Genomic DNA, 72,089 nt, shown 5'->3' on the forward strand with positions numbered 1-72,089 from the left:
CTTTTTTTTTTTTCCCGGAAAGCATTTCTTGACCAGTCCTTATAAAAATTCAAATGAGCGAGTTGATGATATCATACCCTCACAGTTTTTTCATATCATTATGTTATGTATCCAATTTGGGAAGAAATGCTATTTTTAGCTTATACAAGTTAAAGCATATTCTCATACACGGATATATCAAAGTTAACATTGCTCTTTTCTATTTTGGGCGGTTTTAAGGCAAGTTTTATAAAGCTGAAATGATTATGAGATTTCTCAAGTGAAATAATGAATAAATTTTTGAAAATGAATAAGAATTTCTGAGAGCATGACATCGTCAACTTGCTCATTTGAATATTCATAAGGTCTAGTCAAGAAAAATGTTTTCAGAAAAAAAATGTGAAATTTCAAAATGTCATATCTTACTTGTTATCCGGTTTTTGTCATTTTCTGTAGGGAATGTTTTTCTCTATTTTTCGAAGTTTACTTTTGGGGTGGATTTCCTATTGAAATGTATGTGGATGTTGTTGTCGTCGTTGTCGTCGTCGTCGTTGTTGTTGTTGTTGTTGAGTGTGTGTGTGTGTGTGTAGAGGGAGTGGAATTTATTGGAGAAAATATCCCTGTTCCAAATGCCAGTACCTATGTGTTAAACGTGTGTGCTAAACATGGAGTCAATGCCGCGAATTCGCGAAGGTGGTACAAATGAAACCATGGTTTAATCATGGACAAAAACCATGCAGCGCCAAGTGTCGCATGGAATATTTCGTTACGAAATCAGTTATTTCGTCGATGAAATGATTATTTTGTAACAAAATGACAACATTTTGTAACTCAATGAGCATTTCGTCCACGAAAAGATAATTTCGTTAACGAAACGGTCATTTTGTAGACGAAATGACCAATTTTGTAACGAAATATTCCTTGCGACACTTGGCGCTCCATGGTTTTTGTCCATGGTTTAAACCATGGTTTCATCTGTACCACCTTCGTGAATTCGGGCCTATGTGTCGACGATAACAGCATTCGATTATGCCCATTTTTCTTATCTTTCCCCTTTTCAGTAAAACAGCTGACTACGATGCTTCCGCAGACAACTTTTAATCCTGCCACCACGAATCAACTAATGTCCACTGAAGCTGAAATATCGCCAATACTATCAATGACCTCTTCAAGGCCGAGGGATTTAAGCCAAAGTATTTCTTCTGGTGAGTTGAAAATGTGAAAAGAAATCTACAGCAATCTGCTTTGACATTACACTATGTTTGTACAAAGGTGTATGTAGCAATGTGTTAACCTTGTCATATTTTTCAGGGTATACGACGAAACTCGCAATCGTAGTAACATTTATGATGATTAGACAAATGTAACAGCATTTATATTAGGAAGGAGAATAACATGACTTGTGCGACACATGTGTTTTTTGGTGATATTTTACCTCTCTCAGTCACCTTGCGCAACTCCCTCGCTTTTTTTTTTTGTTCTTTACATTTAACTATTTTTACTCTACATTATCATTTATTGCTCTTGCAGGTTCAGTGGCCGGAATGTCGGTTGCCGCACTTCTTATTCTTGTTATTTGCATTCTCGCTGTCGTACTCTTTCTACGTAGAAGGTAAGCATTGCGCCATCAATCAAGTTAAGTTTGGAATAAAGTGGTTACACACAAAATCATATCCTAAATTATATTCCAAATTACAGCTATAATTATTATTCGAGACGAAATGTACCAAACGACTTAAAGTTTACTACTAAACAATATGACCTTACTCAGGAAAGGACACAGAATTTATCTCTTAGGTCAATTATTTCTCTACTTCACATGATTAAGATAAGGAATATTAGGATTGTCACATTGTGAAATGATGAAACTTCCCCTGTTTTCTTGCCCTTTGGACGTTTTGTACCTTGTAGTCTCTTCTGTTAAAGTCTTACTTTATGTTGTTCATCTTCTCGTGTCTACTATGTGATTATCAATGGATATTTCTTGAAATGCAGGTGTTATCCCTTGTTGATTCCTCCTCTTTTTAAATATTAGTTTGCTTAAAGCCTCTGCTTCGTACATTTCCATATTCCTCTACACTTTTATGAACAAAGTCATTGTGTTTTATCAGATATGTCGAAAGAAATTAAATTGCATTGAATGGAATCTTAATGCACCCCGCCTTCGATAATGACGCGTCATTTTTCACATTATGTTTTCGATATTATAACATTTCAATTTTTAGCTCTTACGAATATCAAATGTATTAAACGACGCATGAGAGCATGGATTCCATGCATTATTGCTTAATCTTGGAGTTTTCAGAGTGTCGTCACTTTCTCTCTTGGTAGGCTTGTTTTTTTATTGTTATCTTTATTTTTCGTCATAGATCTCCCGACCACTCACCTCATTGAAGACATACATTGATGCCACATTAAGAAAAGAAAAAGTATACATGAATGTGCAATCTCCCTGAATTATATTAAGTATGAAAAATGACTGAACTTGAATTAAAATAATTGGTGCCACTTATTTGGCCTTTATGCGTATTAGCTAGATTCATTTATCTCCAGATTTATGATATATTTTTGGTCGTTTTTATGCAGTATGGTTTTTCATTGACCTGCGGAAATTCGGATGCCACAATCAAAGCCAACAATTATTACATTTCTTTATTCACCCATTTGTGCTGTTGTTGCTTGTTATTGTTTTCTCCTGCACCCTTGCTGTACCTGAAAAAATCTGAAGTGAATCTGACACAATGTACCACAGTAGTCTTCCCAAATGCTCCTAGTATTAATGAGATGACTGCGTTAATCATGTTGACAGTTTGAGCTAATAAGATTATGTACAATGTGAGCAATGCTGATTGAAAAAAAAGAAAATCACATCTAATTCTTTTTCGTGCAATTACTTTTCAGAAGAGAGAAGACTGAACTGAACAATCTTGAACCGCAGGCTCTGAACAGAGTTTCCGACTCGACCGAAAACGTCTACTCAATTGACGAAGGCAGTGTGGTTGAGAGCGAAATGTTTGGCACGCTCTCTGCGGCAGGTGGTGGCATCGCAGGGGCTGCTGCAGGCTCCCCTCCGACTACAGGCAATGGTCACGTCAACAGAGGGTTGCCGAGCATACATTTATATGCCGACGTGGAGCTCCGCGACGATGAACTCATCAGTCCGTCATCGGACTACGAAACCACTGAAAGTGTCAGAGGAAATGGTGGTGATGCCAGTAGAACTCAATTTTCAGATGGTGCAGGCCCCAATACTAACGGAACGGAAGGTATACGCTCGAATGATCGATACTATTTTGTCCTGGAATCTCCAAATGACATCGCGTCCGCTCTAGCAGCTCCACTGCATTCACAAATACGCGATGACGCAAAAATCGCAGGGTCTGTCGAAGGCCACTACTACTCTGAAACTGATACAGCGGACACGGGTCTGCAAAACTTTGGGCAAATAGATGCAGTCGCGAAGGATGCTCATCATGATAACGCGGCCCTCTCGGACAGAGAGGACGCTGTTTCGCTGCATTCCTTCGTGTCAACAACGTCTGGTTACGTGAACGGTGGTTTCAACGCAGTTCCCACCGGGTTGACTGAGAACACATTGTTCAAAGCGAGGGCTAAAGCGTTAGAGGAGACTTCTGGAGCGAACGCTCAAGAGGAAACTAATCATCTTCAAGCTGAGACAGATGTTGCCAGTGTCGGCAGGTCGAGTGGTGATGGCAATGGACATGAAGACTTTAAAGCGAAAGATTCCGTGCCTCTGTCTCCAGAGACACCGAGTCCTTCCTACATGAACACCGATTTTCACGCAGTGCCAGAAATGATTGAGAACACTCTTTATAGATCACGTGACAATGATAACGAGAGCGAGGAATTCGATGATCATATATATTCTTATTAGCTTATTTCTCTCTCACGTGTAAGCTGTTTTCACTGTAGTCTCTCCAAAGAGGCGTCTGTCTTTTAAACGTCTTAAACGTTTTTTGTTTTATTCCGCCTCCACGACGACCCAGATGTAGACCAGTTACCAACGGTAGTTACTAACTTAACAACCTTATTGTAACGGAGAATGAGAGCGAAATATAGATCATCTTCACATAAAAAAAGATAGATGAAATAAGTACAGCAACATTAGTAAAACACAACAAAATGAAATCTAATGAAATCGGACAGTCCGTCCACCAAATTCAGCAGGTTTAGATTTCCCTAACATAATGAAAGAGCACTTGGGTTACATCTTTTAGAAAGTAGGGAGAATACATTACCATTTTAAATCAGTGGAAATTCGGAGAAAAGTGTACTCTTTGTAAACAAAACAAAAAATTGTAAAATTCTCCCTCTCTATTCTTTTTTTTTTTTTTTTTTTTTACATAGTGACAGTCATACACTGATGCAGTCTCCTTTTTCAGCACTGGAGGCTCTAAAACTTTAAATATTATATAATGCATTTTGAACAGAATCTTATGATTTTCTTCCTACTTAATCCATATGTTGTACTAATGCTGGTGCATTCACTTACTCCATATAATATGAAATTTTATTTGTGTTATGTTTATATACATAATATTGTCATGGAAATCACACCTCTTTCATTATTTCCCAACCTTACTTTACGCCATAGGCAGATAGGTGGTGGTAATGATATGTATGTCAATATCGTTAATGTGAATTTGGTAAAGACTATAACCTTATTGGAGCATCAACATAAATTAGGAAAGAAAATCAAAATGTGTAAACATGTCTTCAAGTCATTTATGATTTTGTCAACACAGGATCGGCATTATTTCATTAATGAAATCATGGATACATTCGGACTCTAAAAACAAAGGAGAAAAAAAAAAACCCACCGAATAACGTTGAAGTAGTCCGTAAAGCGAGCGAACAATGACAAACAGAAATGTGTGTTTCACTAGATGACCTATAACATTCCAAGCATGAATCCAGGTCAGTTAATCTTTTCTTAAATGATTAGTTACGATTTTTAAATGTCAAGATTCTTTCTTCTTGTTGCTTGAGTGTACAAATATGTGTTTGTTTGTATATGTGTGTGATTTTTTTTTAATCCATGTGTTTAAACCATGTGTCTATTCCTGGGAAATTATGTTATGTAGACAGGACAACGTTCTGATTGCATAACACCAATATTATGACAGAGTATGATTTCACAATGTGACGGTATGTGACTGCACCTGTACCTTGTAATATTCTAAGTCAAGCGTATAGCTGCTCCATGTTCAAGTTGGTTTGATAAAAAAAATAAGAACAAATGAGCATGAGATTGAAGAAACGTATGGAAGATGTACATTGCATATCCCCCCCCCCAAAAAAAAAAGAAGAAAAGTCGCAAATACAATGTTACAATTTCACATTCTCACTAGTGTTTCCAGAAACAGCCATAATATTATGGTATGTAAATTGGACATGGCGATGACTTTGATAATCTCTTATGGGCGGGTCTAGGTCAATTATCCCCTAGACAATTACCCCGTATCCCCCCCCCCCCCGCATTAATCCTAATTCTGAACCTAACCTTAACCATAACCCAAACTCTCAACCCTGAACCTATCCCTAACCCTAATCTTTGCTCTAATTTTACAACTAACCAGTATTTTGCCGGGGGGGGGGGGGGGGTTATTGCCCTCGGGGGTAATTGCCCGGATACGCTCATGGGTCTGCACTGTCCTAAATTGCTCTTTTTCTCATTACGAAATGTAAGGAACGAGAGGTGTTCTTTGTATCAAGTCGTTGTAATGTTGATGTAACCTGCAACCCGATTTTTTATAAGCTCTGTAGTAGATGTAAAGGTGTTTACCAAAACACAATTTTCGACTTTCGTTTCTTCTCTCCGGCCAATAGAAAGCTTGTGAGATGATGACTTTGTCTTTTGCGTGAATTTGCGAAGTAGTTGGTTGTGACAAAACCCACATATTTTTGTCCTATTTCTTTTCTTATTGTAATGAACTTTACTCCAGTCTTTGCATTTAATTGCTTGATAATGGAACTTAAAACATGAATAAAATAAGCAAAGATTTATACATGTATGTATGGCTGGTGAATGCATTGTTATAAGGAACGTGATATTGACGCCCGCAAACACATACACTTCCATTTACCATGCTTATACATAATATACATAGTTTTATCCCAAACTAGGTAACCCTATTCTTGTGAAGTTGACTTAACAATGGACTTACTTTGAAATGTTTAAAAAGGTTCATAGCTCATTTTTCAATAAAACTCTTCATATATGTATATATATATATATATATATATATATATATATGCATATATATATATATATATATATATATATATATATATATATTATATTGTTAATGTTGGTAGAAGTAACCAAACCAACAGCAAGGAAATTACCACTGAACAATGGATTTTATTTCCATTCAACGCAAGTACAAGTGACAATAGAATGTTAGAAGCTGATAATCATCCAAATATATATATATAATGTATATACAATATCATACATAATATAATATGATATAATATAATGTAATATAATATATTATAATTTATATAATATTATATACATGTATATGAAGAGTTTGTTTGCAAAAACTGATAAGTCCATATTTGCCAAATGGAGATATTTGCGATTAAAGGTCAAGAAAGATAAAGAGAATAATAAGAAAAATTTTGCTTCTTTTGACCATAACTTCAAAAATGTGCCTGTAGTGACCAATATATCATTTAAAAGGTATTATTTTGTACTTTATGACAGAGACCATACTTTAAAATCTTCAAAAATGTACTTATCGGTTTTTGCGAACAAACTCCTCATATTATTATATGTGACCCTGCACCACAAAACCAACAAAAAGTCGCCAGACATGGATTTTTAGTTAAGAGCAGATTCTGGAAGACTCTGGAAGATTCTGGAGCAGACTCTATACTTTAAAATGATGTATAACTCAATGTAAATGGACTTCCCTAACCTACCTAAATACTTAAATGAAAGCACGCACTCTGGGAAAGTGTGAACTGAGAAAGGAGGCTCTGAAGCGCTTGAATAGTATTCAAGCGCTTAATCTTTCACCAAACCGCGCCAGCTGTGCGATGAAAGGGACAAAACACAGGATGTCAACCACCAGAGCAACAACAATGAAGGGATTATCAGATTAAGCTGAAATTGAGCATCTTCTATCAACACATTCTGTCCATGATTAATGCCAACTTTCAAAGCAGTAGCACTATCTTTTCAAAATTTATTAGACTTGAAAATAAAGAGTGTACAAAGGATTTCAAGAAATGAAAAGGGGCATCTAAGACATACCTGATCATTCTACTCTCCCCCAAAAAAGGGGTTGTACAAAAACTGCCAAAAACACACATTTCCATTCGTGTCATGATCCCAAACTTAAGAATAATGTAGAAGAAAAATAGCTCTTTCAGAAAATATGAAAAACTCAAGATTGACTGAGTTGACCCATTTCAACTGTTTTGAGTCCTCATGTAAAATCAAGGGGTGCGACTTTTTGTTTGTTTTGTGATGCAAGGTCACATAATATATATGAACAATTACATCACTCGTATCGAGCCACTGATACTGACGTACTGTTACATCGTTACATCGTATTATATCCATTTAATTCTTATAATCCCCACATCTTCCTTTTTTAAGACACGCAATTAATATCTGAAAAATTAAATCACAGTTACATAACGAATAAAATATCAGTAGAGAAAGAATGACTACTGAAAGCAATGAATCAAATGAGTGTAGACATGATGCTGCTTACACACACCATTGTTGGCCAACCTATACAAGCCAATGCTTGTGTCTCGTGTAAGTCCTTGAAATCAAAGAAATGATTACCTGGTCAAAAGTAAGTGGAAAACAAAGCACTGCCTATACTAGCAAAGAAACGCGAGATTAAAGTATCTGGAACTCTGTGAAAGATAAAACATTTCCAGAGTACCATCACAATACCAAGGCATATAATAGACACGTGAAAATTTGGGATGGTGAGTATTCGAGGCAATGATATTCAATTCATTTTCAATCAATACAGCAGTTGATTTGAGCATCTTGTCACTGCATCACAACAATACTAATACCATTAATATGTAAACGTTATGTCTTTGCAACATCTGACGCGAGAAGAGGTGTGAGTTTAATAATGGCAGTTACAAAATATCACTTGTTTTGTCACCTTTAGTGTGCATCATGGATGAATCAATACCGAATTTTGTAAAGTACAACAACATTCCGAGTAGTCTCGGCAAGGTAAATATTCAGTTTTTTAGACAAGTAAACTCTCGTTGAAATTCCTTTAATTGGCAAAACAATGGGGTGTTCATCATTAAGACACTCTTTCAACGAAACCAACAATGATCGGATATCACATCAAAAGCATCAATGCAAACATAAGTGTACAATCAAACACTAACATATTATGCATACTCAAGTACGTTCATGAGCTTTTGGGCAAATACCAAAGATGTGTTCAGTTCTCTTACTTCAGCGGTTGTAAGGCGAATATTTAATATTCTTCCAATGTCGCCTCAAGAGTAGAGCTCACCTCCATTTCATGTATGTTATTTACAACACTGAAATAAGCTCCGAGTAAATAAAATATTTGTTTGACTTTTTTTTTTCATTTTGCTCTTCCTCTGCAATGTGTAGTAATTACATTTCAGCCTAACACGTATTGTTAAGATATCGAAAGGAAAAATAAAAGCTCTTCGAAACAAAGTAGCGTAACCCCCCCCCCAAAAAAAAAAAAAAAAAATCTTAAGTATAATTATATTAACAGTATAAAGATGCTCCTTAGTGACCCCTTCAAATATGAAGCTCGTAAAGAACCTGCATGGCATTATGCAAATAAAATACAAAACACGATATTTCCAAACTCCACGATAAGTCAATAGAAAGTAATTATATCCGTACATTGAAAACATATCGTTCTGTAAGTTCTCTGCGAAAAAAAAAAGAACAGGTCTTAAACAGTAATAGTCGGATGAATGTGATAAAACGTAAAATAACATTTAGGTTTTATCACATTCATCAGGCTATTACTGTTTAAGACATGTTCTTTTTTATTATGTATATATATATATATATATATATACATATATATATATATATATATATATATATATATATATATACATATATATATATATATATATATATTACATACATGAACTTTAAGTTCAAAAACATAACTATCTTTTACATGCCAATTGTACAGCATGCCTATATTTAAAAAATGCAACGGCGTAATAATATACAACAAATTAAAGCCACGTCGAAGGTAACTCTTTGCAGATAGAACTGATGTTGAAATAAACTCCAAAACAAATCTCGGAACAGGTCTATTCAGTCTCATATCTTAAAAGTCTGAGCGACAAAATAGTTCTTTGTTGTGATTATAGATTTATGCGCATATCACTATGCATACCACTTGTCTAGTGATACTTTTCTCTACCAATAAGTATACAAAGATGTAAAGGTATACAGACCTACCGTAATTGAAGGCATACAGGAACCAATAGATGCATCCTAGAAAACCTAAATTGTACAATGTTTGTCTTTGTTTCTTAAGACGCAAACTTATTACTATCAATTTGTTCTACATGGTCAAACAAAACCCAAGAAAACAATGTTTCAGAAACATGCATAAAAAACCTGAAAATTCAATACACGTTTTGTCTTTTTTTCTTACTTGAAACATACTTATTACTATTAACTTTTCTGCATGACAAAAACATGATAATTCACATACATGCAATATACGCGTAAACACAATTCATTAAAAAAGGTGTGTCTTCAAACTATGTACAGTCTTCTTAAAAGTGCTGACGGAATTTCAGATTCACGTAGTAGTTACCTCCTTGAACATAATTATAAAGCAATCATATGTGACAAAATGAGAAAATGAACTTATGTTCGGTCTTCACAAAAAGAAACAGCTTCAGCAAGCTACACAATGCAGACGACAGGAAACCAGAAAGAAGTTCAATTACATACCTTCATCAAGAAACGCGAGGAGGTGGCTTTGTTTATAAACTAAGCTACGATGCGGTAAAATTGTGTAAATGTAAGCACGATATTGTCTTTGTTTTCTATGAAACAGATTTATTACTAGCAATTTGTCTATATAAAACAAAAGAAATCGAATTTCAGATACATGTATATGATCAAGTACATTTCCTGGAAACAAAAATGCGTCATAATATGTAGTCTTCTTGCATTATTGAACCTCGCGGAATTTCAGACACACGCAATGTCACATGCAACAATACAATACTTTCTAATTGTACTTGAATGATCTGATGACTAGGAGATTGAGTGTGATAAAATGTAAAACGAACTTTAGGTACAGTCATTACAAAAAAAAAACAACAACAACAACAACAACAACCATATATAACAAGCACTACAATGCTGTATTCATGCTTTCATAAAGAAATCCGACAAAGTAACCGATAATTTACTAGGATACAACGCCATAATACTGCACTTTATAGATACATGATCTGCATTTTACAGCAAAAAAAAAAAAAAAACAACAACAACAATAAACAAAAAACATCAATTCAGAGAATAAGCACATTTCATTAATGCGAAGATTATCTCTCGTATTCAACTATAACTCTTCAGCACCCAGCTTTCACATTTCGTATCTCTGAATTAGCACTAAGATAACCCTACTTATCGGTTCATCAATTTTGGCATCATTCGAAGCTTTCACCTCATTTTATTTTGTGGATATTATAGGTATAGTAATAATTTTATTCTCTGTATGAAAACTACAGTGTTACGAACAAATTTGGATACAGGGAGTAGTGATATATTTCCAGGCATTATTTAGTGCTTGTTTCGTGTATGACGAACTCTTGATACACACGTAATCGATTTTTTTTTTCTTTTCTCTCTTGGCACAAAGCGACTAGATTTTAGTGACATATGTCCATTAAAAAACAAAAAAAAGAAGAAATACACTGCAGTGGCAACATTTCATACGCAGTTATAGCAATGAATCCAGACATTGCCAGAGTGCGATATTTCTCAACTCAATCATGAATTTCCACAAGTAAGTGTCTAATGTGTTAAAGTGAATTCCGACTCAACATGCAAAGTGATAGCATCCTGTTAAACTTTCTGAAGGTGATTTTCTTCTAAAAGATAAAACACACACACACACATAAATCAACTCACAATTCAAGTACATGGCATATACTTTGACAATGTAAAAGAAACACTTGTCACAAAAACACACACATTTCTTCTTTTTTTTTTTTCAAATATATCCCAGGCAAATCAAATTTGCATTACCTTGTAATATAAACAATCACAATATTTTGCAAGTGTACAATAAGTCCTGAGTGGAACAGTTTGAGGACATATCTTTCCTCTCTTGTGACATAATGATAATATTTCGGTGGCATAGACACGAACATGCAATTATCTACCATTATTTCAAAACGATGTAATACAAAGGCAGCGCTGGTCATAAAAAAGGTAGTGATTTCCTTTTGAGATATACAGGAGTAAAAATCAGATATGCAGAACATCCAATCTAAGAATTGTTTCGTTTGAATCATGAATTTCTACAGAACATTACGTATAGAAATTCGTTTAGAAACTTAGTGTTCGCCAAAAACAAAACAAAAACAAAGGAAAAAAATCAATCGTCTAATTACAGCAAACATAAACATGCAATAAAACATATTTCTTTTACGTGCATATACATATGAAAAAAAATGGACTATATTGGTTGGCCTTTGTGGGAGTGACCAAGTTATCGAACAGGTGGCCATGTTAACCCTATAAAGCCCAAGCTATTTTGACCCCTTCCAGGCCCAAGGGGGGGGGGGGCACATTGTGCCCCCCCCTATATAATTTCTTTATTATATGATGTATCACCGTCATATTTGGCACATGGGTAGAGCAACTCATACTCTACATGACCCAATATTTAAAATTTCTCAAGGTTACCTACTGAGGGCGCTATTTGCCAAAATACAAAGAAATACATAGGAAATATGTTAAAATCATATTTTTTCTTTATATTTCTTTATCCCATGTGTATATGTTTTTATTTTATATCAATCATTTTCACATTTGGCACAAAGGAAAAGCAAGTCAACCTTCATTATTTGTTATGGTTAAAATTTCTCAAGGTCAACATGTGGGGGCGCTATTCATTACAATATAAAGAAACATATGAAACCTGTGATGTATTGCTTGGGATAGGTACAAATATTGGTATCACATCTAATATTTCCATAATATTGGAATTCTGAGTTTGCAGATTGATAATATTATCAACAAGTGATATTACAGGCAAAGCTCGTGTGATAATGTAACAAAATAAAAGTGTAGTCTTTGGAAAATGCTGTATTTTAGATTATTTCTATTATATCTATTGTTTGATGCCTACGTTACATAAAAATAAAGGAAATAATAAGAAGACCATTTCAGGGTAATATTCGACCATAATTACTTCACATTTTGGTCCTTCAGCAAATTACAGCCAAGAAAACCCTCATTTCATTCATTATTATATTGTTGATTGAAATTTGAACACAAAAACATGCAAAATCTGATGAACATGGTTGTCAGTTTATGGTTGCCATGGCAACCAGCAATATCGGACATAGCTAAATTATATATCAAAATGTTTGCAATAAGATTTTAGGAAAAGTCACCAAATTTGGTTGAAATCGGGTAAAGGGTGTAAGAGTGGCGAACGAAAATTTGGTAGGGGGGGGGCACAATGTGCCCCCCCTTGGGCTTTATAGGGTTAAAGGTTATGCACAATATTGTTGTTAGAAGAAACATTCAATACAAACCCTAAACACAAACCTGCATCCTTACAGACTGGCCTATTTGGCCACTTTCATGGACAGACCTCATCCATTCAGTGAGACATTCAATTTTCCTTCACGTGACACTCAAACTTGGAAAAAGTGCAATTGGACATTGATGTGTTTGAAGTTCAAGTGTTCAGTCGTGCATGATATTTTTTTAACATAATTAGGTACCAACAGAAAGAAGAAGAGTTCTTCTTTCCTCACAGCTAAAATTGTGCTTCCATAGCTGACAGTTATGAAATAGAAGCCCTCCAAAGTTAGATTGCCTTTTTAAATACGCACTGAAGAATCGTTGAAAATGTTTATGAGACACAAATTTTCGCCCTATAAATAAAGTAATTACTGTCATATAATATCTCCCTAAAGCTGGATCCATAGTTGCATGTATACCTTGTTATTTTACATTGGTAATCAACCTTATTAGACCAAGACATTGAGGACAAATGTTATATATGTTTTTTTCGACAACAACAACAAAATGCACTAATACACTCAAACATCGAAAAGTTGAATCACAAAACTTCGCAGTGTTGCATGATGACATTATTCATTGCTTCACCAGACAAGGCTGGGAACGACAAGTTGTCGTGATATCCAGTCTGAATGCAATACTTGGCCAACAGAAATCTTCAACATACAAACTATCCTGCTAAAGTCCTGCGTATTTCATCATCCCGTTCTTAACTAATAAAACGATATCTTATTTTCTGATATATCAATATATATATATATATATATATATATATATCAATATATATATATATATATATATATATATATATATATATATATATCTTTTTTCTGATAGGTACATGACTAGACAAAAAAAAGGATTAAAAACTCCCAAGATAGAATAACGATCAGAAATGAACACAAGGAATACAAACAACGATTGCTATGAAAACATATACGCGGACTCAAAGGGAAAATAACTGCCACAGTTTGATATTGACGAATAGGCTCAATCACTGCTTGTAGAAAATAAAGTCGAAACACAGTCACATGGATACATAGTTTGAAAACTTGCTACGACAGCCAAGTTATTCTGTACAGAGGAATTGGTGTTGTAAGACACCGTGTAGAACATGTCAGAAAAAAAAAAGAAACAAAGAACATCAAATACACCTTAGTGTAAGACGGAAGAAGAGAAAGGAAGACTGCTGTGAATATTTGTAATTACTGCTGCCAGAAGCGGGACAGGGGCCGCTTCTGGTTACTGCGAGTGCCATTTTCTGACTCCTTCAGGAGTACCATGATGTATTTAAGCACTTGTTTTGAAGCAAACAGAATGTACATGTGCTTACCAGGGAGTAGGATCTTTTGGAATTGTGCACTTGGATGTATCTCCTTCTTCCAGTCATCCAGGAGATTCGGGGCGATGAAGTCATCATCCTTGCCTCCTAACACGGTTAGGCTGCACTGGAGCTTGTGTGTGTGTAAATGGCGATACTTCTTGCATATTAGGATAGCAGCTTCAATGCTTGGGATAAGAGCATTTCTGTGACGGACGTTGCTCAATGTGGACGGCTCAAAGAAACTGAATTTGAAAGGGGATCCATTTGTTGTCGGAGGTTTCGATGAATCCACATAGTTGTTGACGATGCGCTGCATCTTGCGATAGGTATGACCGTTTTGCTTCAGATCATCAGGGCGGGGATACTCCAGAGTTGGCGAGAACCATGAGCTGACGAAGATGTGGGCGGGAGAAATGTTGTAGTTGTCTCTGAGGTAATGTGCTAGTTCAAACGCGATGAGTCCTCCTATACTATGTCCAAAGAATACAAAGTGACCTCGTATAAGTGTTGGTAAAATCACTTCAGCAAGCTTCAAGACAATTTCTTCAAGATTCTGAAGTGGCTTTTCTTGTTCTCGACGTTCCCATCCAGGCATTTGAACTGTGATCATCTGGATGTTGCGGTCAGCTAGCTGGTCCCTCCATGTGGAGAACATAGTCGGACCTTCCCCAACAGAAGGGAAGCATATCAGTTGAGCTGATGGTGTCTCAATGTTTTCATTCACATCAAGCCACAACTCCCCCTCCGAACCCTGGGTCGGGCTGATTATTGTCTCTTCTTCTCCATTCAAATCGTCTGACATAATGCGTGTATAGATAGCTTCCGTCAGGCTTTTGAGGGTTAACGTGTCATTAAGAAAGGAAATTGCACTCAGTGAGACGCCAAATTGGTCATGAATGAAATTACTAAGATCTGTAGACAAGTGAGAGTCAAGTCCGAGAGAAATGAGTGTTGTTTCGTGGGAAATGTCCCCTTGGAAACCAAGCGTGCCGGACAGATTTGTAGTCAAGGCAGTCCCGATCAAGGATTTGCCTTCCTCCGGACTTCCCTGTTTGATTTGCCTAACGATGTCGAGTTCGCCTTGTTGTCTCTTGGCCTCAGGTGGTACCAAGGACTTCAAGATGGAGAATGAACCATCGGGGTGTGAGAAGTGACAGGAGATCATAGCATGGAATGCCTTCGCAAAATCCATTCCGTCAAGATAACCTGCTACGCCAATGACACTGTAATCAAAAGAAAGGATGCCTTCCATCACGTTAATGATTTCTGAAGGGGATAGACTGACAAACCCCAAATTCTTCCACTTCTCTATCAGCCCTTCTCTCACTGCGAAACCCTCAGAATTGATTACACCAGGTAGCACTGATGTCGCGGGCAGCCCTAGGTTTCGTCTCATCGTGCAAAGTGACGAAAGGAACCTGTTAGCAGCACTGTAGTTCCCTTGCCCTCTGTTACCGATCAACTCTGCTATTGAAGACACCATTACGAAGTATTTCAGTGGGAAGTTAAGCTTCGCAGTCAGCTGATGAAGAAGCAACGCACCATATCCTTTTGACATCATGACAATATCCCAGGTTTCCCTCGTCAGATTATGCAGATAGGCGTCTCTGTATGCCGTTGCTGAATGAAAGATTCCCTCCAGTTGGTGGTCTCGGTCATCTTTGATAGCTAATAGCGCCGTCTCAACATCATGAGGAGAGCCGATGTCAACTGCCATGTGTGTGATTTGGACCCCAGTGTCCTGAAGCACTTTGAATCGTCTGGACGTTTCATCAGGCGGGGCGTTACGTGACATAACGTAAATATGACGTGCCCCGCAACTTGCAAGCCACTCAACTATCGAGAGACCAAAACCCTTTGACGCACCTGTCACAAGGAAGGAAGCTTCTGGATTGGCACTGAATGTGGTGGTTTCAAAGTTGAAAGAAGCCGGAATCGTGTCTTTGTCGATACAAACGGTCATATTTTCTAGTGGCAGCTGGGACAAATTTGATATAGGGAAAGAAAGGCATGTTGGGTGTATTTGCAGTTTGCAGCTGTCCGGGATGCTGAACAAGTGGAGAAGTGCAGCTATTTCATCTTCGAATCCGCAAAGGTGCCCAAAGTTACTGGCACACACAACGAAGGAAATGTTTGGAGGAATATGCATCACCTTTTTTGCGCTCTTCATTTGTCCGCCTACCTGAATGACAGTTCCAAATGGGCGAAGTTTACTTGCAAGTAAAGTGAGAGTTTGTCTATCTGCTTGAACTTCCCCAGAGAGTATGAGCACATCCGCTGAACTATTTTGGAAGTGAGCATCAAGATTTCCATCAGACACTTGAATGACATGTTCATCGTCAAAGAAGTTTTTCTGTTCTGCAATTACAGAAACCGAGCTTGAGTAAACGTACACCTTGGCACCCTTCTCTAGAGCCATTTTTGCTGTCGCAAGACCAGCATGATCACGTCCATCCTCGATGCAAACAATAACCATGCCCCTATCTGTTGACTTCAAGGCATTTTGAAGAGCAAGAAAACAAGGAAAGTATTCCTTGACGATATTGACAGCTCTGACAGGGGTGATATTGACGGGGACTGGTATCACGTCTGATGCTCGTGCATGAACAGTGATTGGCAGGTAATCACCTGTGCGGAATCCGATCACGGTTTCGTTTTGTCCATTTTCACACCTTTCGTCACTTCTTCTTATGTCTCCTGCGAATAGGTATCCACATTTAATCGGATCATGCTTTAGTTGTTGGACACAAAACGCCGAGACTGTAACAAAGATTTCGCCATCATGTGCATCATCAGTAGATTTCTCTGTGTGTTCAACAGTCAAACGCTTCGTACTCATCATTTTGTTCAAGTTGATGAGGCATCCGCTTGACTTTGCAGGAGCCTTGAAATTGGACGAGGACTGAACCTCGACTCGCTGTGCATGCACTTCGAATGGAAGCCCAGTTTCATTGCTGTCACCCCAATCTGATTGTTTTTGTCGTAATGCTACATTGTTTTCCGCGGATGTTGGTGTTTTCATGAACTGAGAGAGCCACAATGCATCTTCTTTATAGTCCTGTGAAGAAGGTAGATCAACAGTCATGACTTTGAATTCTGGATCTTCATGCATTATCGTCAGGGCGAGAGATGAAGTAGGGGCCATCAGGGGCTGAATTTGCTCACCTTCAATGACTAAATTGGCACCACGGGTGATAATCCAAAGTTGAATTTGTGTTCGCGAACGGTGTGATGTTAGAACACGATATACACTCAACGGTCCTAGTGCTGAAATCTGTTGTGCATCTGAGAACTGGTCTTTCCCGATGATATCAATGGAATCATACTGCTCAACATCGAGAGCTGAAAGCATGATAACATGATTTACTCCTTTTAGTGTTTGCACAAATTCTCTGAAATCTCGCTCAAGGTCATCTGAACTCCATGGATCAAAGACTGAAATCTCCTCAGCCTCCAAACGTTTGATTAGTTCCGGGCAGAGACCTGTCTTGTCTTTCACGATAACAACTGACCCAGAAACGCCAGACTTAACTTCTTTGACCGAAGTAAGATCTTTACTCCCTTCCACGGAGCTAGGGATCGGAATCCACTTCCTACTCCAGAGTTGGACCTTTCCTATTGACTCATTGTCCACAGTTTCAAACATCACGTTTTGGAAGCGGGTGAACACTTGCTTGGTAGTTTCATCAGCTACAACCGCTTCTCCGTATGTGACACCATCCGCATCGAACATACTGATGTGCATTATCATTCTGCTTGGAGCTTTGCCCATGACATGAATCTTTTCCACAGAGCGCGGAACCTGAAATGGGGCTTTAAATGAAATGTTTTCCTGTAGTGCCCTTTCTTTCTGGCGAAACAATCCAGCGCCCCCAATCGCTTGGAAGATACAATCACAGAGAGCAGGATGGAAATTGAAGTGCTGGCAATCACGAAAGATAACTTCTGGCACGGAAACATACACAACTGCCTCCTTGTAGTCATCACTGAAGTATACATTGTCAATGCCTCTGAACGCCTTACCTAGATGAAAACCACGTTGCCAAAGCTCGTCGTAGAATTCAACCTCATCAACCCTGCGAGGGTACTTTCTCTTGATGTCTTCCGATGACAGCCTCACACACTTGGAGACATCTAGCAACGGTTGGATAGAACTACAAGCATCGCTTGAAAGGTCTACTTCGGCCGAAGTATTCACATTCCAAGAATTGTCAGTGTATTTGAAGCTCTGCAAGGTGAAGAATGCCTTTTTCATGCCCGTTTCCAGACTGATTTCTATTGGCTGATTGTCTGGCGCGAAGATGAATTTCTCAAATTTCAGATCCTTTAATGTGATAAGGTCAATGTCAGGAAAGATCTCTCTAGTGGCCGCGAGCATAGTTTCTATGTAAGCTGCTGCTGGAACAATGACAGCTCCTTGGAGATTGTGATCACGCATCCATGGTAGTGACACTTGTGAATACTTTAAACGCCAGATTTTGGTGGACTTTTCATCGCTTAGGTGTGAGGCAATGAGACGTTTTCCGAGCAGAATGTGATTTTTAACAGGGAACAGATAAAGCTTCTCCGTTTTCTGCGTTATACCTGTACACAGCACATGCTGCCATGGGTATGTCGGAAGTGATACCACCTCGTACGGTGGATCTTGAAAGAGATGATTGTGTTCAATCGGGTAGCCTTCGACATGCAGTCTCGAGATCGACCGCAGAAGGTTGAGCATATCACTCGCATGAGTGTTGGTATCCGCAGGTCTTTGCAGGGTTCCCGAAACTACCACGTTGCTGTTGCTGTCAGATGTTCTCACTGTATCCTTAATGGAAGAAGATAAGACCGGGTGTGGGCCAATCTCAAGGAAGTAGTTGTAACCATCACGTAGGAGCTTCTCGATAGCAACCATAAATCTGACAGGGGATCTAATGTTCATCCACCAATATGAGGCAGTGCTGATGTCGTTCTGGTGCAAGTACTTGGTTGTAACTGTGGACACAAGGGGCACCTTCGGCGAAGACTTGAGGTTATGTTTCCCTGGGGTGGAGTTTAGACATTTCATTTTGGCTAGGAAAGTTTTGCGCACCTTTTCCTGCTGGAAGCTGTGGAAGGCATTTTTTACTTTAAGCGTTATACATCGTATTCCTTCGTCAAGAAGATCTCTGACAAAAGCATCAAGTGCATTTGTGTTTCCAGACAGGACTATCTGCCTCGGACCGTTGATCGCTGCTACATCGATTTCATTTACATAGTTGCTGTTCTGTAGGCGTTCTTCAATTTCATCAACGTTATGCAAGATGGCCACCATTGTCCCTTGTCCGCTCGTTTTCTTCAGCTGACATCCCCTCGTGTAGATGAGATGAATTGCTTCTTCAAGAGTCAAGTAGCCACCAGCATGGGCTGCAGCCACCTCACCGACGCTGTGACCCACGATTGCGTCGGGAGTAATTCCTCGGGACTGGAAGAACTCGGTAAGGCCAATTTGAACAGCACAGAGGCAGGGTTGTGCGATGTCTATAAGAATGATAAGAATAAAAAACATAAACAATCTATTTAATTTTGATGCTTTCACGTCAGGGGCTGCAACTCATGTTACTGTAAGGGAAGTGGGCTTCAGAGTCATGCAAAATTTAAGATCTATAATGGAATGTATGGCTTCGGCGAAATATAATTTTCCCTCCGTTTTTAAGCATTTTAAAAAAGAGAAAATAAGACCGTAAGAAAATGGTAACGACAGTAACAAATTGAATATCCTGATAATAGATTGTGACGACAAAAATACATATGCATATAAAACGCGATAACATAAATGTAAACAGTTACACAAAAGGTACGACTAGCAAAAATTATTCAAAGTAAATACATATGGAATATTGAAAATTACGTGAGTGATTTACGATTTAAGTGGTAGCTCGGAAATAAAGGGATGGTACAATTCCGGTTGAGATGGTGGCTTGAGGTTTCCAACATTTTTGGGGGGAATTTTTTTTTTTTCAAAGGTGAGAAAGCTCTTAGGAAATATAAAATAATATAATACACTTCGAAGAGGAATTCAAAGATTGATCTAAAACAAAATGATCTCCTAATATTAAAAGAAAAAGTGAGACCCACCTTTCATCAGGGCCACTTTATTTTATTTTGTTTTTTGATATCTCCGATATTTCAAACAGATTTTCATCGATTAAACATTTAAATTCTCCTAGAATTATATGCTTATTAACATTTCAGAAAGGAATTTCTAAGTATCTCGCATTTTCTTCTTTTTTTTTGCGCTGAGTTCTCACGTCAACCTATACGATACCATCCCTTTAATATGCATGTATATTCATGATATAAATATATACACATATAGGCATACACACACTGACTTGTGACCGTACATCACAAAACCAACAAAAAGTGGCTCGCCCTGATTTTACTTGATTCAAATACGTAAAAAGAGTCAACCTAGTCAATCTTAAGTTGTTGTTTTTTTCTAAAAGAATACTTCTACGTTATTCTTAAGTTTGAGATAATAAAACGCACGGGAAAGTGTGTTTTTAGCAACTTTTCCAGAACACTTTTTATGAAGATTAGCGTGATTTTATTTATTATTTAGAGATCCCTTTTAATTTCTTAGATATCCTTAACACACTCTTCACTGTCAACTATAATAACTTAAAAAAAAGATGATGCTACTGATTTTCAAAGTTGGTATTAGTAATGGATAAAATGTGTTAAAGTTTGCTCTTTAAAAATCTGCCCTTAACTAAAAACCCATGCCTAACGACTTTTTGTTGGTTGTGCAAGGTATGGTCGCATGTATTCTTCAAGTACTTGTGAACAACTCTGTCGAAAGACGACACATGCACAGCAGAGATATGAATCAAGATTAATTTTGTAAACAGCAGCGATGAATAGACTGAACAAGGTGGGGACGAGCAAGATCAAATTTGACAAAAGACTCTTTCTCTACAAGTCACTAGCGGTCTTCATCCTGCTAAATAGATGGGAGACATAGACACTGATGGCAGAGGCAGAGAGGGGAATCCAGGCTTTTGAGACCATGTGCATGAGGAAATTACTCCGCATTTCATACAGGGAACACATGACAAACAAGTATGTGGTCATAAACCTAATTGGGTCCCATGAACCCCTACTTGACTGTGACTGTCAAATGACGGAAAATGGCATGGTTTTGGCCACCTTGTCACCTGACAGGAAACTGTTAAAGGAAGGTGCAGGCGAGGACGGTGGAAGAAAAGCAAGATTAAACGTACGACCCATATGATTTGGTTCTACAAAAATTACTACAGGCCAAAAAAATCACCAAATTTGCATATCTTATATATTCAAATTTGTGGAAGTGCCTGGAAACAAACTTGAATTTTGGAATAAGTTGTTTGATATCAATACTGATACAGACGAATGGCCTCGTATCCATGTTCGTAATTTCAAATGCACTGTCGAAACTCAGTTGAAATCTTTTTACTTTAATGTGTTTCACAAAGCCATTGCTACAAATAATTTCTTATCCAAAATTGGGAGGTCTGACACTTCCTTATGCAGTGTATGTATGGACCACGCGGCGTGACCGTGTCTTTGCAACATCATTTGGAATTTGGAATTTGCCCAAGAATTGCTCAGGTAATACGCACAAAATTTATGGTCATGTATTTCAACACCCTCTACAAACGTCCCCTTTTTTACGTATAGTACCGATGTTATGACTCATTCTAATACATCGTCGGATGGGAGTGGGAGGGGCATTGAGCTGCCATTACCAACTCAGTGTTCGAGGCGACTTGGCGCCCTTCTCGTTCTCGCTCTCAGCCGGCGACATGTACTTTTGCAAATAAATGTGATGGCGTGATCTTGATTCTTCAGGTATGTGCGACCAATTCGCGCTTGCAACCACTGTCGTAAGATGCGTGCCCCCCCCCCCCCCCCACGCAAACCACATCACGCTTGGCTATGCAATGTAAAAGAAAGGAGAAAAGAAGGAAAAAGAAAGAAATAGAAAAGAAAGAAAAAAAAAGCAATCCGAACGACCACTCTCATTTCAATCGGTTCATCTTAGTTGATATGTGGAATTGGGTCGCCCCCGTGTAAGCCGCGCGGCGTGGCCTTTATGTTTTTGTTACTTTGTTTGTTTGTTTTATCCGAAGGGGGTATAGTAACTATGGTTTGCCCCAGTTTGCTATGGAATCATGGTTAAGCACGGTAATCTGCAATCTCATTTCATGATATTTTATCCGTATATTTCTGCGCCTGTTGCGATTTTTCTGATCACCTAATTATCTAAGCATGCTTCAATCATTTCGACGTTTTATGTAACTCCTATTCTTCCAAAACACACGTCGCAGAAACACTGGCTGCTTTTGTTTTTGCATTTGGTGGTCTGAGTAGATAGCAATTTGAGTAGCGTAATAACTGTAATTCCAGTATGCAGTAGTATTATTGCTTTGTCTCGAACTGTATTGTTTCTTTTTATTATTACAGATCCTGCAGCTGCACCTCTTTTTATGTCCTCTTCTGTCATTACACAGTTAGACCTACCTGTTCTTCAGTCATGCCATGTACTGTTTTATTAAACCTCTTTTTCTTGCTCGGTTTTTAGCGTATTCACCAGATCAAATTTATAATAATGCTGATGATGTGACTGATACAGAAATAGAGACGGATTTGGGCGTTACTTTTAATTTGAAAATACAAGACTGAGATTATCCTTTTGATGAAAATGAAATTTCTAGTGTGCCCTCTTGTTTTGTATATTATACAGAAATTCAAATTACTGATAGGATCGTTGATAGCAAAGAAGGTTTTTCTATGTGTCATTTCATTGTAAGGAGTATTTCTAAAAAAATAATGATGCATTATCATCTCTTTGGAGAAATGTATATCATTGTACTGTAATCGGTTTAACAGAAACATGGCTTACACATGTTTCTCCTCTTTATGGTATTTCAGGGTTTGATTCTATTACAAACAATAGAAATAATATAAAATGAGGTGGGGTTGCATATCTTTTGTATTTTCTCAAAAATATCATTATAAATGTATTCCTAACTTGAATATCATGGTACATTCTTTAGAGTCTCTTTTAGTTGAAATTATCATGCCCAATGATAAAAACATTGTAATAGGAGTGATTTATAAACCTCCTCATTTTTCTATCACTGATTTTTCAAACCATGTGCAGGACTCTTATCAAGTCCGGAATTACAAAGGAAAAAAATGTTTTATTATGGGCGATTTCAACATCAATTTTTTTTTTTTTTTTTTGCATTACAAAGATAATTCAGTTCATGATTTTTTTTCGATTTGATGTCCTCTCATTCTTTCCACTCACTCCTTTACTTTAATTGATACTATTTTTTTTTCAAATTGTTTATCACCTTGTGAAAGTGGCGTCATGATATCCGATATTAGTGATCATTTTCCCATTTTTCTAGAATATTCTGATTCTTTTGGTCGATTTTCAAATAAAAAGTGTTTGAATAAAAATTTTTAAAAGTTAAGATATTGTTTTTTTTTTAAAGCTAAACTAGCGTCTGCAGATAAGAGTAATGTTTTTAATGAAGATGAAGTGAATAATTCTATTAAAATCATTTTATTTAATACTTTATATGATGATTCAGTTATTTTGAAGAAAAACAACGATTATACAAAAGTTGCTGGGCAGCCATGGTTAAATAAATCTTTATTGAAATGTGCGGATAAAAAAAGAGAAATAAGTTTATTTCTAAATAAAAAAATGAATCCTAGTGATATCAATAATTGTTCTTATGTTAAATATAAGAATACTTTGTTAAGTGTTTTTGCGTTTTAAAAAGAGAGAATATTTTATTAAGCAATTCGTTAAATGTTATAACAGTATTAAACCAACATGGAGAGTGATATAATAATGTTTTTAATAACGGCAATTCCAGGATTATTAAGGAAATGAAAATATGTGATGAAATTGAAAAAGATAATCAAAGTATAGCTGAGGAATTTAATGATTATTTTGTTACTATAGGTCCTGATTTGGCGAAAGAAGTTGCGCCCCCTCCAAAGTCAATTCATAATTTTCTGCATGATTCCATTTCTGAATCGTTACAGACTCCCACGAAGGAACAGGAAGTGCTGAATATGATAAAACAATTGAAAAATAAAAGTAGTTTTGGTTTTGATAAGATTCCAAATGATTTATTAAAAGACGTTCCTTTGCAAATGGCGTTTATTTGGCGTGTCTTTTTAATTTGTCAATAGATAGTGGCATTGTACCTTCAAAGACATAAATTGCAAAGGTTATACTGATTTATAAAAAAGGATCCTTCAATTTTCTTAAATTAAAGACCTATATCTTTACTTACATCATTTTCCAAAATACTTGAAAAAATATTCATGAAATAAAAATGAATTTTATTGAAACAACACATATTTCTTAAAACGCAATTTGGTTTTCGTGAAAAACAGTCAACTTAAGATGCAATGTTATATTTCATTGGAAAAAAAAATGCTTCTGCAATGCATAACCATGAACATACCGTGGCTGTGGTTCTGGACATCCCCAAGGCCTTCGACACGATTGACCACGAAATTCTTCTCTTCAAACGGAATCATCATATGGTATACGTGAGAAGGCCTTGGAGTGCTTCAGAAGTTACCTGTCTGGCAGACAGCATTATGTTTATCCTTTTTTTTTCTTTCCCTTGTTTTCTGTGTATGTGATTCTAGAGTGTATTGATGTTAACGTATGTTAGAGCTACAGTCCAAAAACGGATCAGACGCCTGGTGATTTTACTGTCGTTGAATGTTGTTAAAAATGTTTGTTTTTGTGACGTCAAAAATTCATATTATGTCACATGACTTTTTTAAAAAAAAGGACAATGTTTTGTTCTGATCAATTAAATCCCCCCAAAAACATGTTTATCTAAATAATATTGAGTCGTCTTGAAAGAACACACACACACACACACATATATTTCATGCGGTGTTCCTCAAAGATCTTTATTAGGGCCCCTTCTCTTCCTTTGTAATATTAGTGATATAACATATCCTTCCAAACTTTTGACTTTTATTTTATTTGCTGATAATTTGACTGTTTTTTCTCATAAAAAATCCCAAATACTTTTGAAACTGTTAATAAAGATTTTTTTTTCCAAATAATTGGATTCAAGCGAATAGATTATCGTTGAATATACAAACAATTCATTGCATGTTATTCAGGTATTCTTTAGAAAACTTTTCTGGACAAATTGTTTTCCTTCAAACACCTATTATTATGTTGTGTACATTCAACAAAATTTGTGGGGCTTTTTATTGATGATCATTTGAATTGCATCACTCATCTTGTTTTTTTTTTTTTTGTTGTTGTTGTTGAATAACTCATTTCAAGAAATGCTGGGTCAGATATCCAACACAACAGAGTGATATGTTTCATATGCCGAAAACTAGATTACGAATACTGCATCATATTTTTATTTACAATGGTCCCCAAATTGTAGAATTATTTAGCTAGTGAAATACAACGAACTTCCTGTTGGCATTCATTCAAACGTAAGCTTGAAAAGAGATTTGTTTTGCAATACTGTGGTGATGATAACTATTTATTGATATGATTTAGCAGATGATTTGAAATTATTAATACAGATATAGACTATTCGGCATGTTTGCAGAACAGGTCCACGTGGTTTTATTTCTAATTCTTTTCGTTTATTTCTTTTTCTTCCAGCTGCAGGTACCGTCATTGATACTGTCCCTGTGACAGTCTTGTTGGTGTTTTCTCCTCTTCTTCTTTCTCATTCTCTTTGTTGTGTGTGCGTTGGTGTGTGTGCACGCACGCCTGTCCAGGTGCACTTGCGTGCGTGTAGAGTGTGTGTGTGTAAGTGTAACAGCCTGTGTTTGACTTTCTTCCTGGGGACCCACCACACACAATATTATTCATCCGTCATGAATGTAATGTACTTGAAAATGATTTCAATTGATTTTGTGCCATGTAAATGTTATTTGTATATATTGAACTTTTGATTTATGTGTCACTTTACATAGTCATGGATTGATGTTGTAAATTCAACACTGTATGATTTGTGTGGTAACCGAATAAATGAAATAAAAATGAATTAAATGAAATCCAGGGATGCCGGGCACGGGGACCGGGGGGGGGGGGGGGGGGACTTGGGGAGATGAATCTAATTTTTAATAGCATATCAAACTTCTCTCCAAACTGTTATGACAGTCAACTTGACAGTGAAGCAGGTAACATCCCGATGGTAATAGAATGTCTTGTTGTTGCTGTTGTTGTTGCAAAGGCCTCAATATTTGGAATTGTAAAAAAAGGCAAAAATATTCTAAGGAATCAGACGTGATAAGCACTATATTAAGAAGGCCATTAATGAATGTATTTTCAGGTTTGCCATGGCGAATCCAGGGATGCCCAATTTTTTTTTTTTTTTTGAGGGGGGGGGGGGGGGCGAAGGAGGCGGAATTTTGACATTTTCAGCTTCTTCTTGAAAACGGAGGAAATTGTTGTTAGTGGTTGTATACGGCAGGTTTTACTACAGTCAAACCTGCCTATAGCGGCCACGAAAAAATGGCCGTTATAAATAGGAGGCCGCTATACAGGTTCTTTAAAGTGCCTTTTTTCGAAGGGAGTTGTTTCTAGTGGTCGTATACGACAGGTGGCCGCTATAGACAGTTGGTCGCTATGACAGGTCTGACTGGAGCCCTACAGTAAAACCTGTCAATACCGACCACCCCCAGGGAGACGAAAAACGTGGCTGTTACAGACAGGTGGTCACTAAGACGAGTTAGCATGCTTTTTCTCTTGGAGGGAATTGTTTTTAGTAGTCGTATACGGCAGGTGTGCTCACGCAACCATACTTATAACGAATGCCTCAAATGTGTTTTATTTAATATACGTTTTTAATCTCTTATGTGTTTTATCCAGTGTCGATACTGACATGTTTACACCGAATTACAGAAAATGCTTGAGTGCATACTTTAAAGAGCCAACGAACCATGAATAAGTCTTCAAAAACAAGATGTATGTTTTTAGTAACACTTTGGAATATCTATACCTATGGAGTATTCTTTTTTTCTCTACACAGGTAAAGAGAAGTAGCTTCAATTTAATTCCTAGGTCAAATTCCTAAGTCAAATTATCTCTAAAAGTAAAGGTTTCATAAAGGTAAAGTCCAATTCCGTCTTCCTGAAATTGCTCGTATAATGTTATTTGCAACTTTGTTATATCAGTTGACACTATGGCATACTCGCTTGGGAAAAGAACATAACACGAGGAATACGCAGAGGGAATATCATTATCACAGAAAAAAAAAACACCTTTGTGTAATACTTGTAATAAATCACGGGGATATCTCTCTTATGTTTACTACAAAATAACATTCTAAAGATCAATGATGCGTATTATTTGCACTTTGATAGGACAATCATTTTACATGGTTACCAACCATTATCTCCCTTTTGTGTTCGATCTCACCTTCGTAAAAAAAAAACAACAAAAACCAGCAATAATGATAAATATCGTTGGTTCATATCCTACAAGACAACCCAATGAATAAAACTTGCCTTTAACTAGGGCCATTTCAGAAAATTTCATTCTCTTTTTGTTGCCTTAGAATTCGGAATTTTAAAAGAAGTTTACAGTTTTGATATTAAAAAAATAATAATTTAAAGCAGAAACAGTATGTCATAATTTCGAGTACATCTGTTCTCATCATAAACGTTGTCTCAAAATACAATCCTCTTGCCATCATCTCGGTGAGCTCATGCATGCTCATCTTCCTTCGCCCTTTCTTTAAAAGTACCTTCCTGTCAATTCTTCTGCGCTTTGTTTGTTTGATTACTTTTCTTTCAGAGAGCTTCCTCGTGTTAGTTTATTTGTGAGTGTGTGTGTATGTATGTGTATTTTGTAATTCTTTCATAAATTACGATTAGGTAATTTACCTAGTTTTTTTTTGATAGTTCAGTGAATTACGTGTTCATGAAGAGACTCCAAACTATATAAGCCATTCTTTTAGCAGTCCCTCTATTGCCCCTAGTTTCGACAGATTATTGTCATGAAAGTCACAACATCAATTGCACTTTAGTCATTTTGCCTTGTAACTGTATTGTACTGTGTTGTTATTGGTTTTCTTTGTTGGTAATTAATGTGCTGTTGCAATTGCATGTTTGTTGGAAATAAAAAAAAAAAATGAAAAAAAAATGAAACGACATGTGTTGAAAATGACGTTGACAATGTCTGGTATTAATTCTTTCAATAAACTGCATGAATTGCACGACTTTAAGAGGAATGAGAAGGGGCATATCTTTTTGCTCACCCAAACAAGAACGAAAATAAAACAAAACAAAAACAAAGTAACAAACAACATACACACACACATAATAGTCGATAGGTGCAACTGGATCAAACGATTGAAGATATAAACACATATCAGAAACAGAATTTGCCTAAATCTCGGTTGAGAGACCTCTAAAAACGTCTCTTGAACAACTCTTGAACGACTTTTGAAAAGATCAATTTGCTTGACGTGACAAATTGTTTTTATTCATATACAAAAGGTTTCTTATAGTCAATAAACTTAACAATATTCCTGCCAAATTGTTTGCTTAAAAAAGATATATCGTAAGAAAGTTATGTAATGTTTGCATTGTACATAATGCATAATATGCGAAGCATATGAACGCCATGTCCACATTGTTGAAAGGTTATCGTATCATCAAATAGAGAAAACATATAATTTTGCAATGATATTGCAGCCGTTACTTGCCAAGAAAGTTTTGTTGAATTTTCTTTGATATTTTCTTTGATGTTCAAATGTTGGAATCCCAGACATACCAAATTGATACAAAAAAATAAAATATGTCTGTCTTTTTTTTAACTCTTCATTTGTATATACATATGATGTATAATGAAGAGACAGAGGATTTTTTTTTTTTTTTTACTTACCAGTTTCATCCATTTTCGTTTGGTCTTCTTCTGCCGTCAACATTTGCGTCAGCGACCACTTCGCCCCACACTTAGTGAGAATTTTTTCAATGTTCTGTAGGTGTAAGAAACACAAGAGTGTATCAAGGTTTAAGGGTCTTTTTGAATTCTTTAAAATGATTTTGTGTTTAGTTTAAAATGTGCTATTCTCATTATGCCAAAAATGGAGTTTGGACAGAAAAGGAAAATAATCACAAGTACCTTGATGACTTCGGTGAACTTTGAATCTTCTGCCATGAGGCGACGTGCCATGCCCCACCACTGAGCTCCCATACCAGAGTAGACAAAAACCAGCCGATGAACGGAATGTTTTCCTTGTGTCGCACGTCCAGTCGTGACAGTCGGGATGATTTTAGCGTCTTGGCTGAGTTTGAGCTGGATCTGCTTTTTGGCATCTCTTGGTGAAGTTGCGATGATACACATACGGTGCTCAAGATGTGTAGAGCGCACACTCGCAGTATACAAGGCGTTTTTGTAGAATACATTGTCGTCTCGTACAACTTCAGTCAAGAAGTTCTCCCAGTCCTGGAGATATTTCATGAGCGCATCCTTGCTTGCTGCGGATAGGAATAGGATGGCCGGACTTTCTGTTACGCTGTCTTTACGCACTTGACTTTTCTCGTAACCTTCCATGACAACATGGGCGTTTGCACCTCCGAAGCCAAATGCGCTGCATCCAACCAAACGTTTAGCTCCTTCTGGCCATGCTGTCAGTTCCGCCGGGACACGGATATTTAGCTTAACGTAGTCGACATCATCGTTCCAGGATACAAAGTGGACCTGTTTGGGAATCTGTTCGTGTTGCAAGCACAGAGCAAGCTTGATGACGCCAGCTATTCCGGCCGCTGCCTCAGTGTGCCCATAATTTGTCTTTACTGAACTAACGTATAGGGGATGCTGATCAGACGAGCGCTTCAAACCCATAACTTCTCCGATTGCATTGGCTTCGATTGTGTCTCCAACCTTAGTGCCGGTACCATGTGCTTCGAGAACAGTTATATCTGCTGGATTAACCTTAGCGTCATCATATGCCTTTTCAAGAAGGGCAACCTGCGCATCGTAGTTTGGACGTGCAATGCCCGATGTGCGACCGTCGTTACCTAATGCGCCTCCACGAATGACGGCATAGATCCTGTCTTCATCCTCGATGGCTCGTTGTAGAGACTTGAGAACAATGGCACCCACACCTTCCCCACGAGCAAATCCGTCAGCTGACTTGTCGAAGGTCTTACTCTTGCCGTCATGTGAAACTACGTCACTTTGACAGAAGGCGACACTTGCCATTGGGCTTAGGCTGAGGTTCACACCACCCGCAATTGCCATATCACACTGCCCTTTTCTTAGACCATCACAAGCGAGAAGAACAGAGTACAAGGACGAAGAACATGCTGTATTTATCGTCAGGCTTGGCCCATGAAAGTCATACTCGTATGAGATCCTGTTGGATGCCATACATGAGTTTGTGCCCGTATTTGTATACGAGTTAATGTTGTCACCCGGAAGTGATACCAGGATGGCATAGTCATTCGCAGTCACACCCATATAGACCCCTGTGTTCGATCCGCGCACCGACTGAGCGCAGATTCCTGCATCTTGCAAGGTCTCCCAGACTACCTCAAGGAGAAGCCTGGTCTGTGGATCCATGTGGTTTGCCTCGTCTGTAAAAGAGAAACGCATCCAATATTTACTCCATGATAGATTACTTAGTATGTAATATGAAATATCCAGCGTTTAACCCCCCCCCCCCAATAAAATAAAATAAAAACAGCTGGAACGATTAGCTTGATTGTATTTTTTGTTCTTCCTATTTCACTAATAAATGATGTGAAAGGAGAGTTTTATGTGCTATTTTACTTAAAGACACACATCAGCTGACGCAGTTAGGTACGTAGTCAGAATGCTGCGCCTGTTTAAATTCGCAAAGACTAGGCCATCACGAACAGTATGATTATAACACCCATTATGCGACGCGATGTTCGTAGTGTAAAATCCGAGGAGAAATGTTTTAATGATAAAGACAGAAAATCGATATAACGTCTATTTTTTCTCTCTCTCTCCTGATTGTTCTCCCGTCGTAGACCTTGAATGTAAACTTGAATAATAAAATATTATAGAAATGTATTTCATGCGTCTTTGATAGAAAACGAAAAAATGTTATCGGGAGTAATTCTGTTCGTAATACAATGTAGATAATTACGCACAGTTTTGTTTTGTTTTTTTGGTTTTGTTCTGTTTAGTTTTTACTTCCCAGGGGCTTGCTCTCCTTTAAGTCTTGCGCAAAGGACGTTTGACTAAAAAACTTTCTGTGTCCATGCGCAAATGTGCACAACTTTACACAGTGAAGACCTATGGATGCGTAATTAATATGACACGGAGAGGGTTGAAAAGCGGAATGTGTGTACACGTTATAATGTCCCCTTCGATCTCGAACGAGATCGCAGGAATACGTTCAACATGTACATAAGGTGTGTTTGGCGTTGCAACTGGCAGCTGCATCAATGTGGAACCGTAGCAGGAATCGATATTCGTGGCCGAGAAAAACAGATCGCACCACGGGTGAATGTCGAAGTACTGTATCTATTATACTTCCGTGGTTTCAAATAACATGCATGATGCATTCAGTCGATTGTTGTATAATTATGTGTAGGCCTATATCGTACTTTTATACTGGGCATTCGACAGCCCTGCATGCAGTCGGTATTTCCTGCGGTATTCTATGAGTGCATTGTAAGCTAACGTGGAGGGCTCACTTTGATATAGTGTAAGCAGCTGTAGCACAAGCTCGCGGCTGCCAACTTCACGGAAGACCAAGCCGTGATCAATTTCCGCGCAGACGGTATCATGGGCGACAAGGGGGGGGGGGGGGGGGGGTTGAGCGCGAACGCAGCCCCCTTCAGACCCTTGAAAAAAATCACCACTTCAGTCTGCAAGCGACTTCAACGCCGGACGCTACATAAATTAATTTTGTTTTTCAGTGTTTTATTTTTTCCATTTTCCTCGACGGACAAAAAATTCGTGGGCAGAAACAATTCGCACCTTGGGTTCTGGCAGCACTGAAAGCAATTAAAGTCTCTCACGTGTGGGAGGGGGATACCCCTGCCCACACCCTCCCCCATTCGGTCCATATGTGACCCCGCACCTCAAAACAAACAAAAAGTCGCCTGACATGAACTTTTAGTTAAGACCATATTCTGAAAGAGCAGACTTTAAGCTTTAAAATGATGTATAACTCAATTCAAATAGACTCTCCTAACCGATCTAAATATTACAAAGAAAGCACAAACTCAGGAAAAGTGTGAACTGAGAAAAGAGGCTCTGAAGTACAGTGTCTATTCAAGTGCTTAATCTTTGCCAAACCATGCTGGCTGTGCTATGAATGGGACAAAAAACAGGGAGTAAACCACCAGAGTAACAACAATGAAGGGGTTATCAAATTAAACTGAAATTAAGCATGACTCATCAACACATTCTGTCCATATTCAATGCCAACTTTCAAAGCAGTAGCACTATCTTTTCAAAAGTTATTAGAGTTGAAAGTGAAGAGTGTGGACAAGGTTTTTCAGAAATGAAAAAGGGATTCTAAAGACACAACTAATCACACTATTCTACTAAAAATGTTCGAGATAAACTGCTAAAAAAACACACTTTCCTGCCCGTTTTATGATACCAAATTTTAGCATAATGTAAAAGAAGACTCGCTCTTTCAGAAAATACGAAAAAGTCAAGTTCGGCTAGGTTGACCCATTTCACTTATTTTCAGTCCTCACCCAAAATCAGTGTGTGCGACTTTATGTTCGTTTTGAGGTGCACGGTCACATATTATTTTCCATGGACTTAATACACCTTCAGATTGACAGATTTGCAAATGTTTCATCGAAAGTGTGCACCAGATCTGTCACTTAACTTTATAAAAATTCAAAAGTTCCGTCGTGGGGGAGGGGATATTATCTCCATTCAATTAACCCTTTCATTGCTGGCATAGCAAGGGAGGGTGCGATGGGGCAGTCGCTCCCCCCCCCCCCCAAGATTTTGAACGGGGATTTGGAAAGCGAAAAAAATATATATAAATCGAATATTGGAGGGGTATCTTGCCACCCCTTCTTTGCCTTGTCCATTCTACAGTGTACTCCCGTTACAACGAACACGACGAAATTTCGTTATAACGAAGTAAAACTTCTGGTCCCAAAATTATCGTCATTAAACTCTATGGTACAAAATTCGCTTATAACGAACACGATTATAGCGAAATTTCCGTCATAACGAAGTCTTTTCCGAGCACCACTGACACAGAAAAACAAAAGAAATGTGCTCCGTTATAACGAAATGAGGATCGCTTTCGAAAATACGTAGCGGAAAAAGCATCATGATAAGCGTATCTGCATGGGCGAACGCTTCAGATCACTGTGTGTTCGCTCCGTGTGTCACGCACAGTTTCCGAGGGGAACTTTACTTGAGTTATTGTTATACACTAATCTGAAGACCAAATTAAATGAGGTTCGTTTTATTGTTCCGATGGTCCTCTATTACAAAACACACCTTTTCTGATACAAATAAAATGTCCGTTAGTTCGGAAATGAAATAAGGTTTGTTATTATCAACATTTTGGAGTTTTAACATTCCCAAGGTTCCTTATTAATAAGGTTCGTTAATCCGACAATGAAATACGGTTCTTATTACAACAAACCTTTGGAATCCCGGGAATGGCGAAACTTTGGAATAAGGATCCTGTGGAGTAACAAACTTTAGCAAGAAACGAACCTTTGGAATAGCGAACTGTATCCGAATCCTAAAACCATCATATTCTATGGTACATGTGTGACAATACAAACAACTGTATACTCTCTTTTAAATGTAATATTCAAACGGAATTTGGAAGGCACCATCCCATTTCACATAGCTTTCCAGTGTATGACGAGTACTCAACAAACAGAATATGACATATGCGTGGTTTCCTTTTTTTTGTTATATATTTTTTTTTTGTTCGGTTATAACGAAATTTCGTTATAACGAAAGAAAACTGCCGGTCCCGAGCATTTCGTCATAACGGGAGTGCACTGTATAGACTTAGTACACTATGGGGAATGACAATTTCCGAATTTTCTAACGAAAAGTGTGCTTCAGATCGCTTTATTTCAATTCTAAAAACTCAAAAGCTCCGTCGATAGGGAGGGGGCACCCCCCTCCCACATCCTCCTGTAAAGCTCTACCTCACTATACTTTGTACATACACAGAGATGATTCACACTCGGAATAAGAGCCATTAACGCCTCAATGAAAAAAAAAACAGCTATTTGTTTAAATTACTCTTTTTTGGAGGGGACTGGAAAAAATACAGATAATGCACAAAAAGTTTGCACAATATCGCTGAATTTCAGGCCTGATTATACAAAATCACCTTCCCTTATATACATCCTCGTGTGCATTCTTTTTTCTCTTTTGATTGCATAACAGACAGCGTTCATAATATTCATTGTAAGAATTGATATAAGAAGTTTTTCTAAATTATACCATTAATAGGCAAATTGTTCACTAATGATTTACATCAAAAATGCACTGCTACCTTAAACAAGTGCGATTGTTTCAACTCGATAAAACAAGCCAAAACATACATCGAATTGCACCATTTACAACATCAAAATGCAAAAAGTTCTTACCATAGGAGGGGGACACCCCCTCCCAAACCCTCCCCCTCGCTCACTCCGCTCGCTCTTGCTTGCTCGCGTTCATGATATTCAGTGTTAATATTAAAGCAGGATGTTTATTTGGATGATACTTCTTTAAAGACAAATTGTTCAATAATAATCTACATCAAAATATTCTGCTACCTTCAACAAGTGGGACTGTTTCAAGTCGATTAAACAAGCAAATACATGCATCAAATTGCACCATTTACATCTTCAAAATGCAAAAAGTTCTTACCATAGGAGGGGGACACCCCCTCCCACACCCTCCCCCTCGCTCACTCCGCTCGCTCTTGCTTGCTCGCGTTCATGATATTCAGTGTTAATATTAAAGCAGGATGTTTATTTGGATGATACTTCTTTAAAGACAAATTGTTCAATAATAATCTACATCAAAATATTCTGCTACCTTCAACAAGTGGGACTGTTTCAAGTCGATTAAACAAGCAAATACATGCATCAAATTGCACCATTTACAACATCAAAATGGAAAAAAAAATCTCACCATGGGAGGGGGACACCCCTCCCACACCCTCCCCCACGCTCAGTCCGCCCGCTCCTGCTTGGTCGCGTTCATGATATTCAGGAGAACAGGAAGTTTATTTGGCTGATACTATTTTATATGGAATTTGTTCAATGATTACATCAAAGTATATACTGCTACCTTAACTTTTTATGTGCCATGGTGGAAACTCCCTGTGTGCCACGTTATTCTGAGACACGAAAGTAGTCAGTCATGCCTTGAGAAAGAATTGTGTGTTTCCAATTTGTATAACTTCTACAACTTTCTGTTAAGATGGACATAATAGTAGGCAAAGTTAACGAGGAATGCCAAGCTTTGTTTCGATATAAATTGTATGACGAATCTATTTTCAATTTTCCTTTTGAATGGCCAGTTGCTACATTACTGTAAAGGCATGACTTTTGCACATAAAACCGTGGGAGAATGTACGAGCAAATCTAGTTGGGAACACCGCTTGATAGTCAATCATCACATAGAATGCAAGCCGTTGGTATATGAGAGGAACAAAAGCACGAGACACGCTTTCATTGTGCCGCGGGATTAGCAGTGATTAGCGATTTATCAATCGGTTGTGGCGGCTTTGTTTGTTGAGCAGAATATGCGAAGTTGGCACGCCGTCGACTGAGTCAGACGTGCGACCCATAAAGAGTTAAACAAGTGGGACCGTTTCAAGTCGTTAAAACAAGCAAAAACATGCATCAACTCGCACCAATAGGCCCATTTACACTTGCTTGGAAAATCGCGATTGTTCTAAAATCGCGACATTTGGGTGCAAGTTATGCAAAAAGTTCTCACCGTGGGAGAGGGACACCCCCTCCCACACCCCCAATAATTATATCAGAGTATACTGCTACCTTAAAAAAGTGGGACTGTTTCAAGTCGACTAAACAAGCAAAAGCATGCACCAAAGTGCGCCATTTACAACATCAAAATGCACAAAGTTCTTACCGTGTTAGGGGGACATCCCCTCCCATCCCCTCCCCACCCCCTTGCTCGCTCCTCTCGCTCGGGCTTGGTCGCTTCGCTCCCTCGCATACTAACATCCCCCCCCCTCCAAAAAAAAAAAAAAAAAAATGAAATGAAATGAAATCCCAGCTACGCCGGTGCCCTTTCCTCCGCTTTATTTCCTTTCAAAAACACTAAAAGTCTGGGAATTGAAAACTTCCAAAATTCTAAATATCTGTCAAAAAGAACTCGATACATTATAATGTCAAAACGCACCCCCTTGAAGAAAAAAAAAAGCTGGTTATGCCCCTGGGTATCAATAAAGAGATTCAAAATACAAAGATGGCAGAATCTTTGCCAATCGACTATAAAATCCCCAATGTAGCAGTATCCTGGGACCAGCGGGAGGCGTACACACAAAAAAGCTGAACCTGTTCCTGGCTAATCAATATGTACTGCCAAGTTTTAGTGATTAGTGTCAGTCTTATATCTTTCTCATTAAGCTTTAAGATGAAATAGACAAAATGTCCCGTGAATATGAAAGGAAAAGTGAGATTTTCAGATGATATCATTCTTTGGTGTAACGATTCTGCGTGGCTTTATCGTGTAACAGACTGACAGGAATGAATAAATGAAGGATGGTGGAGAAATATCTTCTAAATGACATGCATATCACACTTACATCGATAAAGATTATTCATTCACGAGATTAAAAATCTCCGTACATGGAAGGTTAGTTGTAGGCCTACCTAACTTCACAAGATAAAGTAAAGAAAAAATAAAGAACATTGATATTGATTAGATGCTTTACTATTGAAAGACGCTGACAGGTAATGAGGGTCATCCATTTGTATAGGATGTATGGAAATAAATGAATTGAAATTGAAATTGAAATTCAGCGGGCCAATTATGATCCATGAGAAAGGATGAGCCAAACATCTCAAGAGTTAAAACTTAATCAGCTTTGCACGTGAAGTATCAAAAGACGGACAAGTTTATCCTAAGCCTGAGAAAGTAATACAAGGAGAATAATTATGTGCTTGTTTGAAATAAACAACAATAATAACAACAACAACAACGCAACAACAAAAACAACAAATACCTGGAGGCATTTTGAAAAAATGCCTGTCAAAGAGCTCTGGGTTCTCGGTGAGATATCCGCAGCACACGTTGTACATCTTTCCAGGACGCCTTTCACCAGGAAAGAGGAAAAATGACTCATCAAAGCGACCAGGAGGGACGGATGCTGTGCAGTCGACCCCCTTGGCCAGAGTGTCCCAAAACCTGTAGACGCCATTGGCTCCGTTAGCGAACCGACATCCGATTCCTACGATGGCGACTTTGTCCTCTATCGGCATTGAAGAGTCGGTGGCAAAGTCCATGACGCTCGTGTGTTTCCTGGTGTCCATACAAGATATCCAGCTGTTTGAATAGTGCACAACGTTAAGGCTTGGATTAAAAGCGACCTGCCTGGGATATTCATAAAGTTTCCTTAATCTTATTATCACTGTAGATTAGACATATTAATGTGTAGACCAGATGAGGTGTCTGAAGCCAATATGACTTCACTTTATTGCTTTTATACGTTATTTCTTCACAGATCAAAACATGTAGAAAACATTCCTAGGTTACTACCTGCCCACAGGCAAATGACAGGCAGGTAAGTGCAAGAAAAAACAACAACAATATACTATTACAACACAATTGACAGTGACACAAATATAAACATACATTTACAAACATAATTATCATACATTATATCAGCTGTTTCAGGAACATTAACCTAACACCGAAAAAAAAAGAAAAAGAAAAAGAACTAGACTTGGAATTTGTTAACACTAACAAATAATGTGATCCGATCTTTTCGAAAATCAGTGATTTGAGTCCTGATCCCGATATAGGCATGACCATACAGGTTTCATCTGTGTTTAGGGATATTGGCCTTGTGATGTTTGGATTCTCATTTAGAAAAGGGAGTCAGGTCTGCCATCTTTGGTACCAAAGTCCGTACACAATATAACGAAGATACAGAATGAAGTATATTTGACCTTTGACCCCACTTTGCTCGGCCAAGATGACGTCTGAGCAAAAAGTGATTATTTAGTGAAATGATCCATGTAACATGGTCTTTGCGTGTGCAAAATATGGGAAAGATAGGACATGTATTCACCAAGATACAGGATGAAACATTTATGACCTTTGACCCTAATTTACATACCCAAGATGGTGTCCGATCAAGTAGTTGTTATTTTATGAAATAATGTACGTGACATGAACTAAATATGTGCCAAATATAGAGCTGATAGGAACCGTTTTTCTTGAGTTATTGCAAAGAAAGTTGCAAAAAGAAAAAAATAGGAAAATACATGGAAGCTAAGCTTTAATTTTAGCCAAGTTTTTCAACGTGATTTGGAAGTCGTATGAAAAAAAATAGAGGACAAACTATCAATAGCGCAACGTCTCATCTACAACATATTAAAATCTGACAGAAATTCACCGAAGGGTAAGAGAGCTAGTGCTCGATAAGAACAATCATGTCAATTTTCATATTTAGAAAAATTCCCTCCTGTAGAGATAACAGGTCATAACGAAGATACAGAAAGAAGTACATATGTGACCGTGCACCTCAAAACGAACATAAAGTCGCACACACTGATTTTGCGTGAGGACTGAAGATAAGTGAAATGGGTCAACCTAGCCGAACTTGACTTTTTCATATTTTCTAAAAGAGCGGGTCTTCTTTTACATTATGCTAAAATTTGGTATCATAAAACGGGCAGGAAAGTGTGTTTTTTTAGCAGTTTATCTCAAACATTTTTGGCAGAATAGTGTGATTAGGTGCGTCTTTCGAATCCCTTTTTCATTTCTGAAAAACCTTGTCCACACTCTTCACTTTCAACTCTAATAACTTTTGAAAAAATAGTGCCACTGCTTTAAAAGTTGGCGTTAATTATGGACAGAATGTGTTAATGAGGCATGCTTAATTTCAATTTAATTTGATAATCCCTTCATTGTTGTTACTCTGGCGGTTTACTTCTTGTTTTTTGTCCCATTCATCGCACAGCCAGCACGGTTTGGTAAAGATTAAGCGCTTGAATAGACACTGTACTTCAGAGCCTCTTTTCTCAGTTCACACTTTTCCTGTGTTTGTGCTTTCTTTCCAATATTTAGATAGGTTAGGAGAGTCCATTTGATTTGAGTTATACATCATTTTAAAGCTTAAAGTCTGTTCTTTCAGAATATGGTCTCCACTAAAAATTCATATCTGGCGACTTTTTGTTTGTTTTGAGGTGCACTGTCACATATGGCCTTTGACCCCTTTTTGCACAGACAAGATGGCATCTGAGCCAAAAGTACTTATTTTGTGAAATGATTCTCGCGACATCGTCTATACGTGTGCAAAATATGGGAAAGATAGGACATGTATTCACCAAGATACAAGATGAAATATTTATGACCTTTGACCCTAATTTACATACCCAAGATGGTGTCCGATCAAGTAGTTGTAATTTTATGAAATAATGTACGTGACATGAACTTAACATGTGTAAAATAATATGGAGGTGATAGGGGCTGTTTTTCTTGAGTTACTGCAAAGAAAGTTGCACAAAGAAAAAATATCTCAGTACATCGAAGATAAGCTTTAATTTCAACCAAGTTTTTTTACATGATCCCGACATTGTATGAAAAAACGAAGGCACACTTTCAATAGCGCAAAGTCTCAGCTACAACATAACAAAATCTGGAAGAAAATTAACGAAGGGTAAGTGAGCTAGTGCTCGATAAAGACAATCATGTCAATTGTCACATTTAAAAAAAAAATCCCTTCCATAGAGATAACACGTCATAACGAAGATAAAGAAAGAAGTACATATGACCTTAGACCCGAATTTGCACAGACAAGATGGCATCTGAGCAAAAAATGATTGGTTTGTGAAATGATCATTGTAACATAGTCTCTGCGTGTGCAAAATATGGGAAAGATAGGACATGTATTCACCAGGATACACGATGAAACATTTATGACGTTTGACCCTAATTTACATACCCAAAATGGTGTCCCATCAAGTAGTTGTTATTTCATGAAATAATGTACGTGACATGAACTAAACATGTGCAAAATATGGAAGTGATAGAGGCTATTTTTCTTGAGTTATTGCAAAGAAAGTTGCACAAAGAAAGAAATATCTCAATACATCGAAGATAAGCTTTGATTTCAACCAAAATGTTTGACGTGATCCTGACATCTTATGAAAAAATGAAGGGCACACTCACGGTAGCGTAAAGTCTCAGCTACAGCATAGTAAGGTCTGGGAGAAATATACCGAAGGGTAAGTGAGCTAGTGCTCGATAAAGATAGTCATGTCAATTTTCATTTCCAGAAAAACTGCACTCCCATAGAGATAACACGTAAACTGGTCAAATTTGACAAGATTACTTTAAATCCATTTTTACGAGGTAATACCGTCCTCCAATCAAAATTTTGTTTGTTGTATAATTGAAAGAACTTTAAATACGCTACAACATACTGAAATCTGGATGAAAATTGACAAAGGACTAGTGAGATACGCTCGAATAAACTTGAAATTTGATGACGTCATTTTGAAAATTTATTTTTTTACTTTATTAAGAAATTTGATATCTTTGAGTCATTTTGAAAGCATTGCCACCCTATGAAATGACATGTACAATTCATCAGCTTTCAAAATATGTGAAGAAAATGGAGGGTCACCGTCCATCCTGATCGGATTTGAAAGTGGCGGGTTTTTTTTTTTTGTCATAGTTGCACTGTATATCGCCATTGACGCGCGCGCGGAATGTCAACTTTGACGAGCCCGTATGACGTCATATTAAGTCGGATTGACTTGAAACTTGGTAGAAATATTCCTTGACATTTGAAGACATCCGTCCGTCCGTCCGATTTTTTCAATTTTTCAAGAAATGCTCCAAATGGTCTGAAACGTATGCAAAAACAAAATTGAGCTCAATTGGAACATACAAATATTTCAACGCGCGCGTACGCGCACGTTCTTTGAAAAAATATGAATTTTGAGAACATGAGTAGAATGTGCATAACTTGACATTTATGTGACCGTGCACCTCAAAACGAACATAAAGTCGCACACGCTGATTTTGCGTGAGGACTGAAAATAAGCGAAATGGGTCAACCTAGCCGAACTTGACTTTTTCATATTTTCTGAAAGAGCTGATCTTCTTTTACATCATTCTAAAATTTGGTATCATAAAACGGGAAGGAAAGTGTGGTTTTTTTTAGCAGTTTCTCTCAATCATTTTTGGCAGAATAGTGTGATTAGGTGTGTCTTTAGAATCCCCTTTTCATTTCCGAAAAAACCTCGTCCACACCCTTCACTTTCAACTCTAATAACTTTTGAAAGGATAGTGCTACTGCTTTGAAAATTGGTATTAATTATGGACAGAATGTGTTTATGAGGCATGCTTAATTTCAGTTTAATCTGCAAATTTCTTCATTGTTGTTACTCTGGTGGTTTGCTTCCTGTTTTTTGTCCCATTCATCGCACAGCCAGCACGGTTTGGTAAAGATTAAGCGCTTGAATAGACACTGTTCTTCAGAGCCTCTTTTCTCAGTTCACACTTTTCCTGAGTTTGTGCTTTCTTTCCAATATTTAGATCGGTTAGGAGAGTCCATTTGAATTGAGTTATACATCATTTCAAAGCTTAAAGTCTGATCTTTCAGAATGTGGTCTTAACTAAAAATTCATGTCTGGCGACTTTTTGTTTGTTTTAAGGTGTAAGGTCACATATGAGAGGTTAATGTTATTGGAAAACTCTATTCCATTAAAGAGATATGATTGTGAATGTGTTTTCATATAATGACGTCATAGTGACGTCACGGTGGACTGATCACAATGATGCATTAGATTTGTCGTCTTTGGGGCATGATTCATACATGGTATAATTTTGAAATTGATAGGCAGCGGACTTTCTGAGCTAACCTCTGCACAACTTTTGCGGAGAAATAAAGAAACTAGACTTGGAATTTGTCATTATACTGACAAATTAGGTGATCCGATCTATTTGGAAATCAATGATTTAAGTGCTGATCCCAATAGGCATGACCATAAATGATTCATCTGCGTTTAGGGGAAATAGGCCGTGTGATGTTTGGATTCTCATGTAGAAAAGGGAGTCAGACCTGCCATCTTTGGTACACAATTTCGTATGGTCACTAACGAGGATACAGAATGAAGTATATTTGACCTTTGACCCCACTTTGCACACCCAAGATGGCATCTGAGCAAAAATTGATTATTTTGTGAAATGATTCTTGTAACATGGTCTTTGCGTGTGCAAAATATGGGAAAGATAGGACGTGTATTCTTTAAGATACAGGATAAAACATTTATGACCTTTGACCCTAATTTACATGCCCAAGATCGTGTCCGATCAAGTAGTCGTTATTTTATGAAATAATGTACGTGACACGAACTAAATATGCGGAAAATATGGGGGTGATAGAGGCTGTTTTTTGTTTTGAGTTATTGAAAAGAAAGTTGCAGAAAGAAAGAAGTATCTCAATACATCGAAGATAAGCTTTAATTTCAACCAAGTTTTTTTAACGTGATACCGACACTGTATGAAAAAACGGAGGATACGTGACGATGGCGCAAAGTCTCAGCTACATTATATTAAATTCTGAAAGAAATTCACCGGAGGTTAAGTGAGCTAGTGCTCGATAAAGACAGTCATGTCATTTTTCATTTCCAGATAAACTCCACTCCAATAGAGATAACACGTAAACTGGTCAAATTTGACAAGGTTACATTCAATCCATTTTTTCGAGTTAGTGACGTCACCCAATCAAAACTATGATCACCAAAAGAGAAAGAGCAAGTAATAATCTACAACATATTAAAATCTGGGAGAAATTCATGGAAGGGTAAGTGAGCTAGTGCTCGATAAAGTCAATCGTGTCAATTTTCACATCTAGAAAAAATCACTCCCATAGAGATAACACGTCATAGCGAAGATAAAGACAGAAGTGCATATGACCTTTGACCCCACTTTGCGCAGACAAGATGGCATCTGAGCAAAAAGTGATTATTCTGAAAATGATCATTGTATTATTATGGTCTCTACTTGTGCAAAATATGGGAAAGATAGGGCATGTATTCACCAAGATACAGGATGAAACATGTATGACCTTTGACCCTAATTTACATACCCAAGATGGTGTCCGATCAAGTAGTTGTAATTTTATGAAATAATGTACGTGACATGAACTTAACATGTGTAAAATAATATGGAGGTGATAGGGGCTGTTTTTCTTGAGTTACTGCAAAGAAAGTTGCACAAAGAAAAAATATCTCAGTACATCGAAGATAAGCTTTAATTTCAACCAAGTTTTTTTACATGATCCCGACATTGTATGAAAAAACGAAGGCACACTTTCAATAGCGCAAAGTCTCAGCTACAACATAACAAAATCTGGAAGAAAATTAACGAAGGGTAAGTGAGCTAGTGCTCGATAAAGACAATCATGTCAATTGTCACATTTAAAAAAAAAATCCCTTCCATAGAGATAACACGTCATAACGAAGATAAAGAAAGAAGTACATATGACCTTAGACCCGAATTTGCACAGACAAGATGGCATCTGAGCAAAAAATGATTGGTTTGTGAAATGATCATTGTAACATAGTCTCTGCGTGTGCAAAATATGGGAAAGATAGGACATGTATTCACCAGGATACACGATGAAACATTTATGACGTTTGACCCTAATTTACATACCCAAAATGGTGTCCCATCAAGTAGTTGTTATTTCATGAAATAATGTACGTGACATGAACTAAACATGTGCAAAATATGGAAGTGATAGAGGCTATTTTTCTTGAGTTATTGCAAAGAAAGTTGCACAAAGAAAGAAATATCTCAATACATCGAAGATAAGCTTTGATTTCAACCAAAATGTTTGACGTGATCCTGACATCTTATGAAAAAATGAAGGGCACACTCACGGTAGCGTAAAGTCTCAGCTACAGCATAGTAAGGTCTGGGAGAAATATACCGAAGGGTAAGTGAGCTAGTGCTCGATAAAGATAGTCATGTCAATTTTCATTTCCAGAAAAACTGCACTCCCATAGAGATAACACGTAAACTGGTCAAATTTGACAAGATTACTTTAAATCCATTTTTACGAGGTAATACCGTCCTCCAATCAAAATTTTGTTTGTTGTATAATTGAAAGAACTTTAAATACGCTACAACATACTGAAATCTGGATGAAAATTGACAAAGGACTAGTGAGATACGCTCGAATAAACTTGAAATTTGATGACGTCATTTTGAAAATTTATTTTTTTACTTTATTAAGAAATTTGATATCTTTGAGTCATTTTGAAAGCATTGCCACCCTATGAAATGACATGTACAATTCATCAGCTTTCAAAATATGTGAAGAAAATGGAGGGTCACCGTCCATCCTGATCGGATTTGAAAGTGGCGGGTTTTTTTTTTTTGTCATAGTTGCACTGTATATCGCCATTGACGCGCGCGCGGAATGTCAACTTTGACGAGCCCGTATGACGTCATATTAAGTCGGATTGACTTGAAACTTGGTAGAAATATTCCTTGACATTTGAAGACATCCGTCCGTCCGTCCGATTTTTTCAATTTTTCAAGAAATGCTCCAAATGGTCTGAAACGTATGCAAAAACAAAATTGAGCTCAATTGGAACATACAAATATTTCAACGCGCGCGTACGCGCACGTTCTTTGAAAAAATATGAATTTTGAGAACATGAGTAGAATGTGCATAACTTGACATTTATGTGACCGTGCACCTCAAAACGAACATAAAGTCGCACACGCTGATTTTGCGTGAGGACTGAAAATAAGCGAAATGGGTCAACCTAGCCGAACTTGACTTTTTCATATTTTCTGAAAGAGCTGATCTTCTTTTACATCATTCTAAAATTTGGTATCATAAAACGGGAAGGAAAGTGTGGTTTTTTTTAGCAGTTTCTCTCAATCATTTTTGGCAGAATAGTGTGATTAGGTGTGTCTTTAGAATCCCCTTTTCATTTCCGAAAAAACCTCGTCCACACCCTTCACTTTCAACTCTAATAACTTTTGAAAGGATAGTGCTACTGCTTTGAAAATTGGTATTAATTATGGACAGAATGTGTTTATGAGGCATGCTTAATTTCAGTTTAATCTGCAAATTTCTTCATTGTTGTTACTCTGGTGGTTTGCTTCCTGTTTTTTGTCCCATTCATCGCACAGCCAGCACGGTTTGGTAAAGATTAAGCGCTTGAATAGACACTGTTCTTCAGAGCCTCTTTTCTCAGTTCACACTTTTCCTGAGTTTGTGCTTTCTTTCCAATATTTAGATCGGTTAGGAGAGTCCATTTGAATTGAGTTATACATCATTTCAAAGCTTAAAGTCTGATCTTTCAGAATGTGGTCTTAACTAAAAATTCATGTCTGGCGACTTTTTGTTTGTTTTAAGGTGTAAGGTCACATATGAGAGGTTAATGTTATTGGAAAACTCTATTCCATTAAAGAGATATGATTGTGAATGTGTTTTCATATAATGACGTCATAGTGACGTCACGGTGGACTGATCACAATGATGCATTAGATTTGTCGTCTTTGGGGCATGATTCATACATGGTATAATTTTGAAATTGATAGGCAGCGGACTTTCTGAGCTAACCTCTGCACAACTTTTGCGGAGAAATAAAGAAACTAGACTTGGAATTTGTCATTATACTGACAAATTAGGTGATCCGATCTATTTGGAAATCAATGATTTAAGTGCTGATCCCAATAGGCATGACCATAAATGATTCATCTGCGTTTAGGGGAAATAGGCCGTGTGATGTTTGGATTCTCATGTAGAAAAGGGAGTCAGACCTGCCATCTTTGGTACACAATTTCGTATGGTCACTAACGAGGATACAGAATGAAGTATATTTGACCTTTGACCCCACTTTGCACACCCAAGATGGCATCTGAGCAAAAATTGATTATTTTGTGAAATGATTCTTGTAACATGGTCTTTGCGTGTGCAAAATATGGGAAAGATAGGACGTGTATTCTTTAAGATACAGGATAAAACATTTATGACCTTTGACCCTAATTTACATGCCCAAGATCGTGTCCGATCAAGTAGTCGTTATTTTATGAAATAATGTACGTGACACGAACTAAATATGCGGAAAATATGGGGGTGATAGAGGCTGTTTTTTGTTTTGAGTTATTGAAAAGAAAGTTGCAGAAAGAAAGAAGTATCTCAATACATCGAAGATAAGCTTTAATTTCAACCAAGTTTTTTTAACGTGATACCGACACTGTATGAAAAAACGGAGGATACGTGACGATGGCGCAAAGTCTCAGCTACATTATATTAAATTCTGAAAGAAATTCACCGGAGGTTAAGTGAGCTAGTGCTCGATAAAGACAGTCATGTCATTTTTCATTTCCAGATAAACTCCACTCCAATAGAGATAACACGTAAACTGGTCAAATTTGACAAGGTTACATTCAATCCATTTTTTCGAGTTAGTGACGTCACCCAATCAAAACTATGATCACCAAAAGAGAAAGAGCAAGTAATAATCTACAACATATTAAAATCTGGGAGAAATTCATGGAAGGGTAAGTGAGCTAGTGCTCGATAAAGTCAATCGTGTCAATTTTCACATCTAGAAAAAATCACTCCCATAGAGATAACACGTCATAGCGAAGATAAAGACAGAAGTGCATATGACCTTTGACCCCACTTTGCGCAGACAAGATGGCATCTGAGCAAAAAGTGATTATTCTGAAAATGATCATTGTATTATTATGGTCTCTACTTGTGCAAAATATGGGAAAGATAGGGCATGTATTCACCAAGATACAGGATGAAACATGTATGACCTTTGACCCTAATTTACATACCCAAGATGGCGTCTGATCAAGTAGTTGTTATTTTATGAAATAATGTACGTGACATGAACTAAACATGTGCAAAATATGGGGGTGATAGAGTATGTTTTTCCTAGAGTTATTGCAAAGAAAGTTGCAGAAAAAAGAAATATCTCAATACATCGAAGATAAGCTTTAATTTCAACCAAGTTTTTTAACGTGATCCCAACGTGGAATGAAAAAAGGGCAGGCAAATTACCGATAGCCCATAGTCTCATCTACAACAAATTAAAATCTGACAGAAATTCACAAAATGGCAAGTGAGCTAGTGCTCGATAAAGACAATCATGTCAATTTTCACATCTAGAAAAATTCCCTCCCTTAGAGATAACACGTCACAGCGAAGATAAAGAAAGAAGTGCATATGACCTTTGACCCCACTTTGCACAGCCAAAATGGCATCTGAGCAAAAAGTGCTTATTTTGTGAAATGATTCTTGTAACATGGTCTTTACGTGTGCAAAATATGGGAAAGATAGGACATGTATTCACCAAGAAACAGGATGAAACATTTATGACCTTTGACCCTAATTTACATACCCAAGATGGTGTCCGATTAAGTAGTTGTTATTTTATGAAATAATGTTCGTGACATGAACTAAATATGTGCGAAATATGGGGGTGATAGGGCCTGTTTTTCTTGAGTTATTGCAAAGAAAGTTGCAGAAAAAAAGAAATATCTCAATACATGGAAGATAAGCTTTAATTTCAACCAAGTTTTTTAACGTGATCCCGACGTGGAATGAGGTAGAAAACGTCAGGCACATTCACGATAGCCCAAAGTCTCAGCTACAACATATTTAAATCTGGGAGATATTTACAGAAGCATAAGTGAGCTAGTGCTCGAAAAAGATAGTCATGTCAATTTTCATTTCCAGAAAAACTGCACTCCCATAGAGATAACATGTAAACTGATCAAATTTGACACGATTACTTTCAATCCATTTTTATGAGGTGATGCCGTCATCTAATCAAAATGTTGTTACACATGTTTAGAAGACCATCAAATAAGCTACAACATACTGAAATCTGAGTAAAAATTGGCGAAGGATTAATGAGATACGCTCGACTAAACTTGAAATTTGATGACGTCATTTTGAAAAATAACTTTTTTTTTTTACTTTATGAAGAAATTTTATATCTTTTAATCATTTTGTCAGCATCGCTAACCCATGAAATGACATGTACAACTCATCAGATTTTAGAATATGTAAAGAAAATGGGGAGTCATTGTTCATCCTGACGAGTAAAATCGGATTTAAAATTGGCGGTTTTTTGGCATAGTTGCACTGTATATCGCCATTGACATGCGCGCGGAATGTTAACTTTGACGAACTCGTATGACGTCATATTGAGTCGGATTGACTTGAAACTTGGTAGAGATATTCCTTGACATTTCAAACATCCGATCAATGTGAAAAAACGGGAAATTTGTATTGCATATGTGACCGTGCACCTCAAAACGAACATAAAGTCGCACACACTAATTTTGTGTGAGGACTGAAAATAAGTGAAATGGGTCAACCTAGCCGAACTTGACTTTTTCATATTTTCTAAAAGAGCGGGTCTTCTTTTACATTATACTAAAATTTGGTATCATAAAACGGGCAGAAAAGTGAGTTTTGTTAGCAGTTTATCTCGAACATTTTTGGTAGAATAGTGTGATTAGGTGTATCTTTAGAATCTTTTTTTCATTTCTGAAAGACCTTGCCACACTCTTCACTTTCAACTCTAATAACTTTTGAAAGGATAGTGCTACTGCTTTGAAAGTTGGCATTAATTATGGACAGATTGTGTTAATGAGGCATGATTAATTTCAGTTTAATCTAATAATCTCTTCATTGTTGTTACTCTGGTGGTTTACTTCCTGTTTTTTGTCCCATTCATCGCACAGCCGGCACGGTTTGGTAAAGATTAAGCGCTTGAATAGACACTGTACTTCAGAGCCTCTTTTCTCAGTTCACACTTTTCCTGAGTCCATTTGACTTGAATTATACATCATTTTAAAGCTTAAAGTCTGCTCTTTCAGAATATGGTCTTAACTAAAAATTCATGTCTGGCGACTTTTTGTTTGTTTTGAGGTGCATTGTCACATATGAGCTGTGCGTGCGTATATGCGCGCGCGTGTACGCGTCCGTCGATTTTTTTTTTTTGTGAAATGCTTAAAATGACCTGAAACGTGTCCAAAACAATTTTGAGTTTGATTGGAGAATGTTAAAATTTCAACGCGCGCGTACGCGCTCGTTGAATAAAACAGGATCGAATTTAAGGACATGAATCAACAGAATTTGATTTGAACTATAAGGTATGTAAAGTTTATTGAAAAATTCCATTCCATTAATGTGATACGGATGCAAACGTGATTTCACATAATGACGTCATAGTGACGTCACGGTTGACTGATCACAATAATACATTACATATGTCATGCTCAGAACATAATACATTTATGGTATAAGGTTGAAAGTAACAGGCGAAGAACTTTTCGAGTTAACCGCTGCACAACATTTGAGGAGAAAGAAATAAAGATTCAGTACAGATACAGGTGATCCGAGAGGATACTCGGATCACCTAACAAAGAATCAGTACAGATACAGGTGACCGTGACGTCACTATGACGTCATTGTATGAAAACACATTCTCAATCATATCTCATTGATAAAATGCAATTTGTCAATAAAATTTACGTCACATATATTTCAATTTATGCGCATTCTACTCATATTTCTCAAAATTCATATTTTCTCTTAAACGTGCGCATACGCGCGCGTTGAAATATTTTTATACTCCAATCGAACTAAATTTTTTTTGCACACGTTTCAGACCATTTGGAGCATTTTTTGAAAAATTGTAAAAAAATTGGACGGACGCGTACGCGCGCGCACATATGCGCAAGCACAGCTCATATGTCATAGAAATTTCCCGTTTTTTCACACGGATCGGATGTCTGAAATGTCAAGGAATATTTCTACCAACTTTCAAGTCAATCCGACTCAATATGACGTCATATGGGCCCGTCAAAGTTGAAATTCCGCGCGCGCGTCAATGGCGATATACAGTGCAACTATGCCAAAAAAAAAACGTCAATTTTAAATCCAATTTTACTCGTCAGGATGGACGGTGACTCCCCATTTTCTTTACATAATACTGAAAGCTGATGAGTTTTACATGCCATTTTATGGGTTGGCGATGCTGGCAAAATGATTAAAAGATATAAAATGTCTTAATAGAATAAAAAAAGGATATTTTCAAAATGACGTCATCAAATTTCAAGTTCACTGGAGCGTATCTCACACGTCCTTTGTTAATTTTCATCCAGATTTCAGTATGTTGTAGCGTATTTAAAGTTCTTTCAATTATACAATAACAAAATTTTGATTGGATGACAGCATCACCTCGTAGAAAATGGATTGAAGTTAATCTTGTCAAATTTGACCAGTTCACGTTTTATCTCTATGGGAGTGAAGTTTTTCTGGAAATAAAAATTGACATGACTATCTTTTTCGAGCACTAGCTCACTTATGCTTCTGTAAATTTCTCCCAGATTTTTATATGTCACCGTACACCTCAAAACGAACATAAAGTCGCACACACTGATTTTGCGTGAGGACTGAAAATAAGTGAAATGGGTTAACCCCTTCATTGTTGTTACTACAGTCTTGTAATCAGTCAGGCTGGGTGCTTTTGATTTCTGCTCTCACTTGGGGTGGATTTTACCAACCTTTTTCAGATCTGTGTGTCACCAGAATATCGCTACTCCACTGATTTCAATCTCTGGAGGCTGCAAGACTTGTCTTATGGAGGATTTTGATTGATTTCACCAGATAACCGTGATTCTGATTTGGCTGTGACTCTTCATATGACTTGCCTTGGTAGCCATGACACACAGAGCATGGCCTGAATGTGTTCACTCATCCTTGAATACCCCTGGACATCAATGAACCTCCTCCCCTTTGTGAGCATTTACAATGGAGATGATTAGATTGGCTCTATTCATAGGCCTCACTACACTATGCCTATCTGAACGTGAACAAAGCTCTCCTTGGTACTTTGTATGCTCCCCTATAACTGCTACACCGACGTACTGTACAGTCCACTTCAAATATGGCGGAAAGTGTATACACTACTATTCAAACTCATGTGCAACCTTCAAGGCGAGTATCCTCCTTCAATCTGGTGACATAAGCCCTAATCCAGGGCCCTTGACAACTCCCGGTGGATCATGTTACCAGAACCGGTCCTCTTCAGTCAACCATAGGCATAACCATGCCCCACTGTCATGTCTTCTTTTCAATGCTCGGAGCATTCGCAACAAATGGCAGGATCTTCAGCTCTCTCTTGCCAATCATACACCTAGCATGTTGTTCATCACAGAGAAATGGCTCACCAGAGATGAACCAGACCCCTCTCTTGGCTTGTTGCATGTTGTCTTTCGCAAAGATCGTCCAAAGGGCCGTGGTGGAGGTGTTCTGGCCGCCGTTGACCCTGATTTATCACCCCGCACATTACATCGACACGAAACAGATGATCTTGAATTGATGTGGCTGTCTGTGAAACTCGCTAAAGCTAATTGGGTGGTTGGCGTGCTTTACCGACCACCTTCTTCTCCTGTGTCATATTGGGAGAAAGTGGCAGACTCCCTTGAATCAGTGGATGTCAATCTATTCGATGGATGCCTCCTGGTTGGGGATTTCAACATAGACATGTCTCCAGGTGCACACCGAACAAACCATCATGCCTACCTGGAGGAAATCACTTCACAGCATGGACTGGCTCAGTTGGTGTCTGTTCCCACAAGGCCTTCAGAAGCCAACATGCCTACAACCGGTTCAACGATTGACCTTGTCTTTGCAAACTGCCGGCACTACGTCTCCTCCGTCAACATCTCACCGTCACCTGTCTCATCCGATCATCATGCAGTATCCATCCACCTTCGCTCTTCACATTCACTCCTTCGAAACAGTCTAGTGAGATCATTTTTGCAGTTTCAGCGAGGAGACTTCAACCACTTGCGAAGGCTTATCCAGCATAATGAAAACTAGTGGACATTTGCTACCTTTCCGCGCGTGTGCATACGCGTACGTCGCTATAACACGTAATTTGCAAGGGCAAAATATGACAATGTCTCGCTTTTCTAATAAAATCTCTTTGTTCCAGTTAACTTTTTCACTTGGGGCGAGTATCATTTGAAAGCGGAAATTGTCTGCTATGTGATGACATTCAAAAGTTTATGACAGGGGCAATAGTCATATTGCACTTTTTGTTTCAAAGTTGTTACGCATTCACTTTTTAAGGCAAGAGTCTATGGGAAATGATTCCAAATCCAGCAAGTTCACGTGCACCTGCCACACGCCAAAGGCTATAACTCGAGAATGCAGGCACGTATCGACTTGGGACGAACGGTTTTAGAAAGAGCATATACTAAGCTTGACCACCATGTAAAACTCATTGCGATTGGTCAAAAGATCTCGTTGCACTTTTGTCCTGAAAAGTTTTGCATAAAATGTAAAATGCCTCCAAATGGAGGAAAACCGCCCATGACGTAATGCGACTATTCCATTCGCAGTTCGGGGGAGTAGTAACTCTTGGGCATTCCCGCGCAAAGAGGCTGACGATAACCAGATTCGACTCGGTGAATCGACGGATTTGTGTCCAGTTTCTTTCTTTAGCAGAATATTTATGACAATGAAGATAAGATATATGATTTCATGGTTCTTATAACGACAAAATTTTGTCATTTATGAGGGATAGTATAGTTAACTGGTGAAATAAAATCCCGAAATCGTTTTGTTCTGCAGTGGGAAAGTAGCGTAAACGCTTAGCTGCGTATAGTCCCACACGTACAAAACTATGTACTTTATTTATCATCAGTGTGCATTGGTAACCGGTAAGAATGTGTACTTTTGTAGCATCAAACTTCAACTTTACGTACGTGTTTTATCATATTTTACATATATGTGGAATATGTGTGTGTGTGTGTGTGTGTGTGTGTGTGTGCTCGTATGGTCTACGGGAGAGACGGGTGACAAAGGTGCGCTGCATGTGATGATACGGTTACCCCTATTTCCAACAATGGAGCAATCCCGTCTCGCCCTTACGAGGAGCCCGTGGCCAGTCGGGCGTATAGTAAAGTAAACAAAGAGGAGCGGTGAACGGAGCGGACACGCATGGACTTTTTGTCCAAATCTAGTCAAAAGTTTTCACTATGCTTATTCCGTGGTCTGCATTTATGTATTCCAATGACCCAAACTCATCAGCAGAGATCTTCACAGACTTACTTAATAGAGCTGTAAATGACTCTATTCCCAGAGTATCCAAACGAAAGTCGAAATTTTCCCCTTGGATTACTAAAGAGCTGAGAAAACTTGTTCATAAAAAGCATGTGTTATTCAAGAGAGCTCGCAGGTCAGGCTTGAAAACTGATTGGGAAACATATTGCAAGGTACGAAATGATGTCAAGAAACAATGTAGACAAGCATACTGGTTCTATGTAGACAATATGTTTATGTCTAACGACAGCAGACGTAGGTTCTGGAGCTATGTTAGATCATGTAAGCAATCATCTGCCCCTCGTGTGTTTGTTCATGATGGTACTACTCTCAATAATCCTGACAGTATATCGCAAGCTTTTAATGATTACTTTAGTTCTGTGTTCAACCCTGCACAACTTATCCCAGATGAACCTCTAGACAGCTCATGCCTAGTCCCTGAACTGAGTCAGTTGTCCGTTTCTGTAGGTGAGATTATCCCAATGTTGCTCTCTCTTCCAGCAAATAAACCCCCAGGGCCAGATGGAATTCACCCTAAAATCATCAAGGAAACTGCTTATGAGATTGTGTATCCCTTGTGTGCCCTATTCAATTCATCTCTTCATACAGGGGTTGTACCAAACATGTGGAAAAAAGCAAACATTACTCCCATATACAAACAGGGTGACAGAGAGTTGCTCAGTAACTACAGACCCGTTGCACTAACTTCTGTGCTCTGCAAAACCCTTGAACGAATAGTAACATCAGCTATTCAATCACACATGGATTCACATGGCATGTGGAATTGTCACCAACATGGCTTCATGAGAGGGAGAAGTTGCGTTACCCAATTAACCAATGTCTTTCATGATTGGTCTTGTACCCTAGACAAACCTAAAGCTCCCCGGATCGATGCTGTGTTCTGTGACATGTCAAAAGCATTTGACAAAATGTCACATTCTGCGTTGCTCGATACAGTTGCCAAGGATTACAGCATTCGCGGAATGGTTTGGAAATGGCTCAAATCTTTCCTTGTTCTGCGAGACCAACGTGTGATGTACCAGGGCGCATTCTCCTCTTGGACTAGAGCCTCTTCGGGGTACCGCAAGGAAGCGTGATCGGACCCTGTCTCTTTAACTTATTTGTCAATAATGTGGCTCACTCCATAAAGTCCACCACAGTCCTCTTTGCTGATGACATCCTCGTCTACAGAATAACACGATCCTCACATGACCAAGCAGTGTTACAATCAGACCTTGACAAAATTCACGAATGGTGCACGTCAAAGCAAATGTCACTTAACACCGCGAAAACCAAGGTGATGCACATCACCCGGAAGCGGATACCGCATCAATACCCAGTCTACACCCTTAACAATGACCCGCTAGCCCATGTACCATCCTACAAGTACCTTGGAGTGATCATATCGTCCGATCTCCGTTGGAACTTACATGTGGATGCTGTTGTAGCCCGTGCCAATCGGCTACTGGGTTTTATTCGCTGCATCGCACGTGGGGCCTCCACGCAGGCGATATTTTGTCTCTACCGGTCCCTGGTACTCCCAATTCTAGAATATGGCATACCAGCATGGCACCCCAACACTGCAGCTCAGGAGCATAAACTAGAGCAAGTTCAACGGACAGCGACCAGAACCGCACTCCATCAAAGGAGGTGTGAGATGTCCTACGATGAGCGCCTCCGCTTGCTCCATTGGTCATCGTTACAGTCCAGAAGGGATTATGCTCTGTGCGCGTTCACCATAAAATGCCTTTCAGGGGAATTAAATGTGAAGCTATATCCAACACTGTTCAGATAAATGCCCGGCACCCATACATTCTTACATTCACTCACCACCCGTCCAGAACCCAGCTACTCTTCCTGTCCCCCACCCGTAGGTTTCCCAGACTCTGGAACAAATTACCTGACTCAGTAAGGGACTCGGCAGTTATTGGTTCTCTCTCATCTTTCCTTCAACAGCTGAGAGGTTCATTTTAATGTAGTGTATTGATAACCACAGGTATGATATACATACAATGTACATGTGTATGAGAGTTCCTGTACTTTGACTTTGTTTGAAATACACACATGTGTCAAGTTAACCGTATGAGTGTGTTATCTCAGGTCGGGTGCCCTGGTGCCCTGATTTCTGCTCTCATTTGGAGAGGATTTTACTGACTTTTTTCAGGTTTCTGTGTCATCAGTATATTGTAACTCAGCTGATTTCAATCCCTGGGAGATGCAGGACATGTCTAAAGGAGGATTATGATTGATTTTACCTGATAATTTTGATTTTTTTTTTTTTTTTTTGCTGTTTTTCTTATCATAATTGCTCTTGGTTGCCATAAAACACAGAATATTGTTTGATATTCAGTTTTGTTTGCGACCCAGTATTATCTTTGTCTCTGGGTTTCAGATTTTTTTTTTTTTTTTGTGCAAGACATATATAACATTAACTGATTAGTAATTTTATATATATTTTTTTTGGACGTTTATGCCTTAATTCATGACGCACGTTATTTAATATTATTCATGAATTTTGGCGTCTGATATATATAATGTATATTGCACAGTGGTGTATGTTTTACCACACAAGGAAATTTTAAAGAAAGTGCTGGGTTATGTAGTCTCAGGGTAATGATGATGTTAAAGTTTTGAAATTATTTTCATATTTACTGTGTATCGAAGATGGGTTGGGGTATGTTGATGATACTTGCTGGCCTCATACACTGTAGTGCAGTTAGAGGGGATATTTGTTGTTGTTGAGATGTACTCTGATAACATTTTTTTGTATACTGGATTTTTTTTTCTTTTTTACGGGGGGTGGAATGAATACCCATTTGCCACAATGATATTTTTAGCTTGTATGAAGAAAAAAAATACATCTGGTGTACACGCTTAATTCAAAATTGTATTATTTCTGTTCTTTTATGTTCAACACTCCCTGATGTGCTTCCTTAAGTTGGTTGGAGAGGCCCAAGGGTCATAGTGATTTTGATCGCTTTTTTCCAACCCGGCTCCTTCGGGAAGCTCAACAGGGAAAGCCTGACACTTTGTTTTCTTGTATTTTGTTTGTTTATTCTGTTTCTCTGTTATCACTTGTATTGTTTTGCAAATGCCGAACAAATAATAATGATAATGATGATAATAATAATAATAATAATAATAATAATAATAATAATAATACTCTGATGGTTTACTTCCTGTTTTTTTTTTTTTTTGTCCCATTCATCGCACAGCCAGCACGGTTTGGTAAAGATTAAGCGCTTGAGTAGACACTGTACTTCAGAGCCTCTTTTCTCAGTTCACACTTTTCCTGAGTGTGTGCTTTCTTTCCAGTATTTAGATAGGTTAGGAGAGTCCATTTGATTTGAGTTATACATCATTTTAAAGCTTAAAGTCTGCTCTTTCGGAATGTGGTCTTAACTAAAAATTCATGTCTGGCGACTTTTTGTTTGTTTTGAGGTGCAGGGTCACATATGTTGTAGCTGAGACGTTGGACTATCGGATTAGGCCCTAGATTTTCTCATACGACGTCGGAATCACGTCGAATAACTTGGTTAAAATTGGCACTTATCTTCGATGCAGCGTCATTTTGCTTAATACACAGGGCCTATGGAGGATGAAATAGGTCAGTGCATAGCGCATCCGATTCGTAATCCTAAGGTCCCCGGTTCGAGGCTCACCCCTGCCAATATATTTTTTTTTAATATATTTTTTAACACTTTTTCCTTTTTTTTCTTTAGCAAGTCTTATTCTCCCTTCTTAACTTTATCTTTTTCTGATTTTTTTATGCTTCTTCAAATTTCTATAAAGTAACTTATTTTTTTCTTTATTTTTCTTTCTTAAGTCTACTTACTGTGCAATAGATCAACAACAACAATGGCTATCAACCCCATATTTGGCACATGTTTAGTTCGTGTCACGTACATTATTTCATAAAATAACAACTACTTGATCAGACACCATCTTGGGTATGTAAATTAGGGTCAAAGCTCATAAATGTTTCATCCTGTATCTTGGTGAATACATGTATCTTTCCAATATTTTGCACACGTATAGACGATGTCCCAAGAATCATTCTACAAAATAACCACTTTTTCTCAGATGCCATCTTGGGAGTGTAAAGGTGGGTCAAAGGTCATATGTACTTGTTGCTGTATCTTCGTTATAGTGTATACAGATATGGTACCAAAGATGGCAGATATAACTCCTTTTTCTAAATGAGAATCCAAACATCACACGGCCAATGTCTCTGAACACAGATGAAACCTGCATGGTCATGCTTATTGCGATCAGGACTCGAATCCATGATTTAAAAAAAAAATGGATCACCTTAATTTGTCAGTAATGACAAATTACAATCTCTAGTTGTCATTGATATTGCCTTATCTAAATTAAGGGGTTTTAGTTTGGGGCAACACTCACCAGAACCTACTAGATAGAGTATCCCTTCTGCAAAAGGAAGCTCACCATGTCATCTGTTTTCCTTCCATATGCTCCCATACAATTTGCTTTTTACCTCTATAAAAGATTTGTTTTTAGCAAATTTGGGACAACCTATGTACATATACACGGACAAATCAATACCGTCCATTTTCGATTCTATGTTTCTAAGAAATTAATCATTCCATGAGCATTCTACTCCACGTTCCAATGAATTTCATTTATTTCTTGCTATTAAGCACACACTTATCTATTCTGGAATTTTTTGAATGATAATATGTGACCGTACACCTCAAAACGAACATTAAGTCGCACACACTGATTTTGCATGAGGACTGAAAATAAGTGAAATGGGTTAACCTAGCCGAACTTGAATTTTTCATATTTTCTGAAAGAGTGGGTCTTCTTTTACATTATGCTAAATTTTGGTATCATAACACGGGCAGGAAAGTGTGTTTTTTAGCAGTTTATCTCGAAGATTTTTGGTAGAATAGTGTGATTAGGTGTGACTATAGAATCCCTTTTCATTTCTGAAAAACCTTGCCAACACTCTTCACTTTCACCTCTAAAAACTTTTGAAAGGATAGTGCTACTGCTTTGAAAGTTGGCATTAATTATGGACAGAATGTGTTGATGAGTCATGCTCAATGTCAGTTTAATTTGATAATCCCTTCATTGTTGTTACTCTGGTGGTTTACTTCCTGTTTTTTGTCCCATTCATCGCACAGCCAGCATGGTTTGGTAATGATTAAGCGCTTGAATAGACACTGTACTTCAGAGCCTCTTTTCTCAGTTCACACTTTTCCTGAGTTTGTGCTTTCTTGCCAATATTTAGATAGGTTAGGAGAGTCCATTTGATTTGAGTTATACATCATTTTAAAGGTTAAAGTCTGCTGTTTTAGAATATGGTCTTAACTAAAAATTCATGTCTGGCGACTTTTTGTTTGTTTTGAGGTGCAGGGTCACATATAGAAAGAAAAGCTCCTCCATGTATTCATCCAAAAAGAGATTAAAGTCCCTTCTATTACAATTTCATGATACCAGATAATTGATTTAGCTTGTGGGCTTATACTGATTCATTTTCGAAGAGCTTGCATTACAGATAATATACTGCAATGTATTTTTTTCATCCCTGTTAACCCGAGACCCTTTCTGAGTAGATTTGATTTTATTTGCATTACTTCTGCATCTATTTCTCTCTTTTTCTCTATGTTTTCGTATCCCTTTCACACATCCCATTATTTTTTCGATATATTTCTGTCGAGGATCGCTGGATCTGTAATGCTATTTACTTGTTGTATTTGTCTTCCTGTTATGTTAGCCATGTTTCATTTTGTTTTGTTTTGTCTCTTTGTCTCTTTTTTTTGTCGCCCCAGTCTCGTTTAATGTTCATTCGCGAGTGTATTAGTGTCTGTTTGTTTCTCTGTCTTCTTAGTAAGCTTCCAGACTTTTTTTCTGATATTTTTAGCTTTCTTTTTTCCATTTTGCATCAGTTTATTTTTCTATTTCACAGTCTGTACCTGACGGCCAACATATTCTACAAGCTTTGTCTTTTTTTAGTGGGTCTTCCATTTTTTGATGTTTTGCGTATTGTTTATATATCATCTTTATCACTTCAGTCAGTCAGTTTTCATGACAATGTATTATTACTCAAAGGTTCCACAATAATCATATTTTCTCAATTTACTTTGTTTTGATTAAGCAACCTTATTCTGTGCTACCAAATAAAATGAAATGTCTATCTTCTTTTCAACAAATTGAATATAAATTGAATTGAATTGAATTGAATAATTTTATTTATGTGACCCTGCACCTCAAAACAAACAAAAAGTCGCCTGACATGAACTTTTAGTTAAGACCATATTCTGAAAGAGCAGACTTTAAGCTTTAAAATGATGTATAACTCAATTCAAATAGACTCTCCTAACCGATCTAAATATTACAAAGAAAGCACAAACTCAGGAAAAGTGTGAACTGAGAAAAGAGGCTCTGAAGTACAGTGTCTATTCAAGTGCTTAATCTTTGCCAAACCATGCTGGATGTGCTATGAATGGGACAAAAAACAGGGAGTAAACCACCAGAGTAACAACAATGAAGGGGTTATCAGATTAAACTGAAATTAAGCATGCCTCATTAACACATTCTGTCCATATTCAATGCTAACTTTCAAAGCAGCAGCGCTATCTTTTCAAAAGTTATTAGAGTTGAAAGTGAAGAGTGTGGACAAGGTTTTTCAGAAATGAAAAAGGGATTCTAAAGACACACCTAATCACACTATTCTGCCAAAAATGTTCGAGATAAACTGCTAAAAAATACACTTTCCTGCCCGTTTTATGATACCAAATTTTAGCATAATGTAAAAGAAGACCCGCTCTTTCAGAAAATATGAAAAAGTCAAGTTCGGCTAGGTTGACCCATGTCACTTATTTTCAGTCCTCACCCAAAATCAGTGTGTGCGACTTTATGTTCGTTTTGAGGTGCACGGTCACATATATTCCATTGTACAAAAACAGGATAAATTTTCCCACCGTAAGAAAAAGATGATAAACTTAAACATATTCAGAAATACATTTTACATAAAAAAAAAACAAATCGAAATCAACATGAACACCACCCGTAGAAATGCCTTCTTCAGAACACCATTAAAGTCCATATTCCAAGACCCGAAAATGGATTATTGGTACCACCTGAGTTGGCAAGTTCTAGTTGTGCATTTTGAAGTGGCATATATCTACGGATTATTCTTTGCTATAGTAGCATTCCAGAGTAGTAGCTATAGTCATAGGATTTCCGCCAGTAACCCGAACAATACCAAATGTTTTTTGACGCTCCGTGACCAAAGACAGTTTTTTTCAACCAATCCCTCTGAAATTTGGCACATATAAATTATGTAAAGTATTTGACGCTCTACAAAATGACACCATTAAAATTTCGCTAAAAATACCGGGTGGGGGTGCACTCAGTCAAAATACCCTGAAAACAAAGAACATTTGAATATCTGAATATACAATGTAAGAACACCACAAGTCCATAGAAGGCCATTTCGAGTAAACTTCAAAAAAAGAAAACAAACACAAAAACAACTTCGTATCTTTTCAACTTGTCCAATAATATTCCATTTGACTGTGATGGGAAGGTAACATTCATATACAAATTAGAACATAATTGTGACCCGCTACAACAAAATGGTCCTAAAGTCGCGCACGGTCGAAGCCGTGAAAATCGAGTTTGAAGTTAGAGCATCAAAATTGGTCAAAACTTACGATTTTCTGAATTTGACATATTATTAGAGTCTGACATGTCTTCTTTCATCTGTCGAAATTTTGAAGCAAAATGATGAAAGGAAAGACCAAAAAATAGCGTTTTTCTGGGCCATGTTTTTTTGGCATTTCAACGAAGCAGAAACTGGTTCGAACATTTGGATTGAGCGCCACACATAGGCTCCGCCCCTAACAACGACCAGAGTGATCTCATTGGTCAGTTTGCTGCTTGCCGCTAACCGAAGCGTGACGCTCGCACACTGCCCAGTCGACTGGTGCGTGCGGGCGGGTTGCGCTATGCCTAGCCGCTTCTCCTGACATCCTGGTCACTGATTGGTCGGTGAGGAGACCGCCGACGCTGTGTTCGAATGAGCATTTCGGGGGTTGCTAGGGCTTAACTTCTATTGTCCGGAGGTGAATAATGACTTGCGTGTCTCTTGATTGTGATTGCGTCGCAAGTAGAACTTTCAGGGCGCTTTTCTCGAAACAGTGATTTCCCAGACGTCTTGACCTGCTCTCTTTTAAACATCGATATCTCCGCAGCCGATTATTTTTATGAGACGTGTTTATATAAATTTAAAGCAGAAAGATTAGGGAATTGTGTCATGCGATTTTCAAATAATAGACCTCGCCCGACTTTAGGATCATTTTGTTGTAGCGGGTCACAATTACTATTACAATTAACATTTACATTAATTGTGGTGAGGTCATTTCGTGTGATGGACTTGGGTCGTTCCTTTAATCATATACAGCATAGGCTGCTATGTGAGATGAGACAAACGATGAGAGAGGGCGCTATGATATGAATGTAGAAATGACCCAAGTCCTGGACTTGGGTTTGTAAAATCTTTATTTTCATGGTATAAACAGGGAAGAGAACAGGGAGGTGGGCTGAATTTCATTTTGCAGAAAATTTCGCGGGCTAGAACTTTCGCAAATTTCGCAAGGTGCTAATCTTCGCAAAAGCAAAATGCAAGCGATTCTAAACAATGCATTTAATGCCAATGGCAATTCGCGGAAGTTTCATACGTCGAAAAAAAAAATGTCAGCTCCGATTCGCGAAAATGTCATGTCGCGAAAATAACACTGTATTTCTGACCCTGCATCACAAAACCAACAAAAACTAGCACAATTTTCGCGATGAAAACAATTCTGTATGCGGGACCCAAATACTGGAACGATCTCCCCCTGAATTCACAGGTTGTTTATCACTATCATCCTTCATATGCACACTGAGACGGTATTTATTGAATAATTACATTCATTCAGCTCATTGAAATTCTGTTTTGTGCTGATCAGGACTCCAGGGTTGTCGTCATATTAAACTAGACTTTACGAGCCCAGCTGTTTGCGCCCTCAAATTCTGTCACTGTGTTCATTTATATTCTTCCTTCTTCAAAGACAGTTAGGGCGAGGTAATAGCTGGTATTGTAATTCTCACTGCACTGTAACTGGTTGTTGAATGACTTTTTTTTTTCTGGATTTGCAGGCGCTTGTGTTCTCTTCTTAATACACGCAATGAATGAATATCTAATACTGTCTGAACCGTACCATTGCTATTATTATTGACTTTAATATATTGTTATTATTGGCAGAACGACAATAGTTTATCCGCCTTCAGCATGTGGCTTATCCGACCCCAAACCTGCATTAGAGAGGAATTTGCTATAATAACTGTACTTTTTGTAATTGTACCTTTCTTATTTTTGTTTTTCTCTATGTTTCGGTTATTTTTGTACCCGTGTTCCCCATCTTAATATTTAACTCGATTTTAACTGGGACCTACGCTCAACAAGCTAGCTTTTAAGTAGATTACTTAATATTTCTTTAGCATTTATTCACAGATTCCACACTTCATGATCGACTGCTACACTCTATGTTTTATGTATTTGCAATATTATACGTATGTCTCCAGCTGGATATCATGTTTTTCGTTTGATTTTGTTATATGTGACCGTGCACCTCAAAACAAACATAAAGTCGCACACACTGATTTTGCGTGAGGACTGAAAATAAGTGAAATGGGTCAACTTAGCCGAACTTATTTATCATATTTTTTGAGAGAGCGGGTCTTCTTTTACATTATGCTAAAATTTGGTATAATAAAACGGGCAGGAAAGTGTGTTTTTTTAGCAGTTTATCTCGAACATTTTTGGTAGAGTAGTGTGATTAGGTGTTTCTTTAGAATCCCTTTTTCATTTCTGAAAAACCTTGTCCACACTCTTCACTTTCGACTCTAATAACTTCTGAAAGGATAGTGCTACTGCTTTGAAACGTGGCATTAATTATGGACAGAATGTGTTAATGAGGCATGCTTAATTTCATTTTAATCTGATAATTTCTTCATTGTTGTTACTCTGGTGGTTAACTTCCTGTTTTTTGTCAAATTCATCACACAGGCAGCACGGTTTGGTAAAGATTAAGCGCTTGAATAGACACTGTACTTCAGAGCCTCTTTTCTCAGTTCACACTTTTCCTGAGTTTGTGCTTTCTTTCCAATATTTAGATAGGTTAGGAGAGTCCATTTGATTTGAGTTATACATCATTTTAAAGCTTAAAGTCTGCTCTCTTAGAATATCGTCTTAACTAAAGCTTCATGTCTGGCGACTTTTTGTTTGTTTTGAGGTGCAGGGTCACATATTTGATGTATTGTTTTCATCGAAAATATGAAGATAAATTGAAATTAATATTGAAAATTGAAATTGAAAAGTCGCCAGACATGGATTTTTAGTCAAGGGCAGTTTCTAAAAGAACAGACTCTCAGCTAAAAAATGATGTATAGTTCGATTGAAATAGACGCTACTGACCTTTAATATTGGAAAGAAAGCACACACTCTGGAAAAGTATGAACTGAGAAAGAGGCTCCGAAGTATACAGGTTCTATCTGGCTACGTTTAAGTGTTTAACCTTTGCCAAACTGTGCTAGCTGTGCGATGAATGGGACAAAAAAAAAGGAAACAACTGGGGCAACAGCACTGACGAAATTATCAGATTAAGTTGAAATTGAGCATGCTCTATCAACACATTCAGTCCATGACTAATTCCAACTTTCAAAATAGCAGCATTATCCCTTCAAAAGTTATCAGACTTGAAAGTGAAGAGTGTGCAAAGGGTTATCAAGAAATGAAAAGGTGCCTCTAGGGCTGTGTTTATCAACTTTCCCCAGTTTAAACGACTTTCGGAAGCCCTTTCGATAGCCCTTTCGAAAGCCCTTTCCATAGCCCTTTCGAAAACCCTGTTTTCTCCCTGTACTATTAATGTGCCGCTTGTTTTCGTTTATCAACTTTCGATAGCCCTTTCGAGAGCCCTTTCAAAAGCCCTGACTGCCTGTACTATTAAAGTGCCGCTTGTTTTCTAAGACGGGACGGCGAAAAGCAATTACCATCATAAGGACATATCTTCCTTTGAGAGTGACGAGTCATGATACAATACCACATGAATCAATTATTGTCTTCCTATCTGTGAGGCAGCTCCAGTTTAGCACATACTTCAAATATTTCTGAGTGGCGGCATGAGACATGGGATCAAAGGGAATGAAACTGTTGTTACTCTATTTCTCAAACCTTGTTGGTGAGAGAAACATCTCCTTGTTCCAAGCATATGCGTGCATTACACACAGCTGTATGTATACACCTGTGTACACGTACTCGTGTGCACTTTACGTGGCGCGCGTCTTTTCAGAAACCACATGGAAACGCATGGTTGCGTAACCGCAGTGGGGCGACCTAAAGGGCTTTCAAAACAGCTTTGCGTTTATCAACTTCGAAAGGCTTGTACAGACAGGTTTCTGATAACCTGTTTAGGAAACCTGTTTGGATCGTCACAAATTTCGGGCTTTCGAAAAGGCTTTCCTGAAGGGCTTTCAAAACAGCTTTGCGTTTATCAACTAGTGAAAATTCCTTGAAAGCTGTTTGGATAACCTGTTTCTGCCGAGAAAGGAGAGTTGATAAACGCACCCTTTCGTAAAAGGCTTTCCTAAAGGGCTTTCAAAACAGCTTTGCGTTTATCAACTCGTAAAAATTCCTTGAACTCTGTATGGATAACCTGTTTCTGCCGAGAAAAGGAGTTGATTAACACAGCCACAGACATACCTGATGTCACTACTCTACAAAAAAAGGTTGTAGAAAAAAATGAAAATGCATATTTCCATTCATTCTATGATCTAAAACTTAAGAGTAATGTAGATCGAAAAACTTAATATTGACTTGGTTGACCCGTTTCACTTTTTTTTTGAGTCCTCACGTAAAATCAAGAGGGGCGATTTTTTTGTTCGTTTTGTGATGCACGGTCACATGTATTATCTGAGGAAGCAAAGTAACAAAAAAGAGGTTTAGATTTGTTTTTACTTTTATTATTATTTTTCATGGAACTAGAAAATATGAAACTAATCTTGAATTCCGTGATCAACAAATTATTTTAATCATGAAGGCGGTGGAATTAAAGACTCTTTCATGAATGGAAACGCTGTTGAGGTGTCACAGTGTGATGTACTATTGCCAGTTCAAAAAGGTATGTACATATTAATACATAAAACATGAACCCGATATTAAAGGGGCTGCAGAACTTTTTTTCTAATGTTAAGGGGGGGGGGGGAGGCTGCGAACCGTTGAGGGGGTGTTCAAGGGTCAGTGATCTCCCCCACGCCTTGACACCATAAAACGTTCCAAGCCCCTTTGGTATTATCTACGTAACTAAACCGGAAATAGTAGGGACCGATAAATCACACTGTGACACCTCAACAACATTTTTCTCTTCATAAATCTGTAATTAATTCAACCACGTCCGTGTTTGAAATGTTATGTTGATCGGAATTAAAGACTGGGTTCATGTTCTCCAGTTCCATGAAAAAAGAACAAAGTACAACAAGTGTGTACCTCTTTTTTGTTACTTTACTCCCTCAGATACGTAAATACGGTGTTATTTTCGCGACTTGAAACTTTCGTGACTTCGAGCCGACGGTCTTTTTCGCATCATGAAACTTCCGCAAATTGTCACTGGCAATAAATGCATTGTTGAGAATCGCGCGCATTTTGCTTTTGCGAATATTAGCTCCTCGCGAAATTTGCGAAAGATTCATGCCCGCGATTTTTTTTTTTCTGCAAAATGAAATTTAGCATTTACACCCCGAAAATACAAGATTTACACAGGGCTTCTACTCAAACATCAATGAGTAGGTCCTGAGGGTTCATCTCTCCAAATTTAGTGTTTTATCCGCCGTGTATCCGCCGTGTAACGGCAATTTCACTGAGCGACCCTACTATGGGGACAGGGCTGTTCGTTTTATGGCGATTAGTCTCGATTGTGTATATAGGGACATAAAAACGAGACCAAATTGGTAAGAAGGGCTTATGCAGATTACTAAGCGACTCATTTGGATATGCTATCATAGCTTGATAAGCATATCTATGCCTAATAAACAAAATTACACCACAAAGGATTTGCCACCTCAGGTGGTACCAATTATGGCCTGTCCCATGGACTAATTCCCAAAGAAAGTAACAAATTGCTTGAATATCTATACAGAAAGCACAGTCATAGTTGTGTAGATATCAGTAGATTTTGTCTTGAATAGAGGGTAACTTATAATTGTGACCGTGCACCTCAAAACGAACATAAAGTCGCACACACTGATTTTGCATGAAGACTGAAAATAAGTGAAATGGGTCAACCTAGCCGAACTTGACTTTTTTCATATTTTCTGAAAGAACGGGTCTTCTTTTATATTATGCTAAAATTTGGTATCATAAAACGGGCAGGAAAGTGTGTTTTTTTTAGCAGTTTATCTCGAACATTTTTGGTAGAATAGTGTGATTAGGTGTGTCTTTAGAATCCCTTTTTCATTTCTGAAAAACCTTGTCCACACTCTTAACTTTCAACTCTAATAACTTTTGAAGAGATAGTGCTACCGCTTTGAAAGTTGGCATTAATTATAGACAGAATGTATTAATGAGGCATATTTAATTTCAATACAATCTAATAATCCCTTCATTGTTGTTACTCTGGTGGTTTACTTCCTGTTTTTTGTCCCATTCATCGCACAGCCAGCACGGTTTGGTAAAGATTAAGCGCTTGAGTAACACTGTACTTCAGAGCGTCTTTTCTCAGTTCACACTTTTCCTGAATTTGTGCTTTCTTTCCAATATTTAGATTGGTTAGGAGAGTCCATTTGATTTGAGTTATACATCATTTTAAAGCTTAAAGTCTGCTCTTTCAGAATATGGTCTTAAATAAAAATTTATGTCTGGCGACTTTTTGTTTGTTTTGAGGTGCAGGGTCACAATTATAAAACTAATGCAGATTGCCAACGAGGTGGTAACGAGCCGTGTGTCACATGATAATCTTTATGATAAATCATTACTCTCGCATTAGGCATATGAAATACTCGTAAGATGCGATCATAGCAAGTAACACGGTATACCGTGTTTTACCATAAGAAATATCGAATGATGCGAAATGATAAGTTCGCTCGAATGTTAGCATGCACGTTATTTTAAGGCAAACACACCACATCTCACAGAAAACACACTAAGCAAGATACTACACGTGATAGGTCACATAGGTAACATCATCATGAATACAGTTGTTCCTCATTATCCCATGAACTTTTCTCTCTTCGGATCGGCGGATTTTTTTTTTTTTGTCATCGTTATTAAAAGTACTTTAAGCTGACTTTTTGTTTCCTTCTTCACGAAGCCTTGTAATTGTGACCCTGCATCACAAAACAAACAGAAAGTCGCTAGACATGAACTTTTATTTAAGAGCATATTCTGAAAGAGCAGACGTTAAGCTTTAAGAAGATATATTATAACTCAGATCAAATGGACTCTCCTAACCTATCTAAATATTGGAAAGAAAGCACACACTCAGGAATAGTGTGAACTGAGAAAAGAGGCTCTGAAGTGCAGTGTCTATTCAAGCGCTTAATCTCTACCAAGCCGCGCTGGCTGTGCGATGAATGGGACAAAAACAGGATGTAAACCACCGGAGTAACAACAATGAAGAGATAGTCAGATTAAACTGAAGTTGAGCATGCCTTATCAACACAATCTGTCTATGATCAATGCCAACTTGCAAAGCAGTAACATCATCCGTTAAAAAGTTATTAAAGTTGAAAGTGGAGAGTGTGGACAAGGTTTTTCAGAAATGAAAAAGGGATTCTAAAGACACACCTTATCACATTTTTCTACCAAAGATATGTTCGAGATAAACTGCTTAAAAACACACTTTCCTGCCCGTTTTATGATCCTAAATTTTAGCACAATGTAGAAGAAGACTTGAAGAGTTTGTTCGCAAAAACCGATAAGTCCATATTTGCCAAATGGAGATATTTGCGATTAAAGGTCAAGAAATATAAGGACAATTAAGAACATTTTTGTTTCTTTTGACCATAACTTCAAAAATGTACCTTATATGTAGCGACGAATATATCGTTTAAAAGGTATTATTTTGTGCTTTTTGACAGAGACCGTACTTCAAAATCTTCAAAAATGAAATTATCGGATTTAACGAACAAACTCTTCGCTTGCTCTTTTAGAAAATAGGAAAAAAATCAAGATCGGCTAGGTTGACCCATTTCACCTATTTTCAGTCCTTTCACATAAATTAGTGTTTGCGACTTTTTGTTCGTTTTGTGACGCACGGTGGCAATTATACTGTAGACATTTATATTTTTGTTTTGCTTCGTGTAAACAAGAGTTACACAAAAACAAGCACATACACACAAAGAAACTAGAAATGTCCCTATGGGGACTTTATGCCTCCGCCGTAATGCATGATTCTCCTAATAGGTCCATATTACACGTGGACAACGTGTGATCACATTTTCACAAAAATTGACAAAATATTAAAATGACATATTTGTCACAAATGTGTTGAATGTTCACCTTCCTTTACCTATAGGTTTAATTGAATGAATGAGAGAGCATGCATTAACAATAGGACTATTACTTGACTTTGACCCTTTCATAAGTTTATGCATACAGTAATTTTCAAGGTACGGAGAAAAAAGTGCGATTTCTGTATTGATTAGTAAATTGTCACCATTTTCATCTGGCTTTTGACCCTTGACCTTTGGCCCTAAGATTCATAAGAAAATCATTGTCAGGCAGAACATGCATAAATATGTACTAAGTTTCACGATAATTTGAACCACTTCCGAGATATGGAGGAAGAAGTAAAGTTCAGCGCTTTCATTTGTTCTTTGACCTTTTTGGCCAAAAAAAAAAAAAAAAAAAAAAAAACGAAAAACAAAAAACAAAATTCCCAGAGAATCTCTATTTGGTTAAACATGCATACCAAGTTGAAAAAAAGAAGATAATCCTCCAGGCATTGCATAACTATGAGGGAAATGGTAAGATTTTTGAAGTGTTACCCTTAGCCTTTGAACCCGACCTTTGACTCCATGCACCCAAAATTCCCTAGTCAGTCAGTATACATGCATATGCACATGCATACAGACATTTCTAGTTTCTTTGTGTGTTTGTTTGTTTGTGTGTATGTGCTTGTTTTTGTGTAACTCTTGTTTACACGAAGCAAAACAAAAATATAAATGTCTACAGTATAATTGCCACCGTGCGTCACAAAACGAACAAAAAGTCGCACACACTGATTTTGTGTGAGGAATGAAAATATTTGAAATAGGTCAACCTAGCCGGTCTTGACTTTTTCATATTTTTTTAAAGAGCAAGTCTTTTTCTATTATGCTAAAAATTGGAAACATAAAATGGGCAGGAAGGTGTGCTTTTATCTCGATTTTTTATGGAAGCATTGTTTGATTAGGTGTGTCTTTATATTCCCCTTTTCATTTCTTTAAAAACCTTGTACACACTTTTCACTTTCAACTCTAACAACTTTTGAAAGGATGATGCTACTGCTTTGAAATTCGGCATCAATTATAGACAGAGTATTATGTTGATAAGGCATGCTCAATGTCAGTTTGATTTGATAATCCCTTCATATGTTGTTACTCCAGCGGTCTACATCCTATTTTTTTTTGTCCCATTCATTACACAACCAGCACGGCTTGGTAAATTTTAAAGGACAAGTCAATCTTCATACACATGTGGATTGAGTGAATGCAGCAATGTTAGGAGAACAAATCAGTGAAAGCAGAATTTGTATTGTTTTGTATTGTATTGTATTGTATTGTTACGAAACTAGTATACGTTCTTACCTTTTCCTCGGGCCGGCCATCTTTTCAAGCTATGCTTATAATGGCGGCCCTCTGCACAATCGCTCCATAATTAGGTGATCCGAGTATCCTCTCGGATCACCTTCTGTATCTGTACAGATTCTTTGTTCTTCTTCTTTTTCTGCTTCTTTCTTTATTTCTGGACAAAAAATGTGTATCGATTAGCTCAGAAAGTACTCTTCCTATCAATTTCAAACTTATGCCATATATGTATCATGTCCCAAAGACGACAGATCTAATGTATCATACTGATCAGTCGACCGTGACGTCACTATGACGTCATTATATGAAAACACATTCTCATTCATATCTCATTAATGGAATGGAATTTTACAATGAAATTTACGTCACATATATTTCAAGGCAAGCGCATTCTACTCATTTTTTCAAAATTTATATTTACCCCTAAGACGCGCGCGTACGCGCGCGTTTAAATATTAGTATGCTTCAATCGAGCTCATTTTTTTTTTTTTTTTGCATATGTGTTTCAGACCAATTGGAGCATTTTTTGCAAAATTGAAAAAAAAAAATGGACGGACGCGTACGCGCGCGCAAATATGCGCACGCACAACTCATATGCAATTAAAATTTCCCGTTTGTTCACTTTGATCGGATGGCTGATATATCAAGGAATATTTCTACCAAGATTCAAGTCAATCCGACTCAATATGACGTCATACGGGCATGTCAAAGTTGAAATTCCGCGCGCGCATCAATGGCGATATACAGTGCAACTACGCCAAAGAACCGCCAATTTTAAAATCGATTTTACTCGTCAGGATAGAGAGTGACCCCCCCCCCCTTTTCCTTTACATATTTTGAAAGCTGATGAGTTGTACATGTCATTTCATGGTTTGGCGATGCTGAAAAAAAATGATTAAAAGATATCAAATTTCTTAATAAAGTAAAGAAAGTAAATTTTCAAAATGACGTCATCAAATTTCAAGTTCACTCGAGCGTATCTCACTTATCCTTTACCGATTTTGTCCCAAATTTCAGTATGTTTTACCTTATTAAATAGTTTTTCATTAACGTATGATTTAATTTTAATTGGATGACGGCATCACCTCCAAAAATGGATTGAAAATAACCTTGTCAAATTTGATTAGTTTACGTGTTATCTCTACGGGAGTGCAGTTTTTTTTCTGGAAATGAAAATTGACATGACTTTCTTTTTCGAGCACTAGCTTACTTATGCTTCGGTGAATTTCTCCCAGATTTTAATTATGTTGTAGCTGAGACTTTGGGCTATCGTAATGTATTCTTCGTTTTTTCTTACAATGTTCGAATCACGCAAAAAAACTTGCTTGAAATTAAAGCTTATATTCGATGTATTGAAATATTTCTTTCTTTCTGCAACTTTCTTTGCAAAAACTCCAGAAAAACATACCCTATCACCATCATATTTTGCACATGTTTAGTTCATGTCAGGTACATTATTTCATAAAATAACAACTACTTGATCACACGCAACCTTGGGTATGTAAATTAGGGTCAAATGTCATAAATGTTATATCCCGTATCTTGGTGAATACATGTCTTATCTTTCCCATATTATGCACACGTAAAGACCATGTTACAAGGATCATTTCACAAATAACCACTTTTTGCTCATTATCTTCGTTATGACGTGTTATCTCTATGGGAGGGAATTTTTCTAGATGTGAAATATGACATGACTATCTTTATCGAGCACAAGCTCACTTATGCTTAGGTGAATTTCTCCCAGATTTCAATACGTTGTAGCTTAGACCTTGGGCTATCGTAATTGAACCTT

At 37.6% G+C, this 72,089-nt stretch overlaps 2 protein-coding genes across 2 annotated transcripts in view; one reads left to right on the forward strand and one right to left on the reverse strand.

Annotated features, from left to right (window-relative positions):
• Window positions 1-3,874, forward strand: part of LOC140233791 (uncharacterized) — a 10,052-nt gene extending 6,178 nt beyond the window's left edge. The window contains exons 6-8 of the mRNA XM_072313885.1: window positions 1,041-1,184; window positions 1,510-1,591; window positions 2,881-3,874. Of these exons, the coding sequence (XP_072169986.1) occupies window positions 1,041-1,184; window positions 1,510-1,591; window positions 2,881-3,874 (1,220 nt within the window). The remainder of the gene's footprint in view (window positions 1-1,040; window positions 1,185-1,509; window positions 1,592-2,880) is intronic.
• Window positions 3,875-13,989: 10,115 nt separating this feature from the next.
• On the reverse strand, window positions 13,990-37,598 carry LOC140233792 (phenolphthiocerol/phthiocerol polyketide synthase subunit C-like). Its single transcript, XM_072313886.1, has 4 exons — window positions 37,319-37,598; window positions 29,269-30,725; window positions 29,029-29,122; window positions 13,990-19,610 (listed from the first exon to the last, which is right to left on the reverse strand). The coding sequence occupies exons 1-4, from the start codon at window positions 37,596-37,598 to the stop codon at window positions 13,990-13,992; spliced, it is 7,452 nt and encodes a 2,483-aa protein (XP_072169987.1).
• Window positions 37,599-72,089: the final 34,491 nt, after the last annotated feature.

This window comes from Diadema setosum, chromosome 10 (assembly GCF_964275005.1).
Source record: "Diadema setosum chromosome 10, eeDiaSeto1, whole genome shotgun sequence".
Classification (NCBI taxonomy): Eukaryota; Metazoa; Echinodermata; class Echinoidea; order Diadematoida; family Diadematidae; genus Diadema; species Diadema setosum.

Bases quoted from the DNA above. Each gene is read 5' to 3' on its own strand.
- LOC140233792 (XM_072313886.1), bottom strand. From the start codon at position 37,598: ATGGACTTTGCCACCGACTCTTCAATGCCGATAGAGGACAAAGTCGCC. The intron at 29,123-29,268 runs GTACTTGTGATT...TTACACCTACAG, and splicing joins AGTTCACCGAAGTCATCAAG to AACATTGAAAAAATTCTCAC. The intron at 19,611-29,028 runs GTAAGTAAAAAA...TCATTCTTATAG, and splicing joins AACGAAAATGGATGAAACTG to ACATCGCACAACCCTGCCTC.